Source organism: Pinus tabuliformis, chromosome 9 (assembly GCF_031772625.1).
Source record: "Pinus tabuliformis cultivar Carrire ecotype Pingquan chromosome 9, CPIR1, whole genome shotgun sequence".
In the NCBI taxonomy this organism is placed as follows: domain Eukaryota; kingdom Viridiplantae; phylum Streptophyta; class Pinopsida; order Pinales; family Pinaceae; genus Pinus; species Pinus tabuliformis.
Window position 1 is genome coordinate 241652807 of NC_142307.1, and position 72089 is coordinate 241724895.

Sequence of the window (72089 nt, forward strand, 5' to 3'; positions counted from 1 at the left end):
GTGGATTTTTATGACAAAGCGATTGAATGCTTGGATGACAATGGAGACAAAAGAATCTTACAGGGTAAGAAGAAGGTGACACCAGTTAGGATGGTCATATCTATACAGGAAAAACACAGTCACAAAAAAGGGTGTGTATTATTTGCAATACATATCTCTAGTGCCAAAGGTAAGGAGGACGAGGATGTAGAGGTATTGAGAAGGTACCTGATTTTACAATAGTTTCAAGATGTGTTTCCATCAGACATTTCAGAGTTTCCACCTCATAGAGAAGTGGAATTCTCTATTGAGTTGGTACAAGGAGTAGCACCAGCACCAAACGCACCTTACGAGATGAACACTATAGAGTTGGTAGAGTTGAAGTTGCAATTCAAGGAAATGCTTGACAAGGGATACATTAGGCCAAGTGTATCACCTTGGGTTGCACCAGTATTGTTTGTGAAGAAGAAGGATGGCACCCTCATTTTATGCACTGACTACAGGCAGTTGAATAAGGTGACCAAGAAGAACAAGTATCCATTGTCGAGGATTGATGACTTGCTCAATCAGTTGAAGGGAGCAGTAGTATTCTCAAATATTGATTTGAGATCTAGATATCATCAGGTACGCATTAAACAAGAGCACATATACAAGATAACTTTCCAGACCATGCATGGTAATTATGAGTTTTTTGTAGTTCCATTTGGTTTTACTAATGTTCCAAATACCTTTATGTGATTGATGAATAGTGTGTTGCATCCTTATATGGAAAAGTTTGGTATTGTGTTCATTGATCACATCTTGATATATTCTAAAAATGAGCAAGAGCATGCCAAGAATTTAGCAACATTATCAATATTGTTGAGAGAACAATAGTTGTATGCTAAGCTCATTAAATGTAGTTTCTTTCAGACAGGGGTTCATTACATGGGACATGTTGTTTCCAAGGAAGGCATACTAGTTGATCATGTAGTGGGAAACTCCTAAAAATGTGGAATAGGTAAGATCATTTATGGGGATAGTAGGTTACTATAGGAGGTTCATTAGGAACTTCTCCCAGATTTCATATCCTATTAAGTCATTGCAGAGGCAAGGTAAGAAATTTAAATGGACAAAGGAACGTGTAACAAGTTTTTAGCAATTGAAGAAGTTATTGACAAATTCTCTAGTGTTAAATATTGTAGATCCAGGCAAAGAGTTTGTGGTATGTACAAATTCTTGCAAGATAGGACTTGGTGGAGTCCTTATGCAAGAGGAACATGTAGTGTGCTATGAGTCATGGAAACTGAATGAGTACGAGCAGAACTATCCAACTCATGATATTGAGTTAGCAACGATCATTCATGCATTGAAGATATTGAGGCACTATATTTTTGGCAGGAGGTTTGTATTAATGAGTGATCACAGTGGGTTGAGGTAACTATTTGACCAAATGAATCTCAATGCCAGGTAAGCTAGATTGATCTGTATTACAAACTTGAAGGTTTATAGAAAATTTGCGAGTAAATTTTTATGTATTTTAGGCAATGGATTAATTTTCAAAAGTAAATAAATTTTGGTTTTTAAACTCAATTTGCAACATAGAACATAGACAAATATACCATACACAGCAACACAAGAGAATAAAATGATAAAGGAGTTCACCCCTCCTAGTCTACATCTCCTAGTCATCTTCAATTGTTAGACCTCTTTCATTAAGTGATCAGATATGTGATTTCATTTAGTTACAATGCTCACAATAAAAAAATGATGTCTCCAATGGCTTTAGAAGTCCCAAAAACCGCAAGTTGTGCTCTTGTTGGGCTCAAATTAACCAAAAACTGACAAATCTATGGCTCATATAAGTTTTTCCGCTAACGTCTCTACAAAGAGGCTCCTTTGTCTAACCATTCTATAAATTCCATAGTTGTGGAGATCACCGAGCGCCAATTTTGCATGGTTCCAATAGGATTCACGCTAATTCAGGTGAAAATTGTTGCCTCTTTTAATATTCTAATAACCCTATGGGTGGAAAAACCTAGCCACATGGGCCCTGCGGCTAGGGGCTAGGTCTAATCGCCTATGACTACCAACTTAGGCCCTTAACAATCTCACCACGGTTCTTCTTGCTCCATAAAACCTGGGGTTGGCCCCGAAATGCTCGTACCCACCACCTTGGCTCCATCCATTCGCACCCACAGTCTTATTATATGCCATATGCCTTGGGCTAGGTCTTAACATGGACCCCTCGCACCTGTTCAACATCGATTTCTCTTCCACTTTCTCATGTGGTATAATGTATGACTATTTGGACAAGGTCCCATAGGGTCAATTTTGGGGCAAAAGCTCAGGTTTTGGGGCAAAAAGTTCAAGTGTTATTGTATAAAATGTAAAGTCACCACAAGTTTTGGTTACAGAGCGTGTAGATAGTGAAAGTTTCATAAAGGGTTTACCCTTATTTTATGTAAGTTAAGTCAGCTTTTGTAGATCCACCCATGGTCCGCAGACCATGGGATTGTATAAATAAGTGCGTCTTAGGATGTCTCAGGAAGAGGAACAATGATCTAATGATGAAGATGAATCTAATGGGTCAATAAGAGTAAGAGCGAACAAGAATTAAAGTAGAAGGAAGGCTCTGTAAAGGACTAGAGTAGAGTCCACAACTGAGTGCGTGGATGCTTGCAGCTGAGTGTGCAGGGAAGTCTTGAGTCTGTAAGCAGAACTGAAGCATTAATAAAGAGATTATTCCAGAAATTCTTGTCTTTTGTCTATTTTACTTTTGTTTATATGAATGTGCCTTGTTTTATAATGGGTTTATGAAATAATGGTGTATTAATGTGAAACTTTACATGATTGATATTGTTACATGAACGCAAATACTGTTAACTATTTAAGCGAAGATTATCTTATTATATACAAAAGTTATTAAATGCTTAAGTTGATCTAAGTAATTACTGGGTTAAGAGTAATCTTTGATGCACTTAAGTATCTCATTCATATATTCAGGGTCAGTGAAAGACAGTCATGAACATTCGCGGACGTATAGAAGCTGATTAAGGGTAGTTATATCGATAAGCCCTAAAGGCTTATCGATCTGTGTGAAGGCATATTTAAGGCATAAAACGACATCACACTCATCTCAGGGTGCAAAAACTTGGTTACAACATCCCCCCATACTGCTTTGGGTGATACCTAATTCTGAGCTCTGCGGATTGATACCAAAAGGACCAGTAGTGTAAGGATTTGTTTCGCAAAACTAACTCTGAACCTGGGTCAAGACCCACTAAGCCAACAACTTGTTCTATTGTTGGGACTGGGATCTACATAAAGAGATGTGTGATGTCACATCATTGGAATCCAAATAAGAAGGAAATTGAGGAGTGGTTGGATAGAAAGATCCACGAATTCATGGCACAAGAAAACAAAAATCCATGTGTGACGAAATAACAGTGGTTGGAAAGATATATGTACATAGAGATACACAAAATTTTCTTTTTTCTTTCACGATCGAACTATACGAGTGGATCCCTAAATTGGCAGATGGCCAAGGAAGGTGGAGGTTTGATAGTCTAATAGTGTGGACCCTGGAGCTAGTGTGGAGATTGGAAGCCTCTGAAGATGAGATCATACACGTTGTTGATCACTTGCTTGATCGCGTCATAGGAGGATTTGTGACAGAATTCATGGTCGATAACTTGGTCAGTTATAGTGAAGCAGAGCAACGCTTCTTCAAAGGACCGCAAGGTAAGTATTTAAGATCTTTGAATACTTGGATTAAGATACTCTTGTGTGAAAACCGGGTTATGCCATTACCTTGATGTTTGGAGCTACGTAAAGTGGAAATTTCTTCAGAGATAGAGGGAGAATAGGCCCTAAATATAGCACGTTGATTGAACCTCCTCTGAGTGATGATGAGGGAACAACATAGGCTTCACCACAGAGCGTTCTCCAGTTAATAAGGGAAGGGTTTCTGCGAATACCTCATCCATCCACATCACCTCCACCTTCACCTCCACAAAGTGAAGCATGGAGCTGACGGGAGCATCAAGAAGTACAAGGCCAAATTTGTGGACAAAGGATTCTCTCAGATAGAGGGAGTGGACTATGAGGAAAAAAATTCACCAGTTGCAAGATATTCCTCAATCAGATCCATTCTAGCATTGGTTGTGTAGATGGGGTGGAAAATCCACCATATGGATGTCAATACTTCCTTTCTCAACATTTTTGTTGAGGAGAAAATTCACATAAAGCAGGCAAAAGGATTTGAGAGATATGATTGAGATTCACATGTGTGTAGACTCAAGAGAGCATTTCATGATATCTCAGGTGTTAGGTCTACAACTATTTTGTGGTATAGTAGGAAGCAAAGGGATGTGGTGGTCAGCTCAATACAGGATGAATACATGGCTGGGAGTCAACCAACATGTGAGGCCATATGGATGAGAAAAATGCTTGGGAGATTTTTTGGTCAAGAGATGGATCTGACAGTGATATATTGTTATAATCAGAGTTGCATTAATCTCTATGAGAATTTGTTATTTTATGATATGTTGAAGCACATTTATATCCGGTATCATCATTTGCTGGACTCTATGCAGAGGAGAATTATGTTGCTACAGTACATTCCAGCTGAGGAGAAATATGCTGACATATTGACAAAGGCATTGTCAAGAGGTAAACTCGAATTCCACAGGTGCAGGATAGGAGTGGTGAAAAATCCTTGTCTTGCTAAGAGGGAGTGTTAAAAAAGTGTAGCAAGAAAGGTTCAATTTTACTTTAGCCTTAGTCAAATCGAGTAAATGAAATTTCCACATCAACACGATAAATTGGAGGCCGTTAACTAGTGTGACATGGATTTTCTCACTTAGTTAGAGTAGAAAATTGAAGTTAGAGGGCTTGGAGTTCAATTATGCATATGTGATTGCTAAATTTTAGTAATCTAGTTCAGCTATTTTTAGTTGTGTTAAGTTAACTAGCCTCTAACTATTTATAGAGTCAGATGAAGGTCAGTTGTGCAGTTGGTCAACATTCTAACTCAAAGACTTGTAAGTTAACTGATCAATAAACCTAAAATAGCTAGGGAATGTAATGAATTCGAGTTCCTCAGATGAAGTGGATATGATAAGGCAGTGTAACATCAATGTAGACTATTTTTTGGTGAAGAGGTGTTGCATGAGTCAGAAGATCAATCCTTGGGAATTTCATAATCAATTTGGAGAAAACTCCTATTTTTTGGGGCTAATTTCCTCACAATTTGCGTGAGGAAATACGAGGCTTGGTGAGAAAATAATTGGCTAAGTGTTGGCTAGATTTTCTCATTGAGCAGAGAGAACCATTATTCGTTTGTAGCTTGAGTTCAAACCTGGAGATAGCAATTGCAATAGTTCCTCTATTCAACTGATTAATGCAAAGATGCTTGAGGGGTTTTTCCCCATTGGGTTCCCCTAGAAATCACTACGTATTTATGGTTTTGATTATTGCATGTCTATGCATGTTGTTCTAAATTATGGTTTCCATTCCACATACCAGTAGAGTACAATTATGTCTCTTGTTTTCCAGTTTGAAATCTTGAGCAGTTGCAATTTCTATCAAATTTCTATAGTTAATTGTTGCTTATTAGATATTAATAAATTGACAACTAGTGTATTTGAATAATGTTAAGAGGAGACTAAATTGTTAAACTAGGATGAAGTGATTTCACAAGGCATAACTAATTTTGTTGTGGTATAAGCTCACATTAATGCTATAATATATCGATGGAATGTGGTACATCCTCTTGTCAAGATGTATAAACTGAAATATTTGTTCTAATGATTTTTTTTAATATTTTCTATTTATATTTGAAAATATTTTAGTTTCTAATATTACAATTAGTTTATTTTTTAAATAGGTTTGGAAACTATATTGATAATTCTAACCTAAGATAATTTAGATTATTATTCAATTTGTTATCTATCTTAGAGAACAAATTCAATTTGTTTATTTATGTTTTAGATAGGTTTGGAACTTATGAAATATTGATAATTCTAATCTAAGATAATTTAGATTATCGTTCAATTTATTACCTATCTTCATACCTTTTAGATGAAAAAATATGAAGACCTAACATGCAAAGGCTATATTAACAAGTCTTGTAGAGCACCTTAGTCCCTACCAATGAAGTTAAAAATTATTCTCTAGGAAAAATTGCATAAGCTAAATTAATAGTGGTCAATTGGAAAATCAAATCCTATAGTATAGCTTTGGCAGAAACTAATAAATTGAGATGTGAAGTGGATAAATTAATTTCTTTCTCACACAAAAGGACTTGCATAAATTTTGTGTTGAGTATGTTGTCATTAATGTCAAAGCAGGAGCATGGGAAAGATGTGTTGGATATTGTCATTGATGTCCTTGGTATGCTAGCTATCATGGATGAGATGATGCAGTGATGAAAAAATAGCTCGAGGTTTGGACTCCCTGGATGATGTTCATACCCCACACATGTTGGAGGAGTTTTAAGAAGTAGGTCACTAAATTTTCCTTGGAGATCCTCGCCATTGGGTTCTTCTTGTCATGTTGATTCTACTAATATGTGAAGTAGCTTGTGGGCCCTCACAATTTGATAAATATGTTAGTCAATGTTGGTGCACACAATTTATGGCTCAAAGCCTCAAAGCATGGATCATGTGGTAGTTTTAATGGATGGTGACATGGCATCAAAATTATGTGGCAAAGAAGAAGGCCCCATCAAATTGATGATGTGGAAAATTATTATTAGCTCGGAAAAATCATAAAAGAAAAGGGTCTCTTGTTAAATCAAAATTAAATGGTTGAGGGTATCAAAATTCAATTCTAATGAATCTAAGTTTTTAATTTTGAAAATTCAAATGGGCCAAAAATAAATTTGGTGGGAATTCTATTTAAAATTTAAATCTAATAATTCCTTCTAAATCATTAAGTTGTCTGCCCTATTTTAGAGTCTTCCAAAAACTACAAAAAGGATCTCACCTCATCACCTATGTATGTACTTGAGCACAAAGCTCTTGTGACTTAGCTCTGAATTTTTCGGTCCCTGTAGATGATTGTAAAATTAGATGAGAGGATTTGGCTTATATTTTTTTTTCAGTCTTGGCACTTGGGTATCATTATTTACACTTTGCAAGTTTTGGCCCTCTCTAGGGCATTAAATTCTGAGTGAAGGTTTAATCACTCCAATTCTTGGAACATACCAATGAAGAAGTTATGTCATTGACCTAATTACACCACTCTGTGTGGACCTGCATCTTATGACATGGTGAAACCCTATTAGGGTAATATCTCAATACAGGGAGGATCTAGTCTCCTATCTCTGTCAGTTTTTAGAAACTACGAAGAAGGCCTATCTTTGTGTTCATTCATCTGAAGTATTATGAAACTCTAAAAATGAATTCACTAAGTCTTTAAAGTTTGATAGCGATTTTCCTGTAGCTTTGATTTAATTTAAAGGATGGAACCTAACTCACTCTAGCACAACGTTGTTAATACTTCAGTCTTGGAACCTTTTGACTTGTACAACAATAGTGATGATTTGAAGTATATTAGCTTATATCCAACCCCAATTCTCTATAGACTTGTGTGTAATCTCTTGCGCCCTAATTTGTGTTATGATTGCAACCTAGAACATAAGTTGAATAAGGTCTCAATCGCTCTGATAGTACCAAAAACAATGAATAAGTTTAAAGAATTTGGCCTTGTCCTATATATATGTGTAGTGACTTGTTTCTAATTTTGGTGTCCTAAAGTCTTGTTGAAAAACATACACTTATTCATTTGTCTACCACAAGGAAGTCAAGCCGACCTCACTAGAATATTATGGTAGCATCAATCCAAATTTATATAGTGACAACTTTTGCATTTCAAATGTCCTTATAAATCTTAGAGTGAGATTTGTAGCATTATAGACCCTCTTGTCTTCTAAGCTAAATTGTGTATTAACCATTGATGCAATAAACAAGGGACAAAGGTGCTTGGAAAACTAGTATAAGCAATTTGTTGCATCACGTTCTTAGAGTCAAGGTGTTTCACTAGTGTGTTCACAAATCACATTGGTATCTAAAGGGAGAGACAACAATACACAGTAAAGCATTGGGCAAAATCACCAATGATTTTTTCTATGGTTCGGTCACATTGCTCATACATAGTGGGATCACATTGATCATTATAGGTATGTTTTTATGATGGTTGTTTGATTTCATAATGATAGTAACCTTGGGAATAATGATGTATTGATGTGTCTTTGTTTGACTAAGTGATGCATGACTGAGTGATCATAGATTACCTGTAGAAAACTAGCTTGTTTGGAGAATGCAGTTAGACTTAATCATTCCTCTGTAATTCATATTGCTGAAGGTTGGACTAGGTTTTGAAAAGTGAAATGACGTTGATGTTTGTAGTAACATTGATGACAGTTTGTAGTGACCTTTGATATGACTACAACCTTCTTTATATAAAAAATTTGTATATGATGATAATATTAAGATATGGTAGTTATCTAGTATATGGTTAGAACCTTGATGATGGGGATGTAATCTCAAGGATATGACCTTGTTGACATGAAAATGACCCTATGACATGAAAATGGCCTTCATGACTGTGTATTTGATACATATTGTGTGAGATATATATATGGCAGTGTGGTCATGATGTGTCTGGAAGTAATTTTTATGATGGATGGTAGTCACCTTATTATTCTGGTAGTTTCTTTCTTACATAATAATACCCTTACTGCATGAAAATAACATAATATTATGAAAGTCACCTTGATGTTCAGATAACATAGATGGAAACAACTATGAGGATGGTACTTGTTTGATTAGGGTTTGGTAGAAGTAACAATGGGAGAAGTGAATGACACTATTATCAACAATGACAACAATAAGTGGAAGCAATAACAACACTCTCAAGAGTGGATAGAAGGAACAACAATGGACAGTTGGAGAAGTAGTAGTAGCAATGGAAAGTTGGAGGAGTGGTAGTTTTACAGTCATAAATAGTGTAGAAGAGAGCTCAATAGAAAATAGCAGTAGTGTCAAGTAGTAGCAACAATAATAGTGGACAATGGTGGTAGAAGTGGACAACCGTGGCATAGTTAGTGCAACAGCAAAGGTAGAAACTTGTGATGCAGAGCTAATTGTAGTTGGGCCATTTTCCCTAGTAAGAGAGCCTAAACTTACATTGGGAGAAATTTCTTCCTTCTAGCCATGCTAGTAAAACCCCTTGGGGAGCCTTGTACTTCCTTCTAGTTTAACTAGTAAATTTGTATGTACATCATACATAAAAAAGCACTAGGTTAAGATAAAATTATTGTTTACTAATCATTTGATATCATGTTTTTTATGTGTTTGTTTTAATGCTCTAAATATCTAAGAATAATCTAACCAATTGTGTAAAATAAGGGAAAGACTAATTCACTCCCCTCTCAGCATTTCCAACAATTGGTATCAGAGCATGTTCTTCTTTGAAGCTTAACTTCTTGAAGGCATATCCCTAGCATTCAGATTTGATTGGTGGAGACTATAGTTGAAGATAAGATGGTTGATGATCTTGAAGAATATGTTAATTCCAACAAAGACAAACTTCAAAAGGTGGAATAGGAGAGGGATTTGAAAAAATATTTGTATAATAAGATTCATGCAGAACATGAACAGTTGAAGAAGGAGAATATGAAGCGTTACGATAACTGAAGATGGTTTCTAGTTGAAGTCATGCAACTTCAAGACCAAATTAAGAAACAAAAAATGCCATAAAAATATCATGAAATTGATGAAGAAAAGAAGGAACTAGATCACCTCACAAGCACGTTGTAAGAGGAAAATAATAATGAAAGCACCTTGAAAAACCAACTCAAGGAAAAGGAAAATAAAAATCCAAATAAACAGAACGAGTAAGATAAATAACTTGTAATAAAAATGACTATCTTGAAGAGAGAAATTGAAGAGGCCAAAAGGACTAAGGAAGTCTTAAGAATTCAAATGAAGCATAAGGAAGAGCATTGTATGAATCATGCACAAGAAATTGTCACCTTGAGAGAATAAGTGGACAAGACAAATAAAATATTATGGAGCTCATAGGTCTTGGATGACATTCTCAATTTCCAAAGATCAGCACTTACGAAGATAGGTCTTGGATTTGTTGGGGAGTCCTCATGTTGAAAGAATGAAAATGTCAAAGAGGAAGACACATCACATGAAAAATGTGGAGAGAAGCCTCATACCAAAGATGAAGAAAAGCCACATGACAAAGAAGAAAATAAGCCTCATGCCAAAAATGAAGAGAAGCTAAAAATCAATTTCTTGTACCAGTCAACCCACAATTGAAGCTTGAAGAAAAATGCCTCAAGAATTCAGTATGGTGCATTCATGAGACCAAATTATAGTAGAGCATTCAGAAGTGGATAGTAGCAAAGATATTATTAAGGGCAAGATACCTTTAAGAGATCATCACCCTATACACCTAGGTATGTAGGCACATTTCATGGTTATTGTTATGCATGTTCTAACTATGGACATAGAGCTAGAGAGTGCAGGGAATATAGTAGGAGTAATGATAGAGGGTTTTATCAAAGCCTTAGATGCATATTTTTTGGAAGATAAGATAGAGTCCCATATGCCTATGGCAGTAGAATTTAGAACACTTTTTCTCCATTCTATGGAATATATGATCAATGCTACCAATGTCACAACTTTCGATATTTTGAATGAGATTGTAGAAGAAGCTTGAAGTGGACCCCACAAATCCAAGAAGGAAGGACATTCCCCAGGAAAGTAGACAAGACCTCCATGATATGGAAAATAAAAAAAGTTTCACAATAAATTCTCATACAATTGGGATACATAATGCAATAAGAGAGTGTATTGCTAAGGGGAACTTGAGTAATTAAAGAGATAATATAGCAGGAAAACACATTGTCACGAGGAGCTTATGTAATGAAAGAGATGATGCAACATGTAATAATATTATTAGGGGGAGCTATATCACATGGATATATCATCAATGATGTGTCAACCACCCTTTTCCATTGATGTCAAATGGGGAAAGAATATTGGAAAGAAACAAAGAGGAGGAGGATGAAGTCAAAGGGAGCTTATGTAGCATGCCAATTTATGATCCATGTGTTGACATCAATGACAAAGGGGGATATTGTTGAGTATGTTGTCATTGATTTCAAGGTAGGAGAAGGTGCACGATGTGAAATATATCATCATTGATGTCCTTGATATGTTGGCTACTATGGATGAGATGGTGCAGTGATGAAACCCTATGTCCATGGTTTGGACTCCATGGATAATGTTCATACCCGACACTTGTTGGAGGTCTTTAAATAAGTATGTCACTAATTTTCCTTGGAGAACCTTGCTATTGATTTCTCCTTGCCATGTTGATTCTATTCATATGTGGAGTGTCTCATTGGCCCTCATGGTTTGAGAAATATGCTTAGTCAAATTTTCTGCACCTAATTTATGGCTCAAAGCCCCAAAGCATTTATGATGTGGTAGTTTCAATAAATGATGGCATGGCATCAAAATTGTGTCGTAAGGTAGAAGGAACCATCAAATCGATGATGTGGAAAATTATTATTAGTTGGAAAAAATAATAAAAGAAAAGGGTCTATTGTTAAATAAAAATTATATGGTTGAGGGTATCAAAATTAAATTCAAATGACTCTATGTTTTTAATTTTGAAAACTCAAATGGGCCAAAATAAATTTTGTGGGAATTCTATTTAAAATTTAAATCTAATAATTCCCTCCTGAATCATGAAGTCAACTTCCCTATTTTAGCATCTTCCAAAAACTATAAAAGGGACCTCACCTTATCACCTATTTATGTACTTGAGCACGTAACTCTTGTGACTTAGCTCTAAATTTGTTCAACCTTGTGGAGGATTGTAAAATCATATTAGAGGCTTGGGTTTTGTTTTTGTTTTGGGTCTTGGCAATTGGGTTTCATTATTTACAATTTGTAGGTTTTGGCCCTCTCTAGGACATTAAATTATGAGTGAAGGTTTTATCACTACAATTATTGGAACAAACCAACAAAGAAGTCAGGTCATTAACCTACTTACACCGATCTCTACAGAGCTACATCTTGTGACATGGATCAACCCTGTTAGGGTAGTATCTCAGTACAGGGAGGATTCAATCCCCTATCTCTGTGAGTTTTTAGAACCTGTGAAGAAAGGCCTATATCTATGGTTGTTCATCTGAAGTGTTATGGCACTGAGATAACGAATTCGCTAACTATTTAAAGTTTCATAGTTATTTCCCTACAAATTTGATTTAATTTAATGCATGGCACCTAACTCATTGTAGCACGACATTGTTAAGACTTTATCTTATAACCTTTCAACATGTACAACATTACTGACGATTTGAAGAACCTCGGCTAATATCCAACCCCTATTATTTGTGGACATGTTTGTAATCTCTTTCCCCCTAAGTTCCATTTTGATTACAACCTAGAACATAAGTTGAATAAGGTATCAATCCTTGTGAAAGTCACTTATATTACCTGGCCTTTGTTTCATGCATTTGAACCTATTATCTACATTTTGAATGGTTACCAGAACTAGTGAAGAAGTTTAAATATTTTGGCCCTGTCCTATGTATATGTGCAGTGGCTTGCTTCTAATTTTGGTGTCTTAAAGACTTGTTGATCAAATTACACACTTATTAATGTGCCTGCCACAAGGAAATAAATTTAAGCTCACTAGAAGATTAGAGTACCATCAATCCAAATTTATACAGTAATAATGTTTGCATTTCAAATGTCCTAATATCTCTTCAAGTGAGGGTTGTAGCAGTATAGTTCCTCTTTTCTTATAAGAAAACATGTTTATTAATCACTAATCCAATAAACATGGGGCGAACGTGCAAGGAAATCTGGTATAAGTAATTTTTTGCAACAAGTTCTTATAGTCAGGGTGTTTGACTAGTGTGTTCACAAATCATGTTGGCATCTAAAGGTGGATGCAAAAATACATATTAAAGCACTCAGTAGAATCACCATTGATTTTTGCTATGGTATGGTCACATCGACCATACATAGTGGGATCACAATGATTGTTATAGGCATGTTTCTATTGATAGTGGTTTTATTGCATAATTATAGTAACCTTAGGGATAATGATGTATTAATATATGGATGTGTATTTGTTTGACTAAGTGATGCATGGCTAAGTGATCAGAGATTACCTATAGAAAACTAACATGTTTAGACAATGCAGTTGCACTTAAGCATTTCTTTGTAATTCATATTTTTAAAGGCGAGACTAGGGTTTGAAAAGTGCAAGAACCTTGATGATGGGGATGTAATCTTATGGATATGACCTTTATGACATGACAATGACTCTATGACATGACAGTGGCTTTCATGACCATAACCTTGATATATATATATATATGAGAGTGTGACCACGATGTCTGTGGAAGTAACCTTTATGATGGATGGTAGTTACCTTATTATTCTGGAAGTTTCTTTGTTACATAACAACACCATTACTACATGATAGTAACCCGATATTATGATAGTGACCTTGACATTGAGATGACAAAGATGGCATGAACTCTGATGATGGTACATTAGAGAAATTTTGAGGTAAAATATGGACTTTAAAACAAAAATGTACAAGAAGCTTAAGCTTTATAAGAACCAGTAGAATTTAAGATAATGGATTTCAACCATGGAAGATGATTTATCATTTTCGGAGTAAAAAGTTAGAATGATAGAAAAAATAAAAAAATGAAAAAATCTATTGTTTCAACTTTTATTATCAACCTTTCTCCTTATAATTTTAGTCAAATTTTGAGAGGGATCAATCGTTGGATGTAGATTTTAATTTTTCATCCAAAGAGTATGCATGTTGAATAGTTTCGATGGATCCCACTACACAAAACATGAGAAATACATGAAAATCGTGATTGCAATAATTTTTTCATTTATTTTTCATTTTTTGTGTAGCGTAATTCATCGAAATTAGTCAACATGGTTACTCCTTTAATGTGAAATTTAATTATGCATCCAACGAGTGCTCCCACTCAAAATTTGGATAAAATCGTAGGAAGATAAGTTGAAAATACATGTTGAAAAAGTAGTTTTCCCTTTTTTCGCTCCAATATTTGATGAGATAATTTAATATAATTTTATTATTTCTACTATTATTTTAGAATTTTCCCTAGGAGGCCCATTTTATACCTCAAAATTTCTCTAATTCTTTCTTGATTTGGGTTTGGTAGCAACAATAACAGGAGTAGTGAGTAACACTATTAGCAACAGTGACAACAATATCAACAATGACAATAAGATAGTAGTATCAACAATGGACAGTTGGAGCAGTAGTACTAGCAATGGATAGTTGGAGTAGTGGCAGTTGTAGTAGTAGTAGCAGTAGTGAGCAGTAGTGCGACATATGAAACAAAGGACAATAGCAACAATGCATAGTAGGAGTAGCAATTGTGGCAAGTAGCAGAAATGGAAAATAGTGGTAGAGTTAATCCAATAGTAGAGGGAACAACTTGTGATGTAAAGCTGATTGTAGTTGGGTCATTGTCCCTATTACATGAGCCAAAACTTACTTAGGGAGAAAATTGTTCTTTCCAGCCTTGCTGGTAAAACTCCTTGGGGAGTCTTGTACTTATTTCTAGCTTAAATGGTAAATTTGTATGTACATCATACATAACAAAGCACTTGGTTGAGACAAAATTATTGTGTGTTGATCATTTGATTTTATGATGTTTATGTGTTTATTTTAATGCTTTGAATATTTAAGAATAATATAATGAATTGTGTAAAAGAAGGGAAATACTTATTCACCCCCTCTCAACATTTCTAACATTTTGGTGGGTAGTAACCATTAGTAAATGTACACCTATGATGCTTATGTGTTTATTTTAATGCTTTGAATATTTAAGAATAATATAATGAATTGTGTAAAATAAGGGAAATACGTATTCATCCCCTCTCAACATTTCTAATATTTTGGTGTGTAGTAACCATTAGTAAGTGTACACGTGTACACATTTACAGTTTCACTGATATATAAGTGTTGAGTAAACCATAAATAGTGGTGGGAAGTAACTAACGATAAATATTTTATTTACCTGAGTATGAACTATTGTCAAGGATTTTATTTTTCGATGGTTTTTTCTATTAAGGCGAAGAATACAAATTCAATAAACAAACATAAGTCCAAACTTTGTTGTGGTCACGAAAGTTGCTATTAATTTTAGTTCAACCATTATAAAAAAATATGAATTTATGTATGAATTATTTCTTCATAGATATTTATTATTTATATTATCATGGCAATGATCGTAGAATGAAGGAATGTGTTATTGTTTTTCACTTAAATAGATATTAATTTGAATCTATCTATATTTTTTGAAATAAATTTTTTCGTTCATTCAATTGAAATTTTGTGCTCACCAACTACGGGTCGAGTCTGATCACTATATCCCGCAGATGGATAGATAGGGTTTATCAAATCATCTACATGAGATTGAGATGGAGGAGTGCTTCATCTTTAGATATCCCATATATTAGGAGATTCGAATGTGTCCACATCTAAATGTTTACACTCAATTATGAACACTACAACATCTCCTCCATACCAGATTGGTGAATATATATATATATATATATATATATATATATATATATATATATATATATATAATTAACAAATGATATTTAACAATATATATACATATATAGCATTTAATATCTATATATATATGCACCAATGAGAAAACTAAATGTTAAAGTAAAATTTATTTTACATCCGCACTTATCAAATACCAAATAGAAAAACATTAAATTTTATTAATTATTTTTTTTTTTTGTAAGCTTAGGTAGGTCCTCCTTTTCTATTTATATAAAAACAAGTTGAATCCACATAGTGTCAATAGGTGGCCTCAACTTGCCCAGTGGGAAACCAAGTCTGTTGGCCACCTATGCATATTAGAAGCCATCCAAAATTGGTAAGTTAACAGTCTTTCTACCCAAGCTATATATATAGAACTATTTATAAACTAGTTTTTAACCTTAGGTACCATAAACATGCATATAGAAAGAAAACTAGCCGCTAAAAAAACAGTGACCTGAGATCATAAGCTCAGTCTACTCCTTGGGCTTGTCCTGATCTGGCTCAACGATTTCTAGGTATTCAGTTGTGCCTTCATTCGCTGGTGTCATTTCCACGATACAGGGAATGTGTCTCATATTCGGTCAAGCCTAATATCCTTCTTACATAGTTGGAACTGTATGGTTTCCAAGTCTCGTTTATAATTAGGCATATCTCTGATTATCAACGCCATCCCCATGTATACTTGCTCCATCGCTTTTCCAACCAGCCTCTTCATAAGCCAATAAAAATGTAAGGTCTGCTTTTGGGTTCGACGACCAAAAGGCGCGTATGCGTATATACGCACTCTCACGCAAGAAAAAGCGCGAACAAGTTGGAGAATTTGGTTTTGGTCCGTGGTATTTGGACCATGGTATTTTGACCCATGGTATTGGTCCAAGGTATCTTGTCCGAAGTGTGGACCCCAGGTATTTGGTCCAAGGTATTGATTCTAAGTGGTTTTGGACCATGGTATTGAGTAAGGCCTAAGACTATAAAAGGAGGAGGAGATCATTAGGCAAAGGCACTCAAGTAATGCATATCATATGAAGAGAAAGATTTGATATTCAGATTATTGGGTGGTGGTGCATAGCTGGATGAACCTAAGCACTTGATGAAGGATATGTTCTATTGATGGGTCAAGACCTTAAAACTTGAAGAGAAATATCTTTGTGTGGTTTTTTATCTTTTCTAATTGGCGCATGTTGTAATCTGTAAATCTGATGATCTGGGTATAATTGATGTCTGATTAGATGCAAAGGTGAAATCATCTTTTACAGATCTATATGCAGGTTCATTATATCAAAGGCGCGTATACACGCTGGTTCGGAATCTCAAAACAGCGTATACGCTGGTTGGCCTTGGGAAGAATGCGTATGCACACAAGTTTGTCACATTGAAGTAGTGTACATCTCATAAAATATGCTTTAGCTACTTCTATTTGCTGCTGCAGTATTTTGGGTTCTGGCTTGGGTTCTGGTTACTGGTACAATATTCTAGTTATAGCTTTCAGAGAAGTGATTGTTTGATTCAGTTTTGGTTGGTACAAGGAGATTGGTTGATGCAAATGTTTGATTGATGTTATTGATGGATCTAGTCTGAAAATTTATGAAACATGGTCCCTGGAAGAAAAGAGAAGGTTACAGCCTTCTGTAGGTCAACACCTATGTACTAGTAAACACATCAGCTAGTACAAGAGCTAAGGGGGTTGAAGCTCCCTTCGAGGAGAAACTGGAGAACAAGAGAAGGTTGTAGCCTTCTGTAGGTAGAAGCCTACATACTGGTATAAGACTGCACCAGTACATAAATATTGTAAAAAGAAGTTTCTTATTAAAAGAAGATAGAGACGAATTGCAGCAGGTGGTTTTTACCCACATTGGGTTTCCACCTTATATCTTGTGTTCTTGTGTGTGATTGTCTGCTCTATTTTACTGTACCTGGTTATTGTTTATATGGTTCTAATACACAGATTAATGATCAACATCTGAAGAATTAACTAAATTATAAGTCTGCAGGGTATACGCTAGTTTCCTTAACTACAGTCGCATATATACACAGGTTTCACTAACTGAAGTAGCATATACAAATCTGATTGTGAATTGAAAAATAATTGACTTGTTAAATATTGATTCACCCCCCCTCTCAGTATTATTTCCAACACTTTGGGTTCTTTCTCTCCACCAATTCCCCATTCTCCCTCCTTAGTTTCCCGAGGACTGACCCCCTCTCGAAGCTGCCCCAAAATAGTGAGCCCATGGGTCTGCCCGCTTAATTTCTCCTCTCCCTTGCTAGCTGCCACCACTCCCTCTCTTTTCAGTGTTACCCCCCTAGAAGGGCCTCCCCTTATTTCTTTGATTCCTACTTGGCTTCCCCTCACAAGCTCGCTCGCCTCTGCTACTTGGGCTTCCCTCACCTACCCAGACTTCCTGTCTAGAGAAATTTTCTAGACTGTCGGACCTCCTGGCCTCACTGAAACAATCTATTCTATCCTTTGTTTCCTTGGTTCTAAACTCAGCACGCCCCTCCCTATTATTTTCTATACCCCCTCTACTTTCATGTCTCCGAGCCAAGCTATCGGGCCACTCTCTCTCCCGGTTCCCATGTTGTTTATACATCAGAGCCTTTGCACAAGGACTTTCCTTCCCTCCTTGGCCTAGGTTTCTTACCCCTTCCAACATGCTGAAATTTCCTTTTCGAATAAGGCAGAGACAGTAGACATACCCGAGATTACGCTTCATGTATGCCAGATGTTTGTCTGGCTTTCCCATTGCACTCCTTCTTCTTCTCCCTTTCACTCTAACCATCCTACCTTCCTTACCCCCTCTTTCATACTCTCTCGCATATACCTGTTGTCCCATCCTTCATTCATCACCGTCCTCACCACCTCTCCTCTTCCCAACATTCCTCATGCCACTTCTCCCGTCTGACGTCCCTATCGTTCTGCATTACCTCTCCATGTTCTGTCTTACACTCATGTGAGTTGCACTAAGCAGTCCTCGCACCTCATGGCTTCTTACATTGCCATTATGTCTTCTTACCTATTCCGCCACCCTAATCAGGGGCTTGTTATAATCATTGTTATTCTGGATATTCATATTCCTCATCTTGGGCTATTATTTCACTTAGTGGATCCATTCTGGTATACCTTGGTTGAATAGGCCAAGCTCTTTCCATGTGTCCCATTTATGGATTACATCCCCAATTGGCTAAGAGATCGACCACTTTATTCCCTTCTCGTTTAACATGTTTGATTATCATGTAATCAAATTGTTTCATTATTTCTCCCAGCTCTTGGATGAGGCTTGTTGTTCTCCAACTGTGCCTAATCTTATCCCATGCATTTCCATTATAAAGTTTCCTCATCATGTTTATTACCATTAATGAATCCCCTTCCACTTCCAGTTGTTTGTACCCCATCCTTACAACTATTCTCATCCCTTGTCTTACTTCCATGAGTTCTGCTTCATTATTTCTCGTCATGCCTGCATATGCCGCATACAACAATCAAACCCTACCTTGGCTGTCTCTATAGATGCCACCTATTCCAGCATTACCCAGGTTGCCTTTGGAGGCTCCATCAAAGTTTAATTTGATGAAGCCCTCTGCTGGTCTACTATACTTCTAGGGCGATACCCCACTCGTTCACATTGCTTTCCATGTATTCGCACCCATCATTTCCTTGGCTAGGTTAAGCTTTTTTAGGATTCTTGTTTCCTGAGGCAGGGTCTCCCAGTCTTCTTGGCGCCATTCATCTGCTAAGATGGTTTCTCTGATATGTTCGATTACTCCTCTCCATACCTTCTCCGATGTTGATTCCTTATTTTTAAAGATCCTTTGGTTCCTTTCCTTCCATATCGTCCAGAGATTAAAACCTACGGCTAGCCCCCATACTCTGTTTAGGACCAGGCTGATAAAGTGGCCGCGTCCCCATGGTTGAACAGTCTCTTTTATGCTCTGTTGATTCCTATCCGTCTGTCCAAAGACCTCATAGATAGCTTCCCATTGTTGTTGTGTGAACTGACATGAGTTCAATAAGTGTTCTATATTTTCATTGTCCTGCTTGCAAAGGCCGCATAGGGATGGTCCCTACATCCCTCATCTTTGTAGTTCGTCCCATGTTAAAATTTTGCCTTTGCATGTTAGCCATAGGAAGTGAGCAACTTTCGGCCACCATTTGCTCTGCCAAATTTCTTTCCATAAATGATGGTTCCCTTCCTGTTCTTGTTCAGTCTTTAAATCGTATGCCTCCTTTACCGAGAAAGTTCCTTTCATTGAGTGGCCCCATCTCAATATATCAGATCCTGCTCTGATTGGTATTTTTCTCATTCCCATTTCTTTCATATAGAGCTCTCTCTATTTTTCTTCTATATTTTTCCCCCACTCTTCTGGGTTTTTCCAGACTCTCCAATTCTCCTCATTGTTTTCAGTCTTCCATAAATCATCTACTCTATTTAATCCTACCTCTTTTGAAAACTGAAGAATACTTATAAGTTCCTGCTTTCCACTTAATTTTTCTCATTGTTGCCAAGCCTCATCCCATAACTTTGTTGATTTGCCATTTCTTATTTCCCAGAAGGCATGGTTTGTGATTACATCCTTATTCTCGCTAGCCAAGTTCCAGATGGTGGGGCCTCTCAGTTTTTCTATATGCCTTTATATCCTCCGTTCTCGTTGGCATGTTATACTTCTTCATCCATATTCTATTCCAAAGGTCCCCTCCTCCGTTCATCCACCTCCACCACAGCTTGGCCCCCATGATTTGGTTAGTGAGGTATGGATCCCTCAGTCCTAAGCCCCCTTCCTCCTTTTTTCTAGTCATCCCTTGCCATGACATCAATGCCAATTTTTTCTGCTATTGAGAGCCTCCCCAAATGAATTTCTTCAATATTTCCACCATTTTGGAGCAGGCTCCTTTTGAGGCTACCATCCCCGATAGTTGGTAAATTGGTATGGCTTGCAAGACTGCTTTTACTAATACCACTCTTCCTGCCAGGTTTAGAGATCTGAACGCCCAGTTGACTATCCTTCCTTGGAGCTTCTGTATAGTTTACTACCAATTTACCATTTTTAAAGAGTTGATTGCCAAAGGTATACCTAGATACTTGGTTGGTAGCTCCCCTTCCCTGCATCCCAACATTCGTGAGAGATAAGATTTGACATTACCAGTTGTGTTAAAGAAGTAAGCACATGATTTCTCTTTGTTAGTTTGGGTACCCGAGGCTTCCATAAAGAGATCCAGGATGTCTTTCATCCTTTTAACTTCCCTAAGAGAGACATTACAAAATAACACAATATCATCCACGAAGTGTTGGTGTGTTATTGGGAGCTCATTCCCCCATACCCTTATCCCTTTGATTCTATCCTCCTGTACTTCCTTTTTGATATACCTTCCTAGCCCATCTGCTGCAATAATGAATAGGAAGGGTGATAGTGGATCACCCTGTCTGAGCCCTCTGGCATTGAAGGTGGATGACGGGGTTCCATTTAGGAGGATTGAGAAGACCGGGGTAGCTATCATTGTTAGAATCTAGTCTATCCATCTACTACAGAACCCAAAGGCTTCCAAAACTCTCCTTAGGTACACCTAATGTAATCTATCATAGGCTTTGGATAAATCCAATTTAATCATCATTCCAGCCATCTTCTTAGATTTTAATGAATGCACCACTTCTTGGGATACTATCAGTCCATCTAGAATTTGTCTACCTTCTACAAAACCTGTTTGTTCTGGGGAAATAAATCTTGGAAGAATTGGTTTCAATCTCTTAGCTATCAGTGTAGAGATAATTTTATAAATAACATTACAGAGAGCAATAGATCTAAATCCTTGCGACTCGTCTGACTTAGAGGATTTGAGTATGAGAAATAGGAGGGTAGCGTTTAGATCTGGACATACCTTTTGGTTCCTTCTGGATTCTTCCAACACCACTAAGATGTCATTGCCTATGAATTTCTAGGCAACTTGATAGAATTCCGTTGTGAAGCCATCCGGTCCCGGGGCCTTATTTCTCTTCAGTCCTTGCACCACTTCCTCAACCACCTCTATCGTGACTGCTCTCATTAATGCAAGGTTTTTCTTTCTGGTGATTAACTTGGGGATCTAGTTGCATATTTTGCGCACTGCCTCCTGTCTTTCCTCTCGAGGTTCAATTAAAAGTTCTTTGAAATGTCTCACCAGGGTTTCCTCCATTTCCTCATACTGGGTTTGTCGCACGCCTTCTTCATTTTTCAGGGAAAATTTTTTGACTCTTTGCCTATGCTATATCATTGATTTGTGGAAAAATTTAGTGTTCCTTTCTCCCTCCCTTAACCAGTTCACTCATGACTTCTACCACCATAATATTTCTTCCTTCTTCCTCCATTCTTCTATTTGGCTGACCAATCTACCCTCTTCTACTACTAAGTCTTCACTTCTCCCTTCCCTTATAATTTCTTGTTGAACTACCTTCATCTTTTGATTTAACTATTGTTGATCCTTTATTATGTTCCCAAATTCCGTTTGCTTCCATTCCTTTATTTTTTGCTTTATTTCATTTAACTTGCACTAAAACATTTGCATTCTATTCCTTCCCCTTTATTCACTCTGTTTCCACCATTCCTCTACCTTGTTTATAAACTTAGGATCTCTGAGCCAGAAAGCTTCAAATCAGAATGGTCAATTTTCAAGGCTATATTTGAGTTCGATCTCTAGTCTCACCGGCTAGTGGTCCGATCCCATCCCAGATAATATCACCGCTTCCACGAAAATATCTCTGCTTACTATCTCTTCATATATTAGAAATCTATCTAATCTTGAGGGTATTAGTAGTTGTGATATCCACTAGCTTCTGGTCATTTATGGTGTCCTCAAACAGTTCCATGTCTGCATCCACCTTGCGCACTCCTCCTCTTTTTTCATTTAGGGATTTGATCATATTGAAGTCCCCTCCTATGATCCATGGAATATTTTAGTACAGACCACTCACTTTTGTTAGGTTTCTAATGAAATTTTTCCTTTCTCCTGGGATGTGAGGACCATAGACCCCTGAAAGAAGGATCCATTCTTTGGATCCAATATTTCTAAATTTTCCAGAAAGTATTCTTGGCATACATGTCCAATCTTCGAAACAAACTTCTTCTGGGTTCCCTAGTATGGCCAATCCTCTTGCACTTCCCATGGCATCTTGTCCTACTAACTCGTACCTTGGCCTGAAGTTTCCCATGATCTCCTTCAGTTTTAATTCATTGATCTTGATTTCTTGCAGTATCATAACACTGGGTTTATCTTTCCTCAATCTTTCTTTGAGGTATCTCTGTTTCCCTTTACTGTTCAAACCTCTTATGTTCCAAGTCATGATTATCATTTAAACAATTTGGTTGGTTGTTGGAATACCTCTGATAATGGTACCACTCTCCCTGAGTTAACTAGCATTTCTCCCACCATTTGGATGGATTCACTCATGGGTCTTCTGCCCATTTTTTCTCCTCCTTTACCTGATGCACCTGTTTCTGGACCTTGTCAACACTGTGATCTAAGATGTTCTAGTTGATTTGTCACTATTGTTCCTCGTTTTATTTTGTATTGTTGAAACATTTCTTTGTATAGTTGTTTTCGATCTTCTGGGATGAACCTCTCATCCAAGTGTCTCCACTCCTATAGTAGTCTCTTCATTACTTGTTCCTCTTCGCTAAATTTTTTTTCCTGTGGGCCTATCTCCATCTGGCTTTGCTATGTTTTCTCTCTGTTTATTTCCCCTTCTTTTTCTTCCACTATTTTTATCTGTTCCTGTTGTTTCCCTTTTTCTTTCTGTTTTGGCTTAGCTGGTTCTTCATTGCTTTCCACCATTACCACTTCCATGTCCTCCTCTTGTAGCACAGCGAATTTGTTTTGGTTTTCCTGCTCCTTCTCTTTTTGAGGACTCTTATGGATACCTGGCGGTTTTTGAATCCTTTTTCTTTTGTGGACCTCCTGAAAGCCTCCTTCCATTTCCTTACTCAGCCCTTCCTCCGTCTTGTTTCCCTGAGTGTTCTCTGGGATGTTTTGGGGGCAATATCTGAATAGGTGCCCATATTCATGGTATCTCCTACACCTGAACGGTATGTGCTCATAACCCAATGGTTGTTGCCATATTTCATCATGATATTCTACTTCTATGCAGTCAGGGAGAGGTTCTGTTATGTTCATGTAAACACATATCCGGGCATAAGAAGTGTACCTTCCTTTTCTTGTTGTGTCCGCCACCTTGACAAAGGTTCCAATCGAATTTCCTATTCCTTCCAGGATTTCTGGGTCCCAGAAATCCATTAGGAGGCCGAATAATCGAACCCAAATTGGTGCCACCAACATTTTTTCCTGATCTGGGTTATAACACTCTTCCCAATGTCGTATGAATAAGCCAGCATTATTGAAGAAATAGGGCCCCTCCTTAAAAACCTTCTCTTTGTCTGCTAGGTTAGAAAATACTACTGAAAATAATCCTTTCGCTCCTAGTTTTAGATCTATGTGACCTTTTGGTTGCCAATGTTGTTGGATCCATTTGACCAGTTCTTTCTTTGTAGGCCATGCTCCTATGAATTTACAGATCAACACATGATCTTTCATGTATCCCCTGTATTCTTCTAGTTTATTATTGTGAATGACAAACCTAGGTTTTTTTGCTGCTCTTGGCAAGCATTTGCCTCCAAGACCAACTTGCCATCACGCTCCCATGACTGGTGTGTCCTTCCTCCGTTTTCCCTGATTTCTGTTAGTACCATTTCTACTTGCTTCTCCTGCTGTCACATTCTTATAGGAGGGGATCGTGCCCCCCCTTCCAAGCTCATCATGCCTTCGTTAGACCTCGCCTGCCTCCCTCTGTCTCGTTCTACGATCTGTAGTGTGTTGTCATCAGGGTCTGTTGTATCCCCTGCCCGTTGGTGTTGTAGCAGGCTTGCCAGGGAAAACCTACTTCAAACCCTAACCCGTGACCCTAAGTTCCTTGCCCAAAAATGCTCGAAGATCAAATTTTATTAATTACTATTATTATTAAGTAGTATATAAAATTAAATGATTAAAATCCAAATACATATCTAATAAAATCTAAATTTTATCTATATTCTTCAATAATTTTTTTATTTTTTTTTCTAGTTAAGACTAACCTAAGTACCCACGGGGGATTTGAACCAGTGACCTATCGCAAGGAGTGCCTTAACAGCGCACCCATTCACCGTCAATCCAAAGCCCCGTGGGCTTCAATAATTTTATTTTATAAATAATTAATAATTCAAATATTTTTATATACATTTCTTATCCTAATATTATTATAACTTTAAATATTATTATTTTTTTAATTAAAAATATTCCATGCTACATATCTATCATAATCCATATGAATATATATATATATATATATATATAATTTTAAATTTTACACCAAACACATTGTAAAAATAAGGTATTGTACTCTTAACATATGACAAAAATATTGATTTACATAAGACTTAATGGAGTCACTCTCTCTAAAATCAGCATAGATCCATCTTAAGTTGGGATCTACGAAGGGCTATCATCGATCAAATATCTTAACATACATTTTTTTTTAAATACAAAACTTAAGGAAATGTTGCATGTCAATATATTTGATTCATATTGGCTCTTGGTAGATTCAAAGTTAAGATGGATAGATTTTGAGCAATACACTAATCATATATATATATATATATATATTTCACATTGAAATATTTTATTTATGTTTCACGCTCTACATATTAAAATGTTAATACATGCCCTAATAATATTTGGTAGTAAAAACATATATCCATAGGAATCTCTCTATATAAAATTATTTTTATTATAAATCTCTCTATATATAGATATTATCGCTATCTAGAATGCTATATGTCAACTCCATATTAAAAAATGAATTAATTATAAGCCTATGTAAAAATACATGTTAATGGGATAAGAATTCTCTCTTTTCATATATATAAAATCCATATTTTTTTTTTAACTAATGAAATGTTGATTATGAGATTGTCTTTCAGATTAATCACATCATTAAGTTATGGTCGACGTTTTGAACCATCTAATGTAGTTCATCCTCAGGACAAAGGTGAAAAAAATTTCATCCAAAATTTTAAATAGTAAAGATGCATCTGGTTCGAGATCCATATATATATATATCTATCTATATATATATATATATATATATATATATATATATATATATCATTGACATTGTACAAATATTGTTTTTTTTGTTGTTAGTAGTATTTTTTTAGTTTGCTATTGTAAGTATTATTTTATTATTTTTAAATGTAATGTTACTGCCAACGTATCCCCATATTAGACTATAGAGCTTCACATTCACATTTCTCATTATATATCCAACATAGATCCATCTTAACACTGTATCTACCAAGCACCCAAAGGGATTGAATCTTTCGAGATGCAAAGCTCCTTTTGACATCACAACTTGTAGAAAAGTTTACAACTCCAAAGATTTGATTGCCATCTACTCTTGGTAGATATGAAGCTAAGATGGTAGATCTGAAGCTAAGATGGACCTATGAAGGTTTTGAATTACATACTAATAAATGTATTAACTCTCTATATATATGGAAAGCAGTCCTCCAATCGTTGCCGCTATTGAGGGAAGGAATCACCTGGCGCATCAAAGAGGGCAACAGTGTCAGGATTGGAGTGGATCCATGGGTCGGGTGCGGTAATTCGCACATGTTACCAGATGAGCTATTAACGCACCTCCATGCCAATGGCATCACTCATATCAGGCAAATTGGGGATAGGGCAAACACCACCTTCCTACAACAAGTGTGGGCTTCACCTCGTACATTAGAATTACCTGATCATTGGCATCCTGTATGGCGGGATTATACAGATGCTCTGTCGCAGGCCCACATTCGACTTACGGACGGCCATGACGAATTAATTTGGGCAATCGCACCCCATGGCACCTATTCGCCCAAGCTGGGATATATCACTCTAATGGAGCCATATAAGCCCACGGTTATTCTCCCTGTCTGGAAAGCGCTCTGGAAATTGGATGCTGCCCCCCGAACTCGCCTCCTTATGTGGAACATCCTTGCTGATAAAATTCCAACTGGTACCAACCTCATGAAGCGTGCTTTCCACGGGCCGTTCAGATGTCATTTGTGCCGTTCAGGTGAGGAAAGCACTGCACATTTGTTCCTATTTTGTCAGGCCACAATAGCATTTTGGCAGAGCATCGTTATACACTATCCATCCCTCAAGCCCTGGCAGGGACAGAATCTCATGGATACATGGAGCGACTGGTGTCGATCCCACACAGGTAAATTCGTCAACATGCCCTTACTTGTTTGCTGGGCAATATGGATTGCCCGAAATCAGGTTATTTTTCAAAACAGGGAGCCACAGTGGCCTGTCATTCTGAGACACACGATAGCAGATTTTGATTTACTTCCCACTGCTGTACCAAAAAATACCACGCGTACCTTCAGACAAATCAACCTGGATAAATCGAAGCCCTGGGCGTTCTTCGACGGCTCTGCACAAGAAATAGGCTGCGGTGGTGGTGCGCTCCTTTATCTCAGCGATACCCATTGCTACAAAATTCAGATAAATCTGGGTCGTGGTACCAACAATTTTGCCGAATTATGTACAGCAAAGCATATCATTCACTTTGCCATACAGAAACATTGCAGCCATCTACAGTTATTCGGAGATTCTCAAATTGTTTGCAATTGGTTGAACGATACAGCACACTGCCATACTTACTCTCTGAGCCACATTCTCCTAGAGACAAAAAGGCTGATAGCATCATTTGAATCCTTCAACTGCAGCCACATATACAGGGAACAGAACACTGAGGCGGACCAGCTTTCCAAAGCAGCTACTCATATTCAAAGGGACGGCTGGCTTATTCAAGAGGACATTGATGGATCATCCCATCAATACTACCACAGACCATTCCACGATATTCCATAGGTCTGGGCTTGCTCCCACACACTATCTATGATTTTTTGTAGCTCATATGATCAGCTGTTATTTTTTATTTTCATCAATTTTGTTGCTGTACTAGAACTGCTGGGCTCTCTGCGCAGAGCCGGAATATGAAAGTATTATTCAGGCTTTAGCTATTAGGACTCCATATCAGACGATAATCGTCACACAATCTTGAATGCAACGGCATCTGTAAAATGTAATTTCTCCTTTAATAGAAGTTACGATATTTTCCTTATGGGAAAAAAAAAACAAAAGAACAGGAGTACATAATATAAAGGAAAGACTAGGTAGGATTCTGATTCAAGAGAATATAGCAGCAAGCTTTTTGTCCATCAAAAGCAAAATAGTGCACGCTTCAGCCTTTGATCATAAGCCGGTGGTGCTGATTTTCGATAGGTTGGAGAGCCATGGACTGACCCCTTTCAAATATAGCAAAATCTGGGACAGCAAGGAAGATTTTGGTAAAATAATAAAGGAAAGTTCGGAAACAGATGTTATAGGCTCCCCCCATTATGTTTGGGAAACTAAATTAAAAAATGTAAGAGCAAAAATAAAAACATGGGCAAGAGAAAATGCTCTTAAGGAAAAAAATAAAAAAATAGAGGTGCAAAAGAAATTTGAAAATTGGAGCAAAGAAAAAGAAAATCAGCAAGACACCGAACAAGAATATGCCCATGAAAAAGAAATTTTTTTGGACCTTTACAAGCAAAACAAGCAAGAAGAGGAGGAACTTAGGCAAAAGTCGAGATGTCTTTGGCTAAAACTAGGGGACAAAAACACCGTTTTTTTCACAATAATATTAAGATAAGAAGAGTGGGCAACCAAATCGATAAAATCCAAGTGGAAGGACAGGAAATAAAGGGAAGGGAGGAAATTAAAGAGGCAGCTCACAATTATTATAAAACCTTCTATCAGCAAGGGACCAGAAAGTGGACAGCGCAAATTTCCTTCAACAAACCAGCAGCGAAATTAATGATCAGCAAAACAGTGATCTTGAGAAAGAGGTATCAGAGGAGGAAATAAGAGAGGCAATTTGGAGCATGCACCTGGAAAAAGCCCCTGGGTTGGATGGTTTCATCATTGCTTTCTACAAGAACCATTGGGATACAATAAAAAAAGATCTAGTTAAAATGATTAAGAACATTTTCAAAAAAAATAAAGTGGGAGAAAACACCAAAGCTTCTCATTTGGCACTCATCCCGAAAGAGCCAAATCCTATCTCCTTTGATAGATTCAGGCCAATCCCCTTATGTAACTCCTCTTACAAAATCATCACGAAAATACTGGCAAATAGACTGAAAAAAAATCTTGCCTTGTATCATCTCCAAAAATCAAGGTGGCTTTGTCCAAAAAAGGCAGATAACAGATAATGTAATTCTTGTTCAAGAAACCATTCATAGCAGCATCCAAAGAAATGAAAAGGGTATGGTCATAAAGCTGGATATGGCCAATGCTTTTTGATAGAGTAAGTCATCACTTCCTTGTTTCTGCTCTTCAAAAGTTCGACATCTCTACCAAGTTCATTGAGATCATTATGGCTTGCATCTCCAATCCTTGGATTGCTACATTGACCAATGGGAGGCCAAGTAGATACTTCCGTAGCACAAGAGGTTTGAGACAAGGATGCCCACTCTCCTCGTTTCTCTACATCTTAATGGCAGAAATGCTAAGTATTCAGCTTGAAAGTTAGAGAGAAAAAAGGAAAATCATTGGTATTATAATAGCTCGAGGGGTTAAAGAAATAAATCATTCGCTCTTTGCTGACGATACTCTTCTTATTGGGGGATCTTATAGTATTATTTCCAAGCGGTCAAAAAAGTTCTAGCTGTCTCAGGAGGTCTACTAAATAATAAAAAATGCAGATTTTACACTTGGAATGTGCCAAATAATACTATGCAGAGGATCTCTCAAATTATGGAAATCTCAGTTTAGCTGAAATGGGGTCATTTCATATATCTTGGGTTACCACTAGCAAAAGAAGTGGTAAAGACAGAGATTTGGAACAAACAAATTGAAAAAATGAGGGGAAAAATTCAAAGTTGGGGGATGATGTGGCTAAATCTTGCAGGCAGAACTATCTTAATTAAAGCTCTCCTTTCAGCTTTACCAATTTATCAGTATGCTATAATTTTGGCCCCAGCTAGTATACATAAGCAAATGGAGCTTATCACTAGAGGTTTTCTTTGGCAAGGTGGGAAACAAGATTCAAAAAAATTTAGTCTTGTTCTTTGGGACCAAGTGACCCTCCCTTTCGAAAAAGGAGGCATCTCTATTAGACTCCCTAACTCAACAAATAAGGCTCTCGATATCAAGCTTGTTTGGCGAATGTTAAATGGGAAGGACCATTGGTGGGGCGAAGCTCTGTCTAGGAAATACCTCAATTGTCAGAGATCAAAGATGCTAACTGAATTGATCCCAGATCATCTGTGTACCCAAGTTTGGAAACTTATCAAGAAAACTATCCCTCAAATCAAAGATCATATTTCTAAGAACCCGAGGAACGGGAAAGACACTTCCATTTGGAATGATAGAATAATGGGGGTATCTCCTTTGACTCAAAATCAAAATTTAAGAGGTCTGAAAGTTTGGATGGAGGAGAAATGCATTACCTCTTTATACTCTATCTCAGAGTGGGAACAAAACAGATGGACTGCTTGGAGAGAGTTGCCTCTTCCAAATAGATTGACAAATTAGTGGGAAGAGCTGAAGCTTCTGCTTACAGGAGCAGCCCCCATAAATAAAAAGAGTCAGGACAACTATATATGGGACCCAAGCGGAGGAAATTTCATTGTTAAATCAGGATACAACTTCCTCCAAAATTACAACAATTATGAAAATTGGAGCCTTTGGTCAGCTGTTTAGAAGAATGAATGCCTTCCCAAAATTAAATTTTTCGCTTGGACTCTCCTGAAAGGCAAAATCCTTACAATGGAAAATTTAAGGAAAAAAGGAATCCATGGGCCCTATATGTGTGTTCTGTGTCAAAAAGAAGAAGAAAGTACTCAGCACCTTTTCTTGAATTGTGCCATTGCAAGGCATTGCTGGAAACAACTTATTAGTCCCCTAAAAATGAACATTGACACAATTAAGAAACAGTCAACTTTAAATAAGAATTGGGTACAAAGCTATCCATACGCTAAGAAAGCAAACTCTGCCATAATGCGAATTTGGAAGTGTCTCCCCTCCTCCCTTTGCTGGCACATATAGCTAGCAAGGAACAAATGCATTTTCAAAGGCAAAAAGCCAAACTCAGGTTCCATCTTAGCCAAAACTCGGGGACAAATTGCGGAGATGGTCAGTGCTAATGGAGTGCCAACCACAGATCAAAATAGTTGGCAGCAAGAAGAAAATGATTGGTATAATAAAGCCCTCATTGAAGGCTCTACAAGGAACCAATCTCCATAGAAGACGGGAAGAAATCTTAGAGATTGGAAGCTACGGGAGATGAAAAGGAGATAGAGGGTTGGATCAAAAATCAAAGAAATCACACCCTTTTATTTGATAGAGCTTCAAAGAATAACCCTGGAAGAGCAGGGGTAGGCGGGTTAATTCTCGTTCAGAAAGGCGAGACAATTTCCTCCTATGAATGGGGGTTGGGGACTATGACAAATAATAGGGCGGAGGCTTACAGCCTGCTAATGGGCACCAACATCCTCAAAAAGCTTTAGGAAAAAGATCCCATCATTATTGAAGACTCAACAATTATTATTGCTGCTTTGGAAGCAAGGAGAGACTTTAAAAACCAAGCCTTAAATAAAATCAAGCAAAGAATTTTGGACAATATCAAAATGCTGGGAAAGGTCATTTTTAAGCATGTTCTAAGAGTCCACAACCAAGCAGCTGATACACTTGCCAATAAGGTTGTGGATAGGAGGGTTGGGACTGTGAAGGAAAATCAAGAAATCTATGACAAATCAATACCTTAATTTGTCCCCTCTGGAGGACCGGCCCAAGGTTCATTGCAAAGTCAACTACAATAATAAAAAAGAAGCCAACACTAATACAAAGAATCAGAAGGAGACCCCCCATCACATGACTGATAGGAAAATATTAGCCTATCTGCCTTGTGCAGTGAGGAAAATCATCATCATGAAGATTTCCTTGCATCGTGATTTGCTAGAGAGGAAATTTCGTCTTAAGGACCACAACAAAGCTGATATAATTCATATCAATCACAGAGGTGCCCATACTGTTATGAAAGGTAAGTTGGGCAATTATGGTACTCAAGGGTTCACTCCTGAGAAAGCAGAGAAGTATCACAAGAAGAGTATGCTCAATCAAGGTTATAAGAAGCATCCCAAGTGCAGGATACTCCATCAGAAGAACCATCTTCGCGCAGATAGAGTGAGAGAGCTTCGCTGTAAAAAAGAGCGATTGGATAGGCAAGCTCAAGAGGGAGTTGGACCAAGTGTATGGAGAAAAACTCGCAGCATCTTCAACTTGCAGGATTCAGGTAGAGGTAAGAAAGTGGTAGTTTCTATCAGGGGCGATAATCTTTATATTATTCACGTTGTTTCGCATGTGGATTTTCATTGCAGCTTCATCGTTGAGAACAGAGTGAATAGGTCCTGATTAATTGCAGTTTTGTTTAACATCTTTTGGAAGCTCTCTCCTCTTGCCACCCTGCCTTATAATATTGCCCTCTCTGATCAGACCCTATCTCAGTTGAAAAGATCCTACCTTCTCCATCTGCTTAGTCAGAGAATCCTTCCAGCCCCGATTTCTTCTTCCTATTTTCATCACGGTTGTGCTATTGACCCTTCTCAAACTACCAGAGACTTTTGTGTGTGCTGCCTCTGGCTGAACTACTCAGACCTCCCAAGTCCTCTCAAAATCCCTACCTCCAGGCAGCTTCAGACTATCAGACTCGAAATTCTCATCCCCTGCTCGTTCATCTCTTAGAAGTAGTTCCAGAGTGTCTACAACATCAACAAGCGAACTCAGCTCTACTGGTACACCAAAAGGAACTCGCAAAAAGAAAAAGAACAGCTCAAAGACAAAGTGTTGCTGACCAACATTACAGCAAGCACAAAAGTCCTCGGCAAAAGAACAGCAATCAGAAAAGTAGCACAGTTGCTAGGCCTTTAAAAATGTCTTGTAATCCTTTAGATAAAGTGGAAAAAAATAACAGTTGTGCATTGTGTTTTGCCAGTAGATTCAAGATTGGGTGCTTTATCCAAACACTCAAAGATCTCCGTTCTGAGATGAAGAGTGTGAACAATTACAAGCAGATCAAAATAGAGAAATAAAGAGCTGAGATTGAAGAATTGAAAGATAAATGTCAGCATCTCAAGGATGCAGTGAATTATATAAACTCTCTGAATCAAAGTGAACAGGGTGAAGCCTCTTCAAGATATAGCAAAAAGAAAGGCCAATACCCCCAAGAATCTGTTAATCAATTTTGGTGATCTTCTTGTTATATTCCCCAAATGCTTTGCAAATATTTTTTGTTGCTTGGTCAGTATGTTTGGCAATATGTGTATCTTCTTTATCAATTTTTTAGAAACAAGGTCTATTATGTCGAGGTAGGGACATGCTCCCCTTTTTCACCTCCATAAAAGACCTCTTGCAACCGAATTGTAATAGGACCTAGTCCTCCCTTTGTTGTTTTTATAATACAAAAGTACCTGATCTTGTTAAAAAAAAAAAAAAATCCGCTAATTTGTTGGTTGTTCTGCACACATGGATAAGGGTTCTCATGTTTTGTAGGTGGGATTGAATACATTGATAGACTTGCAGTACCCTCCAATGTCTCGACACTTTGTCTGGTGCTGAGCCATTGCCAATTTTCTTGACCGAATTAATTATCAATTCGGAATCAGCTTCAATTATGATGTTATGTAAATTTGAGTCCCTCAATATTTCTAGGCAATGTTCCATGGCCATGAGCTCTGCCATATTATTGGTGGCCTTCCCCAAATGACAGTGAAAGATGGTTTTTATGATACCCCTTTCATCTCTTATGACTCCTCTATAACCAGCCATACTAGGGTTTCCTTTTGAGGCTCCATCTATATTGCATTTCATAAAACCCTAAGGTGGAGGTTGCCAGAATTCCTTATTAGCTTTTATATGACTTACTATCTTGTTTGTGACCTGAGGGAAAAGCCCCTGTAGTCCCAAATTTAGAAGTATCTACTCATCCTGATCTTGAGGCTAGTTATCAAGTAGGCTTTTTAAAAGGGTTCCTACAGTCTCTTTGAGTTGTCTTATGATCTGAGTCATGATGCTCTGGGGTGACCCAATCCTTTTCTTGAATATTCTATTGTTGTGTTCTTTCTAGACATTCCAGATTATAAAGCCTAGAACCAAAGGCCACGCTTTGTGGATTATTTCATTTGCGGAGAAATTTTACCTCCAATTCTTCAAAGTACTGGTGATGCTGCCAATGTCCCTGTCTGTTTGTCTGAAGATTGAAGCCACCCAATTCAATAAGGTGGAGGTGAATGGGCATAGGTTGAGAAGGTGTTCCATAGTTTCTTCTTGTGATTCACATAGCTGGCATCTAGATGGACCAACTACCCTCTTTTCCTGAGGTTTTCCCAAGTCAGAATTTTTTTATGCTGCACTAACCACATGAACAGTTTAATTTTCATCTAGCTTTGGTTCTGCCATAGGTCCTTCCATACCTTATCAAGGTTTGGGAAGTCGAGCCCCAGGGCTATTTGCTTGGCCTCTTTGAGGTTAAAGTTTCTTTCATTGTTTTTACCCCATCTTAGTTGGTCTGAAGATGTTGATTTCAGAATCTTTCTCTGTTCCAAGATGACTATAAGAGCTTCTGCCTGGGCTTTAAATGGGGAGTCATCACTGTAACCTAGGTTCTTCCATTTTCTCCATTTTCCCTCACTTCTTTTCTGATCCCAAAATTCATTTACTTTGAGCATCCCTTTGTTGCCAATTTCATTCTTGAGATTGACAAATTCTTCTTTTAACAGTTTAGGTTCCTGTTGCCAATTATCCTCCCAAAACCAAGCAAGGTTTCCATCTCTGATCTCCCAGAAATTGTGTTTCTGAACTATGGATCTATTCTCCCAAGCTTTGTTCCAAATGTGGGAGCCTTTGATGATCCCAGACATCCTAATGTAATCCCTTTCTTGCCAATTGCTTGCATATTTCTGTTTCCATACTTTGGCCCAAGGGGAAACCGATTCTTTTACCCATCTCCACCATAGTTTTTCCCCCAAGACTTTCATTAGGGTTTCAGGGTCATCATTTCCCAAACCTCCATATGTCTTTGGCTTACATATTTTATCCTAGGGTACCAAAGCCCATTTATTTTTCTCTTCCCCTTTGCCCCAAAGAAAATCCCTTTGGATATTTCTAATGTGTTGCATTACTCCTTTAGGAGTTGGAAGGACTGATAGCATGAAGATGGGGATAGTTTGTACGATAGCTTTTGTAAGCACTAGCCATCCTACTATATTCAAAGACCTGTTAGTCCATTTCCAGATTTTGTCCTGTAGTTTATTAGTAACCAGCTCCCAAACTGCCTTGCTTAGAGGTTTGTCTGTTAGAGGTACTCCCAAATATCTAGAGGGTAGCATATCTCTTTGGAAGCCTAGAATTCTGGTGAGGTTTCTCTGAATAGCAATATCAATATTAAAAAAGAAAATTTTTTATTTTCTTAGGCTTACCTCTGTCCCCGCAGCCAAAGCAAAGTCATTCAGGAATTGTTTGAAGGCTTGAGCTTCCTTGACCGTGGGTGTACGCTGAGCATGGTATCGTCCACAAATTGTTGATGCCATCATGAGAATAAAGAGGAAGGGTGAGAGCGGATCTCCTTGTCTGAGTCCTCTCAAGGGCTTAAAGGTCTTGGATGGTGAGCCATTTCATAGGATTGAAAAACTTGGGGTGGTTACAAGGGCCATTAGCCATCTTATCCAGTTATAGTCAAAGCCATATGCTATCAGTACTTCCTTGATGTAAGCCCAGCTCAGCTTATCATAAACCTTTTCTAGGCCAAGCTAAATGATTATACATGCTTGCTTATTGCTCTTAAGTGAGTGAACTACCTCGTGAGCTTGAATGATGTTATTAAGAATTTTCTTGCCTTCCACATATCTAGTTTACTCCTCGGACACGAGAGTTGGGAGCAGGGGCTTAAGTCTATTCACAATTACCTTTGAAATAATTTTATACACCATGTTGAATAATGCTATGGGTCTAAATCGGTCTGGTGTGATAGCATTATCCTGCTTTGGAATCAGTGTTATGAAAGAGGTGTTGAGCACCTTCAAAACAATTTTGTTTTTCCTTGAGTCCTCCACCACATCAAGGATATCTTGCTTGCCTATTTCCCAACATGCTTTGAAGAAGTCAACATTGAAACCATCCGAACCTAGAGCTTTCCCATTTTGCATTTCTTTGATGATTTCGCTGATTTCCTCTTCATTCACTGGCGTGTTAAGATTATAATTGTCTTCTCTTGTCACTAACTTAGGAATGTGCTTTGTGAAGTCCTTGATAAATTGAGATCTGTCTATGAGAGGCTCCTCGGCTATGCCTTGGAAATGCTGAACCATAAAAGTTTCTATTTCTTGGTGTGTAGTGAACTGTTTTCCTTGAGTATCTTTGATTTTTGAAATATTTTCATGCGACCTATGATCCATGGTAGATTTGTGAAAAAACATTGTATTCCCTTCTCCTTCTTTTAACCATTGTACCCTGGATTTCTGTTTCCAGAAAATATCATCTTGCTTGTATAAGCCTTCCCATTCTTGTTGAACATTATCCACTTGTTCCTTACTCTCCTCGGTGAAGCCCTCTAAAATGAGGGTTTGTTTAATTTCCTATAGTTTCCATTCTGCTGCTTTTTTGGCTTTGAATATATTTCCAAATTCATTCTTGTTCCAATCTTTAAGCCTTTGTTTGATGTGTTTCAATCTCTAATGTAGAAGGAACATTTTAGTACCCTGAACTTGCATATCTTCTATCCACCATCTTTCATTATTGCTGATGAAGTCAGGATGGGTAAGCCAAATATTTTCAAACCTAAAACCTTTATTTCTTGGAGTTCCTATAAAGGACGCTTCAAGTTGAATAGGCCAGTGGTCCAAGCCTCCAAAAGGAAGTATCATTGCTACCAAGTTATGGCCTGTGAGGATGAGATCCTCCGATATAATGAATCTGTCAAGTTTAGAGGCCACTTGAGATGCTCCTCCCCTCTTATTATTCCAGGTAAAGATGCCATTACTTGTCTCTGTATCTACAAGCTTCATGTTGTTTATGAAATTCTGAAATGCTATAGAATCTCTGCCTAGTGATCTGGTCCTCCCTTTTTTTTCCGATAGAGACCTGATCATATTGAAGTCTCCTCTGAGAATGCAAGGGGATACCCGTATGTCTTCCTCTTAACTCCTCCAATCAGGTTGGAAGTCTGAGTTTATCTTCCGACTTTTGTGGACCATAAACATTTGTGAGCAAATAAACTTCCTTGTCCCCCAAAGGTTGGATGACCACTAATAAATAGTTCATGGATGCTTTAGCATCTAGGATACCAAGTTTTTGAGGGTTCCAAAGTGTGAGAATTCCTCCTGCTGCTTTGTTTTCTTTAACTTATAGATATTCATATTTGATTATCCATTTGCTATGTATCTATCTTATTTTGTCTACTAAACATTTTGTTTCCTGGATGAAAATCATATCTGGTTTTTCTTCTTTCATTCTACTGCTAAGATTTCTTTATTTCCTTTTACTTCCTAGACCCCTAATATTCCATGTTGTGAGCTTCATTAAGAAAGATTTGTAAATGAGTAACTAGTTAGGTATTTCATCTTACCTGAATTGATCATGAGTTTTCCACACTTTATCAGCAGCTCATTCTGTTTTTTCCTACCTCTTTTCTTGCCCGGGTTCCTAGGAGCTAGTCCCGATGTTGCCTTCATTGTTTTAACCCCTTTGTTGTCCTAACTATCATTTCTTCTTTTGACCCCCGTAACTTGTGCCTGAGTTCTCCATAGAAATAGTTGTTGCACTCTATTAAGCTCCTCTTGAGGTAGCGAATCCATTCCTTTGGTAGTTCCCTGCTCCAAGAAATTTTCCAGATCTAGATGCTCCCTATCTAGAATATCCTGCAGTTCATGATCCTCTGTTCCCACCTCGCACGGGGTCATTTATTGGTCCCTGTCAAGTTCCATAGTGTTCAACAGATCCTCCATCTGTTGGTTGTTTTTAGGTAAATCCTCCATGCTATCTTCCTTTTCCTTCTCTACAAGGTTGTCCTCCAGCGTCTGGTTCACTTTATTATGCCCCTATTCTTCTTCTAATACCTTGAACCTTTTCTGACTAAACTGACTTTCCTCATTGACTTTCTTCTAGTTATTTCTCCCTCCTTTACCTCTACTCCCCACTTTGTTAAAGCTTTCAGTTTCTTTCCCTGAGGTTGCTTTAGCTCTGCTTTCCATTTTATTTAAGGGGTAGTATTTGAATAGATGGTTGTGTTCATGGCATTTGCGGCATCTAAAAGGAACATGCTCATAGTACACTGCTTGCACCCATTCTTCATCAAAAACTTCCAGAATTATTCCATCGGGTAGAGCTCCAGAAAGTTCCATCTCTAGGCATATACGGGCAAAGGAGGTGTACTTTCCTTGCATTGTGGCCTCTGATATTTTTTAAAAATGCCCTAATTTATTTCCGATGGCTTTTAATGATTCTGGCTACCAATAATATAGAGGTGGGGAATAGAGCCTTACCCATACCAGGACCGAAGTGAATGTCTCATGCTCCAGGACAAAATTCATCACCCAAGGCCGCATATAGAGGCCTGCAGCAGCATAGAAGGAAGGCCCTCCTTCAAACACCCTGTCTTTATCCTCTATGTTTGTAAAAACTAAAGTGAAGAAACCCGTGGATCCAAGGTGTAAAAACTAAAGTGAAGAAACCCCATGAATTTACAACTAACTGCATATGTCGCCATGTGTTCCCTATGCGCCTATAGCGCTGGATCACTTAACACCACTCGGGGTGTGATGGTTGCCCTAGGCTTACATGGTCCAGTCTGATTTCTGGTGTCAACATTCTGATTATCTCCTCCTATTCACTTCTCTCGTATGACTTCTTCCTGCATATCTTCCTGCCCCTGTGAGCTTTTGTTTTCCTGTTTCCCTCTTCCCAAAACCCTGGTTTCAGCCCCCAGTGGTTTCTTAAATCGATTAGAGACTACCTAACTGTAGGAGGGAGTGAAACCCCCCCCCCCCCCTCTCGCCTCTCCATGGTACCCAACACTGATATTCTGTTGCAAACCCTGGCTCTGTGTGTTTTCTACCAGCACCTCCCACTATTCATCATTGAACCTAATTATAACCATGGTTGTTTTATTTCATAATGATAGTAACCTTGGAAATAATGATGTATTAACGTATGGATTTGTCTCTGTTTGACTAAGTGATGCATGAATGAGAGATCACAGATTACCTGTAGAAAACTACCTTGTTTGGAAAATGCAGTTGGACTTAATCACTGCTCTGTAATTCATATTGTTAAATGTTGGACTAGTTTTTGAAAAGTGAAATGACATTGGTGTTTGTAGTAACATTGATGACAGTTTGCAGTGACCTTTGATATGACTGCAACCTTCTTATATCAAAATTTTGTATATGACGATAATATTAAGATATGGTAATTATCTAGTATATGGTTAAAACCTTGATTATGGGGATGTAATCTCATGGATATGACCTTGTTGACATGCTAATGACCCTATGAAATGAAAATGGCCTTCATGATTGTGTATTTGATACATATTTTGTGATATATATAAGACATTGTGGCCATGATGTGTATGGAAGTAATTTTTATGATGGATGGTAGTCACCTTATTATTCTGGTAGTTTCTTTCTTACATAACAATACCCTTACTACATGAAAATAACATAATATTATGACAGTGACCTTGATATTGAGATAACATAGATGGAAAAACCTATGAGGATGGTACTTATTTTATTAGGGTTTGATAGAAGTAGCAATGGGAGCAGTGAATCAAACTATTAGCAATAGTGAGAACAATAAGTGGAAGAAATAGCAACACTGGTAAGAGTGGATAGAAGGAACAAAAATGGAGAGTTGGAGCGTAGTAGTAGAAGTGGAAAGTTGGAGGAGTGGTAGCAGATAGAAATAGTGTAGCAGAGGGATCAATAGAAGATAGCATTAGTGCCAAGTAGCAACAATAAAAGTAGAAACAACAATAGTAGTGGACAACGGTGGTTGCAGTGGACAACCGTGGTATAGTTAATGCAGCGACAAAGCTAGAAACTTATGATGCATGGATAATCGTAGTTGGGCCCTTGTCCTTAGTAAGAGAGCCTAAAATTTCCTGGGGAGAAATTGCTTCCTTCCAGCCATTTTCGCAAAACCCCTTCGGGAGCTTTGTACGTCCTTCTAGTTTAACTAATAAATTTGTATGTACATCATACATAAAAAAACACTTAGTTAAGATAAAATTATTGTTTACTCATCATTTTATATCATGTTTTTATGTGTTTTTTTTAATGCTATGAATATCTAAGAATAATCTAACCAATTTTGTAAAAGAAGGGAAAGGCTAATTCACTCCCCTCTTAGCAATACCAACAATTGGTATCAGAGCATGTTCTTCTTTCAGGCTTAACTACCTGAAGGCAGATCCATAGCATTTAGATTTGATTGGTGGAGACTATAGTTGAAATAAGATGGTTTCTGATCTTGAAGAATATGTTAATTCCCACAAAGACAAACTTCAAAAGGTGGAATAAGAGAGGGATATGAAAAAATACTTGTATAATAAGATTCATGCAGAAAATGAATAGTTGGAGAAGGAGAATATGAAGCATTACGATAACTAAATATGGTTTGTAGTTGAATTCATACAACTTCAAGACCAAATTAAGAAACAACAAATTCCATAAAGGTATCATGAAATTAATGAAGCAAAGAAGGATGTGGATCACCTCACAAGCACGTTGTAAGAGGAAAATAATAATGAAAGCACCTTGAAAAACCAACTGAAGGAAAAGGAAAATGAAAATCCAAATAAATGGAACAAGCAAGATAAGGAACTTGGAAGAAAAATCACTATCTTGAAGAGGGAACTTGAAGAGGCCAAAAGGACTGAGGAAGTATTAAGAAGTCAAATGAAGCACAAGGAAGAGGATTGTATAAATCATGAACAAGAAATTGTCACCTTGAGAGAATAAGTGGACAAGACAAATAAAAAATTAAGGAGCTCATAGGTCTTGGATGACATTCTCAATTTCCAAAGATCACCACTTACCAATATAGGTCTTGGATATGTTAGTGAGTCCTCATGTTGAAAGAATGAAGATGTCAAAGAGGAAGAGATGTCACATGAAAAATATGGAGAGAAGCCTCATGTCAAATATGAAGAAAAGCCACATGACAACGAAGAAAATAAGCCTCATGCCAAAAATGAAGAGATTCAAGCTAAAAATCACTTTTTTATACCAGATAACCAATAATGGAAGCTCGAAGAAAAATGCCTCAAGAATTCACTATGATGCATTCATGAGACCAAATTATAATAGAGCATTCAGAAGTGGATAGTAGCAAAGATATTATTAAGGGCAAGATACATTTAAGAGATCATCACCCTATACACCCAGGTATGTAGGCACATTTCATGGTTATTGTTATGCATGTTCTAACTATGGACATAGAGTTGCGGAGTGCAGGGAATATAGTAGGAGTAATGATAGAGGTTTTTATCAAGGCCTTAGATGCATATTTTTTGGAAGACAAGACAGAGTCCCATATGCCTATGACAGTAGAATTTATAACACCTTTTCTCCATTGTTTATACTAGATGATGAGTGCTACCTATGTCACAACTTTGGGTATTTTGAATGAGATTGTAGAAGAAGCTTGAAGTGGACCCCACAAATCCAAGAAGGAAGGACATTCCCAAGGAAGGTAGACAAGACCTCCATGATATGGAAAATAAAAAAAGTTTCACAATAAATTATCATACAATTGGAAGACATAATACATCAAGAGAGTGTATTGCTAAGGGGAACTTGAGTAATTAAAGAGATGATATAGCAAGAAAACACATTGTCACGAGGAGCTTATGTAATGAAGGAGATGATGCAATGGGTAAGCATATTATTAGGGGGAGCTATATCACATGAATGTAACATCAAGGATGTATCAACCACCCTTTTCCATTTATGTCAAATGGGGAGAGAATATTGGAAAGAAATGGAGAGGAGGACCATGAAGTGAAATGGAGATTATGTAGCACGCCATTTTATGATCAGTGCGTTGAAATCAATGAAAAATAGGGAGATTTTTTAGTATGTTGTCATTGATTTCAAGTTAGGAGCAGGTACAGGATGTGCGAGATATCATCATTGATTTTCTTGATATGTTGGCTACTATGGACCAGATGATGCAATGATGAAACCCTAGCTCCATGGTTTGGACTCCCAGGACAATGTTCATACCCGACACTTGTTGGAGGTCTTTGAAGAAGTATGTCACTAAATTTTCCTTGGAGATCATTGTCATTGAGTTCTCTTTGTCATGTTGATTCTATTGATATGTGGAGTGTCTCATTGGCCCTCATAGTTTCAGAAATATGCTTAGTCAAATTTGGTGCACCTAATTTATGGATCAAAGCCCCAAAGCATGGATGATGTGGTAGCTTCAATGGATGATGACATGGCATCACAATTGTGTCATAAGGAAGAAGGAACCATCAAATCGATGATGTGGAAAATTATTATTAGTTGGAAAAAATCATAAAAGAAATGGGTCTATTGTTAAATAAAAATTAAATGGTTGACAGTATCAAAATTAAATTCAAATGACTATAAGTTTTTCATTTTTAAAATTCAAATGGGCGAAAATAAATTTGGTGCGAATTCTATTTAAAATTTAAATCTAATAATTCCCTCCTGAATCATGAAGTCAACTACCCTATTTTAGCATCTTCCAAAAACTATAAAAGAGACCTCACCTCATCACCTATTTATGTAATTGAGCACGTAACTCTTGTGAATTAGCTATGAATTTGTTCAAAATTGTGGAGGATTGTAAAATCAGATGAGAGGATTGGGTTTTGTTTTTTTTTTTGGGTCTTGGAACTTGGGTTTAATTATTTATAGTTTGTAGGTTTTGGCCCTCTCTACGACATTAAATTATGAGTGAAGGTTTTATCACTGCAATTCTTGGAACAAACCAATGAAGAAGTTGGGTCATTAACCTAATTACACCCATCTCTAAAGACCTAAATCTGGTGACATGGATTGACCCTGTTAAGGTAGTATCTCAGTACATGGAGGATTCAGTACCCTATCTCTTTAAGTTTTTAGAACCTGTGAAGAAAGAAAGGACTATCTCTATGGTTGTTCATCTGAAGTGTTATGGCACTGAGACAACAAATTCACTAAGTCTTTAAAGTTTCATAGATATTTCCCTGCAGCTTTGATTTAGTTTAATACATGACGCATACCTCACTGTATCACGACATTGTTAAGACTTTAGTCTTATAGCCTTTCAACATGTGCAACATTACTTATGATTTGAAGAACCTCGGATAATATCCAACCCCTATTCTTTTCAGACATTCTTGTAATCTCTTTCCCCCTAAGTTGCATTTTGATTGCAACCTAGAACATAAGTTGAATAAGGTGTCAATCCTTGTGGAAGACACTTTTATTACCTAGCTTATGTTTCATGTAGTAGAACCTATTATCTACATTTTGAATGTTTACCAAAACTAGTGAAGAAGTTTAAGTATTTTGGCCATGTCCTATATATATGTGCAGTGGCTTGTTTCTAATTTTGGTTTCCTAAAGTCTTGTTGATCAAATCACACACTTATTCATGTGCATGCCACAAGGAACTAAAGCTAACCTCACTAGAAGATTACAGTACCATCAATCCAAATTTATACAGTGACAATGTTTGCATTTCAAATGTCCTAATAGCTCTTAGAGTGAGGGTTGTAGTAGTATAGTTCCTCTTTTCTTCTAAGAAAACATGTGTATTAACCATTGATGCAATAAACATGGGGAAAATGTGCAAGGAAATCTGGTATAAGTATTTTTTTGCAACATGTTCTTATAGTTAGGGTGTTTGACTAGTGTGTTCACGAATCATGTTGGTATCTAAAGGTGGAGACAACAATACATTGTAAAGCACTGGGTAGAATTACCATTGATTTTTGCTATGGTATGGTCACATCACCCATACACAGTGGGATCACAATTATTGTTATAGGCATGTCTGTATGATAGTTGTTTGATTTCATAATGACAGTAACCTTAGGGATAATGATGTATTGATGTATGGATGTTTATTGGTTTGACGAAGTGATGCATGGTTGAGTGATAAAAGATTACGTGTAGAAAACTAACTTGTTTAGACAATGTAGTTGCACTTAAGCATTACTCTGTAATTCATATTGTTAAAGGTTGGACTAGGGTTTGAAAGTGTAGGAACCTTGATGATCTTATGGATATGAAATTTATGACATGACAATGACTCTATGACATGACAGTAGTTTTCATAACCATCACCTTGATATATATATATATATATATATATATGAGAGTGTGACCATGATGTGTATGGAGTATATATATATATATATATATATATGAGAGTGTGACCATGATGTGTATGGAGTATATATATGAGAGTGTGACCATGATGTGTATGGAGTATATATATATATATATATATATATATATATATATATGAGAGTGTGACCATGATGTGTATGGAGTAACCTTTATGATGGATGGTAGTTACCTTATTATTCTGGAAGTTTCTTTGTTACATAACAACAACCTTACTGCATGATAGTAACCTGATATTATGATAGTGACCTTGACATTGAGATGACAAAGATGGCATGAACTGTGAGGATGGTACATTAGAGAAATTTCGAGGTAGAAAATGGACTTTAAAACAAAAATGTACAACCAACATCAGCTTTATAAGAACCAATAAAATTTAAGATAATGATGTCAACCATGGGGGATGATTTATCATGTTTGGAGTAAAAAGGTAGAATGCATGGAAAATTTTAGGGGCTAATGTTCGCCCAGTGGGCTAATTTTCCATGATTTTTCCACAAAAAAGATTCGCCAATTTCCAATTTTATAAAAGACGATTCGCCCAAATTTTAGAATATAAAATTATTTTACCTTAAAAATCGCCAACATTATATAGAGACTATATATAAAATAATTATAAATTTGAATAATTTTACAAATATATCAATAAACATTTATAATTTGCATATTAGGGATTAGTGAGATTCGCCAATGTTTTAAACTTCAAGAAAATTTTCCATCCTTAAAATTTTCCTTGGTGGAATGATAAAAATAAAAAATAAAAATGAAAAAATGTATTGTTTCAACTTTTATTATCAACCTTTCTCCTTACAATTTTACTCAAATTTTGAGTGGGATCAGTCGTTGGATGTAGAATTTAATTTTTCATCCAAGGATTACCCATGTTGAATAGTTTCAATGGACCCCACTACACAAAAAATGAGAAATACATGAAAATCATGATTGCAATCATTTTTCATTTATTTTCATTTTTTGTGTAGCAGAATTCATCTAAAGTAGTCAAAATGGTTACTCCTTTAATGTGAAATTAAATTATGCATCCAACGAGTGCCCCCACTCGAAATTTGGATAAAATTGTAGGAAGATAAGTTGAAAATACATGTTGAAATTATCGTTTTTCATTTTTCACTCCAAAATTTGATGACATAATTTAATATAATTTTATTATTTCAACTATTATTTTAGAATTTTCCTTAGGAGGCTCATTTTATACCTCAAAATTTCTCTCATGCTTGGTTGATTTGGGTTTGGTAGAAACAACAATGGGAGCAATGAGTGACACTAGTAGAAACAGTGACAATAGTATCAACAATGGCAATAAGATAGTAGTATCAACAGTGGATAGTTGGAGCAGTAGTAGTAGTAGTGGATAGTTGGAGCAGTGGCAATTGTAGCAGCAGTAGTAGCAGTGAGCAGTAGTGCAACATAGGAAACAGTGGACAATAACATCAATGCATAGTAGGAGTAGCAATTGTGGCAAGTAGTAGAAATGGACAATAGTGGTAGAGTTAATGCAGTAGCAGGGGGAGAAACTTGTGATATAAAGATGATTATAGTTGGTTCATTTTCCCTATTACAGGAGCCCAAACTTTCTTAGGAAGAAAATTCTTCCTTCCATCCTTGCTGGTAAAACCCCTTGGGGAGTCTTGTACTTATTTCTAGTTTAAATGGTAAATTTGTATGTACATCATACATAACAAAGCACTTGGTTGAGACATAATTATTGTGTGTTTATCATTTGATTTTATGATGTTTATGTGTTTATGTTAATGCTATGAATATTTAAGAATAATATAATGAATTGTGTAAAAGAAGCGAAATTTATTCACCCCCTCTCAATATTTCTAACATTTTGGTGGGTAGTAACCATTAGTAAGTGTACACATTTACAGTTTCACTGATATATAAGTGTTGAGTAAAACATAAATAATGGTGGGAAGTAACTAACGATAAATATGTTATTTACCTCAGTATGAACTATTGTCAAGGATTTTATTTTTTGATGGTTTTTCCTATAAAGGTTAAGAATCAAAATTCAATAAACAAGCATAACTCCAAACTTTGATGTGATCACAAAAGTTGCTATTAATTTTAGTTCAACCATTATAAAAAAAATATGAATTTATGTATGAATTATTTCTTGAGATTTATTATTTATGTTGGAAATAATACTAAGGGGGGGCGGGGGGGGGGGGTGAATCAGTATTAGCAAGTTACCAATATTTCATTTCCATAATCAGATTCATATACACTAGTTCAGTTAATGCAACTTGCGTGTATATGCAACTGTATTTAAGGCAACTAGCGTATACCTTGCAAACTTATAATTTAGTTAGTTGATCTTTAATCTGTGCATCAAAACCATATAAACAATAACCAAGTGCAGTAAAAACAGAACAGAGAATCACATGCATGAACACAAGATATAAGGTGGAAACCCAATGTGGGTGAAAACCACCTGCTACAATCGTCTCTATCTTCCTTTAATAAGAAACTTCTTTTTACAAATTTTTGTACTGGTGCAATCTTATACCAGTACGCAGGGTTCTCCCTGCAGAAGGCTACAACCTTCTCTTAGAAGGGAGCTACAACCCCCTTGCTTTTGTACTAGCTGATGTGTTTACTAGTACATAGGTGCTGACCTACAGAAGGCTACAACCTTCTCTTTTTTTCCAGGGACCACGTTTCGTAAATTCTCAAACTGGATCCATCAATAACATCAATAAAACATCAAATATATTTGCATCAATCAATCTCCTTTGCACCAATCGAAACTGAATCAAACAATCACTTTTCTAAATGTTGTAACCAAAATATAGTAACAATAACCAGAACCCAAGCCAGAACCCAGAACACTGCAACAACAAACAGAAGTAGCTAAAGCATATTTTATGAGGTGTACGCTACTTCCATGTGTTGAACCTGCGTGCATATGCACTTTTCTCAAGGCGAACCTATGTATACACTGTTTTGATGTGCAGAACCTGCGTGTATACATTCCTTTGCTATAATGAACCTGCGTACAGATCTGTAAAAGATGATTTAACCTTTACAACTATTCAGACCTCAGTTATACCCAGATCATCATATTTACATATTACGACATGCACCAATTATTCAGATAAAAGATGAAAACCACAGAAAGATACTTCTCTTCAAGCCTTAAGATCTTGACCCGTCAATAGAACTTATCCTTCATCAAGTGCTCAAGTTCATCCTTGATTCAGATCTAGCTATGCACCATAACCCAATGACCTGTATTCTAGATCTTTCTCTTCATTAGATATTCAATGCTTGAGTGATTTTTCCTAATGATCTTCTCCTCCTTTTACAGTCTTAGGCCTTACTCAATACCATGGTCCAAAACCACTTAGAATCAATACCTTGGACCAAATACCTGGAGTCAAGACTTCAGACAAGACACCTTAGACCAATACCATGGGTCAAAATACCATGGACCAAAACCAAGTTTTCCAACATGTACGCACCTTTCCTTCCGTGAAAGTGCGTGTATATGCTATACGTACCTTTTGGTATACGAACCCGTGTGTATACGTGGCTTGATTAATGGGGAACCTACGTATACCTCTTTTTCTTCGTTCTGTGACTCTGAACTGTGATCTGTCATCTAGGTGAGTTGCCATCAAGAACAACATCTATGTCATAGCGCCAAATCTATGTCATAATGCCAACAATCTCCCCCTTTGGACTTGATGGCAACCCCAAATCACTCTCCCCCTTTGTCATCAAGGGCAAAGGATTATGCTCCCCCTGAGTACATGCTGAATTCTCTGAAGTGTGTTGTCCATGCTCCCCCTGACTATAAGCAAGGTATACAAAAACATGTTCTACAAGAATAACATGACTCTATACATCATAAATAACCTTCCTATCACCAAATACTCATACATACATCCATCTCCCAACCAAGTGGGGATATACAAAATGTTTATACATGAAAAAACAAGAACATTACATCATCCATCCCATGCATAGTGGGGAAACAGAATAGTTCATTTCATGACCTTGATAGTAGAAGATATACATAACATACAGACAAAATATCTAAAACAATACTATGATAGTTATTAGCAACTATCATCAGCAGCATCTGTCAATCACCATCTAGACCAGCAACCATGATCTCCCTCTGCACCTGTTCCACCTGAATAAAAAACAATTGTGAATTTGTACCAAGATCTTCTAAGATAATGCCAACAATGCATTATTATAAGTATATGCTCCCCCTGAACCTGTGCCAGATGATCACTATCAGACCCATATTAGACTATTTTCATCTTGAGTCTAGCTCACTGATTTTCTTCAAACCAACATATACGCGACTATATCCACAGCAACCAGCGTATGTATGCAGATACGCTTCATGAAACTTTCATACTACCATTTTTCTCTGGAACAGATAAGTTTCAATAGCAATATGATGCATCAACTACTCCCAGCTTTCATTTGAGGTATTCAAATGTCTCTCTGGGCAGTGGTTTGGTGAATGTATCAGCAACCTATTCTTTGCAGGGAACATACTCCAATTAGACCTTTTGTTCAAGCACTTGTTCATGGAGAAGATGATATTTGATAGGTATGTGCTTGGTCTTGGAATGCATGACTAGATTCTTTGAAATATTGATTGCGCTTGTATTATCACATAGAATGGAGATGGGTGGAGTACATGTGATCTGAATGTCTTGCAATGTTTGCATCATCCAAAGGAGTTGTGTGAAACAAGATGTAGCAGCCACATATTTTGCTTCAGCTACAGATAATGCAATTGAACTTTGTTTCTTGCTGAACCAAGATACTAATCTGGAACCCATGTAGAATGCACCACCACTAGTGCTTTTTCTGTCATCAACGCTTCCTGCCCAACCTGCATCTGTATATGCATGAAGTGTAAGATCTGTATTCCTAAGATACCATAAACCAAAATTCTAAGTTCCTTGAAGATATTTGAAAATCCTTTTGACTGCCTGAAGGTGTGATTCCTTTGGATTTGCTTGGAACCTTCCAACTATTCCCACTGCATGCATGATGTTTGGTTGGGTACCTATTAGATAAAGCAAGTTGTCAATAATGGATCTATAGGTTGGTTGATGTACTGCTGTTGATTCATCATTTGAGCTAAGACTACATCCTGTTACCATAGGGGTACATACTGGTTTAGAATCTTCCATGCCATATTTTTTCAAGATTTGCTTGAGGTACTTGGTTTGTGATAGAAAAATACCATCTTTATTTTGTTGAACTTGTAAACCAAGAAAATATGTAAGCTCACCAAGCAGGGACATTTCAAATTCTTTATGCATTACCAAAGCAAAGTTTTGACTCATGGCTTCTTCATTGCTACCAAAAATGATATCATCAACATACATAATAAGTATTAGCAATTTATCATTGTCAATCTTTGTATATAGATTGCTATCAGCTGATCCTTTTCAAAAACCATGTTGATGGAGGTATTTGTCAAGACGGTAATACCAGGCCCTTGGAACTTTTCTTAGACCATACAGAGCCTTTCTGAGTCTGCATACAAGTTTTGGATCATTTCCAAAGATGAATCCGTCTGGTTGCTCAATATATACTTCTCCTTATAAGTCTCCATTAAGAAAGGCAGATTTTACATCCATTTGGTATACTTTGAATTTCTGAAAACTAGAAAGAGCAAGAAACATTCTTATGGCTTCAATTCTAGCAACAGGTGCAAAAGTTTCTTCAAAATCTATACCTTGTTGTTGAGCATACCCTTTACAAACAAGTCTGGCCTTGTTTCTAATAATTTCTCCGTTTTCGTTTAGCTTTTTTTTTAATATCCATTTTGTTCCTATGATATTCTTATCATGAGGTCTAGGAACTAATTCCCAAGTATTATTCTTTCAATTTGTTCAAGTTCTTCATTCATGGCCTTGACTCAACATTCATCTTTGCATGCTTCAGTTACATTTTGTGGTTCGATGGAGGAAAGCAATGCTAGATAGCTTGAAGCTTCTGTAGTAGTTCTTCTTGTTTGCACACCTGCCTCTTTCTGTCCCAAAATTTGAGTCTCTGGATGATTTTTCTGAACATACCTAGATGGAGTCTTTTCTTCTGTCGTTATCTGTTCTTCTGGCGCTTCATTTATTTCTTCTTCAGAATTAGTCTGATTTGATGTGGAAGGATAATCCTCATCTTCTCCACAATCTTCGATTTTTACCTGCTTTGGATTTTTCTTGCTTCATCAACCACAACATCAATACTTTCAACAATTTTCACAAGTCTTTTATTATTACAGTTATATCCTTTACTTCGGGAAGAGTAACCAAGGAGAATTCCTTCATCTGCTCTAGGTTCAAACTTGCCAAGTTTTTCATCAGTCCTTTTCATGTAACATTTGCTTCCAAAAACTTTGAAGTATTTTACAGTAGGAGTCTTACCATACCAAAGTTCATGTGGAGATTGAGTGTTGTTTACTCAAATGTTTGTTTTGTTGAGAATAGTGATTGCAGCAAATGCAGCTTCACCCCAGAAAGTTGCAGGAGTTCCAGACTCATCTAGCATGGCACGAGCCATTTGTTGAACAGTTATGTTCATGCTTTCTACCACTCCATTTTGCTGAGGAGTCCTTACAGAAGAGAATTCCCTTTTTATTCCATGTTCTTCACAAAAGTCAAAGAATTCATTCGAGGTAAATTCCCCTCCTCGATAAGACCTGAGGCATTTGATTTTGCGATTTGATCCATTTTCAACCAAAGCTTTGAAGGCTTTGAACTTTTCAAATGCTTCATCGTTATGCTTTAGAAGTCCCATCCAACACATTCTGGAAAAGTCGTCAATGAACAATATAAAGTGTTGACCACACATGGACAGCAAGAGAAATATGAAAGATAAATCATGACAATACAATTTTATTAACAATTGATATACATTTATAGTACATTGTTGTGATCGTTGGGTTTCACATCCCAGGGTCTCTTGGACTCCTTTTGTCCATCGGTTTCCACACTAATCCATTGAGGATTAGGTGTCCAACATTCCCCCCTTAATCCGAAGGGTTATGTATGAGTCCAAGAAGAGAGTTGTAATACAAAATGTGCAAAAATGCATGGGAGCACTAGGCTGAATGTGCTCTCTGAAATGTTGGTATAAAGGTTGGTGGTTTAAGGATGACCACCAACACTAGAGTGCCTAGTGCAGTTCCTGGAACTCTTCCAAAACTGGCAAAAAACTAAAGTTTTCTGCTAGAGGAAGTGCTCCTATTGTTTTAAAGAGGGAAACCTTCAACCATGAAAGGGAGGTCTCACCCCGCATAAAAGGGAGAACTTCAACTTGAAAAGGGAAGTCTCAACCTGTGATGGTTTAAGGATGACCAACAACTCTGGAATGCTTAATGCAATTCCTGGAACTCTTCCAAAACTGGCAAGAAGCTAGAGTCTTCTGCTAGAGAAAGTGTTCTCAATTTTGTTGGAATTCTTCCAAAACTGGCAAGAAGCTGAAGTCTTCTGCTAGAGGAAGTGTCCCAGATTGCCAACTGAAGGCATGTTCAGGGGCATATTTGTCTCTAGCTACAACTCTGAAACTGGTGTGGCAGGTTGTGGCTCAGGCTCGCTTGATGTGACTTTGAAGCTTGTAGATGACCATCATTTCCCCCCTGTCAGATACAAGGTGAGATGATGGAGAAAACTCAACTACAAGACTATTCAATACTCTGGAACAAGTTCTGACATGTGTTTGGAAGATCTTCTTGGCTATTGATGCCCATTGCCAAGAAGCGATCCATCCAAGATGAATCTTTGTTCTTGCAGGACGTTTGTTTCTGAAGCATCTGTGTGAATAATGGTTGGTTTTATGATAGTGTTTACATGGATGAAGATCAAAACAGTGATCTTTCAGATGGCCAACTCGGTCACAGCGTTGGAATTTTATAATCTGTTGTTGTTGTTGCTGCTGTGGAAGAGGGGCAGAATCTGGAACAGCTGGAGGTGAACTGTCATGAATAAATCCAGCACTCTGAAAATGAATGGGCTTGGCGTAGTCTGGAATATGAAAGGACAAGTCCTTGTCATATCCAGACCAGTTCTGTGCTTGTTGTGGACAAGCTGTTCCCAAGGTCTGATGATGGGCTTGGGCAGTGCAGACTGAGTTTCTGCATCTGCATGTACAACTGCTGCTTTATGGGGTACTAAATCTGAATGAACTGTAACATTATTGACTTGCTATTTATGGGAGTCTGTTTCATTGTTCTGAACAGAAACAGGTTCAGAATGATGATTCCTCTGTTTTAATTCTTCTTGTTGTACCTGAGTTTCAGGCTGCAAAAAAACAATTTTCTCTTGTGCATTTTGTAAACAGACCTGAATGTCTGTGAGAGAAACTTTGCTGACTTTTAATGTATCATGATTAGAGGAATGTATCAAAGTTTTTAAGAACTCTAATATTTCAGTAATTCGAGCCATATTTTCCATTGTCAAAATTACACCTTTTTTAAAAAAAACTGATCACAACTATGACCCAATGAGTAAAAGTAACACCCACTCACAGTACAAAGACACAGAAAAATCCTTTGTAAATGTGCAGCAAATGAATCAAGGAATCAATGCATATATATGTAGACAGAGACTATAATGAGTTTTAATACCACAACTGGGGCAACAACAACTACAAACTTGCTTGGATCCTTCAAGTACTCCTTCACTTTCAAATCAGAAATGATGACTATCAAAACTTCAATAATTATAACACCATGTCATGGGCAGGACTTGAATACTCATATGCTTTGACTGGGGTACAAATTAATATTCTCTGATCTTGCCACTTTCTAGCAATGAAGAGAAGCAATGAGAGTAAATTCCAGCAAGGACTTTCAGACCCAGAATGCTGCTCCAACACTTGCTCAGGTCATAGGCATGGGAATGAGTCTCTAGCACGCTGAAACAACAGTGATAGACCTCCTTACATGTCCAAATACTTAGCAAACTGTACAGTGCTGGTCATATATACCATAGCATTTCAAGGGCCTTCCAACTATGCACAGTTTCAGGAAAACCTCCAGGAGATTAGAGAATACTCGACCCTGTTTCAAATGTATATGCAGTCAATAATTAAGGAGATTTCACTCTTTGACAGTGATAAAATCTGCCCACAGAGGACAACTCAAACACAAACTGATAGAACTTGATTTGAAGATGCTTTGTAACCAACTTTTCCTTTTTGGATAAGCTACAGCCAACTCAACCTCTTGAAATAGGCTCCTCTTTGTCTAGACAGCTGTAAATATATTTATTGAGTTTTACTCCAAATTGAGATGCACAATGAGAGTATAATGCCTCCAGAAACTTCTCAATCAGCAATATGATATATTCAATGATTTCACCATTAAATTAAATCACCGCTGAGCACAATACATCAGTCACTAAGAGTAATTTACTCACTGGAAACAACACCGAAGATACTAGCCATGCATCTCTACTGATTTCTGAACTTACAAATAAGAGTTTACAGTATGCCCAACATCAAATTTGGAAATGACTGTGGCAGTTTAATGTCTTCAGCAGCAAAACACCCACGAAGGCTGGACTTGAGGACTCTCAGGAAGAACTGACCGAGTTGAAGCTCTCGATTTTTTTCCTGGTCAACAGTGATCCCTACGATTTAAAGATCCCGTCGATTTACATGTGTGGGTCCAAGAACTAAAAACTCACTCAACATCTGCACCTCTGCACGTCTTTGTATTTGACGAAGGATTCGATAGAAAGATGCGCATCTTTGTATTTGACGAAGGATTCCATAGAAAGAAGTATTATAATAATTTTAGGGTTCTGTTTTCAAGACCCAGATGAAAGAAAATCAAAACTGCATCATAGCGTAAATCTCTTATGATTCCTTGCGTTACAGGTACAACAAAAGAGACCGCTAATGTGTATTACAATTACAATTTACAAACAAATTTCTAAACCTAACAGTCTGTCCCGAAGGCCATTTGGCTCTTTAAAGATTTCACACATATAATATAATTCAACGTGTTGGTTTCAATTATTGAGAGGCGCACGCTTTTAGCCCAAGGCCACTGCTTCTCTTTCAGTGTATTAATTAACACATCATGTGGATCGCCAGAGGCCAATTCATCGTCTACCCCACCAAACACCACCAAATTTCTGAGACCCCGAGGCGTAGGAAATCCCTATTAATAGTCGCTCACCATAATTTGCAGAACATACTGTACGTGAAACTTTGGTTTCATCTCAACGCAGAAGAAGTGAGATCCAATTCTGGTATCGAACAAAATAACTCCAGGGCGCCGTAGTATATAATGAATTCTTCAAGCTCTCTTTTTGCTTCCATGGTGCAGAGTATTGAAATTTGACAAAACCGAGAGAGTAAATTGGTTCTTACTGCAAGGGTGTTATGCAATGGGCAGCGTTCAATGGAGGTGTGGGAGTGAGGTATACCGAGGGACTGGAGCAGTGGGAGAGGAGTGGATTGTGTAGTCTGATCAGTGAGGATATGGATACAATGTTCAGGAGTAGTGCGTTGTGGTGCTAGGGAGAATAACGATAAAGCGCTGAGGAGCAATGTTATATGACTCGTTTGGGGAGGCCAACCGACGGTGGTGGAATTAGACAGAGGAAGTTAAGCGGAGAATACTCAATGTTTTTTTTATTTCACCAAGTCAACTCCAGCCATTCCATTCTCCATATAAAATTAATGGTAAAAGATTACAGCGCTCTTAAAACATTATAAATAAAGAGCATTATAGGCTGAGCAAAAGAAATTAACTCCATTCCGATGCTGCTAGCTTTCTTTAGGCGCAAGTCTCTCCACTTCCACCCAACATTTGACCAAAACTCAAATTATCATACTGTACAGTTGAGCAACAATACGATTCCCAGTAAAAATATTAAACTAGTAGAAGGCCCAGGCGAGCAGTAATGTTTCCAACCTCCAACGATTTATTAGATGGGAGGTTCAAGTCGGGTTCACCATTGAAACGTACGCGCCAAACTCTTTTTTTTTCGGCCCAAAAAATACTTGTTAAACACAGAATCTAACACATACACACCATGGCTTTTCGAAATAAATCAGTGTACATATGCATTCATTAGACACCATTCCATCAACCAGCAAAAACTTCAAGGATCTTTGCAATTAGACATGTCCAATTCCACTATTTCAGTCTTTGAGCAACCAAAGAGATTGTATAGGGAAACATTAATGAAATATGTGGTAAGTAGTGAGGAAAAGCCCCAAAACTTTCCTATCTATTCAATCCATTCTGATATGGATTCTTTTATCTTGTTTAATGATGATAGTTGCCCTCCGACTGATCATAAACCTTTGGCTTTAGAGCTAGAAATCTGCACAAATGAAGAATCGGTTGCCCATAAGCAAGAAATTGTTGAAATAATTGCTCCAACCAGCAAACAAGACACACTACCTGAAACAGAAAATTCAAATCTGCCCACTCTAAAAATGATTACAACTCCCAATACTGACCACAAGCATGAAATCCTATGGTATTTAGAGTTTGATGGCTCGGTAAACAAACTAGGAGCAGGGGCAGGAGTATGGATTCACAACAAGCAAAACAACCATGCAGAGGGTCATGCTTATAGATTAAATTTCAGATGTACTAACAATATGGAAGAGTATGAAGCCCTCCTTCAGGCCTTAAATTGATCAAAGCTCTAGGATGTCTCAGCAAGAGAAGGATGAACCACTCATCCTGCCTACAAGTCGCCAAAGGGTATCATAGGGAAAGGTTGAACCACTCACCCTGTACACAACAAACCACTAGGGAAAAGCTGAACCACTCACCCTATGGTTGCTCATCGCTCCATGAAGTACCCCAAGCCCCCCGGAGCTCCCAGAACTCAATGTCCATATCATATAGGACCCTCATAACAGGGTCTCTCCACGACTCCAAGTCGTTCTCGGAAGGCCAAGAACTTGACCTTCCCTAGGGGCCTTGTCAAAATATCGACAACCTACTCATCAGTCCCAATGTAATGGAGCCTTATTGCTCCTCATTGTACCATATCCCGAATAAAGTGGTACCTGATATCTATATGCTTGGAGCGATCATGAAACACGGGATTCTCTAATAATCGGATCCCACTCTAGTTGTCGCAGAGGATCACGGTGGTATCTAACACATGTCCAAACAACTCACTGAAGAGCTTCCTCAACCAGACAGCTTCACAGGAGGTCATACTAGCAGTTATGTATTCGGCCTCAGCAATGCTCAAGGCAACCAATTTTTGCTTCTTGCTCATCCAGGATATCGAAGCAGAACCCAAAGAAAAACAGCATCCAGAAGTGCTCTTGCGATACACCATACTGTCAGCCCAATCAACATCAGAATAACCATGAAGCCTCACATCTTCGACAGTGTATCTTTGTCCATGAGTGATTGTGCCCCGAAGATATCTCAAAAGATTCTTGGCACAAATCCAATGTATATAATGAGGCTCAACCATATATTGACTCAATGTGTTAACTGCAAAACATATGTCCGGACAGGAGTTCACCAAGAACATCAGTGCTCCTATGAGTTGACGATACTTAGAAGCATTTCCCAATTCAAGTCCAGCAGCACTACCACGTAACTTCTTAAAGTTAAGTTCCATCAGGGTAGTCACAGGCTTGTAGTCTACCATCCCAAATCTCTCCAATATCTTCACAACATATTTTCCTTAAGATAGGAAAATTTCACCTGGCTTTTGCCAAACCTCCAACCCTAGGAAGTCGTGCATTGGTCCTAGGTCCTTCATCTTAAATTCAGAAGCCAACTCCCTCTTACATTTGTAAATGAGAGGGTTCGCACCTGTCAAAAAGAGGTCATCCACACAAAGTACCAAAATGAGAGGTTTATCATTTTCAACCTTAAAGTAAAGGTTCAGATCGACTTCACTTCTAGTGAATCTCAACTTCATCAGATAGCTATCGCTCCTCTCATACCAAGCCCAGGGTGCTTGCTTCAAACCATAGAGAGATTTCTTCAACTTGCATACATGAGATTCCCGGTCATGAACCTCAAACCTCTCGGGTTGTTCCACATAGACTTCCTCTTTGATAGAACCATGCAAGAAGGTGGTCTTGACATCCATCTGATGTAGGTTCCATCCTTGCGAGGCAGGAAGGGCTATGATCTAGCGAAAGGTGGTGTATCGGGCAACAGGTGCAAATATCTCATCGTAATCTATACCTTTCTTTTGAGAGAAGCCTCGAGCAACAAAACGAGCCTTGAACTTTTCAGCACTTCCACCAGCTCCATGCTTGATTTTGTAGAGACACTTAGAGGCGACAACCAATTTGTCCTGGGGTTTAGGGACCACATCCCAAACATCATTCTTCATAATTGACTTGTATTCTTTATTCATAGCATCCTTCCATACTTGTTGCTTCATGGCTTCTTCAAATGATGAAGGCTCATTTTGAATGATAGTGCTCATCATGGTCAAGCATCCTTGATACCTGTTCGGCTTCTTGCTTTCACAGAAAGTCCCACTTGGTGCAATATGTCTCTCGGCATCTTCAAGAGTCTCCCTAAGCCATGAGGGTCTCCTCTTGGAGGAGGAAGGCTCATTAGGAGGAGGATCTATAGGATCCATAGGTTCATCAACATCAGGCATCGTTTCATCTTCTTTTGTAACCTGATTTCCGATGTCAGCTTCTTTGTCCTTCCTTGGGATAGGGAGGTTGTTGATCTTCCTGAGGGCCATATCTTCGTCGAAGGTGACATCATGACTTATCTCAACTTCCCTTTGACCAGCCACATAAATTCTATATCCCTTAGAGTTTTCACTATAGCCCACAGACTCCTTTCTTCCCAGATGCACCCAATTTGCTTCTTTCCTCTTTCGGCACATGAAAATATATGGGGCTTCTGAAAAATCTAAAATGAGAGACATCGAGTTTCTTACCAGTGAACATTTCTTTAGGAGTCTTGGAGTCCAATGCTTGATGAGGGCATCGACTTTAAACATGCACGGCGGTACTTGCAGCTTCAACCCATACGAACTTCGGAAGCCCTTGATCATGAAGCATGGCACGAATAGCTTCTACAATAGTGTGATTTTTCCTTTTAGCCACACCATTTTATTCGAGAGTGTATGGCGTTGTAGTCTCCCTCTTAATGCCAGCGTCTCTACAATAATCTTGGAATTCATTGGATTCATACTCTATCCCATTATCAGTCCTCAATATCTGGATTTTCTTCTCAGATTAGTTTTCGATCAAGGCTTTGAAGTGTCAAAACCAGGTGAACACTTCATCCTTCTTCTTCAAGAAGTAGATCTAGGTCTTGCGAGAATAATCAACTATAAAGGTGAGATAATATAAGTATCCTCCCAAAGAGTTTACGGGCATCATACCAAATATGTCGGAGTGGATCAATTGCAACATATTTGTGGTTTGCTATTACTTGAGGGTAAAGTCCCCCTTGTAAGTTTTCCTTTGGCACATCCCGGACATACACCTTCATGCTCTACTTTGAACTCGAGCATACCTGTCACCATCTGTCTCACATCAGGTAGGGCCTTATAATGAAGATGGGCAAACCTCTAGTGCCATAGTTCAGATTGTAGAGATGTGTCGCAAGACATGGCTCCCAATGGACTTCCTCCAACTTGATACAAAGTGTCAACCCTGAACCCAAGAGTAAAATCATCTTTAAAATTTCTTTTCCAAACACGTACCTTTCCATTGATGAATGCCACCTTGAATCCTTTGTCTTCCATTGTCGAAATGGACACCAGGTTCTTCTTGAGATCAGGTACATATAGTACTTCTTGTAAATGAATAGTGTTACCTTGATTCAATTGAAGGGTAACATTCCCTACTCCCTTCATGGGATAGGTGGCATCGTCTCCAAGGATGATCTCCAAGTTTGTCTCATTTTCTATCAAATTAGAGAGAGCTTCCTTGTATCCGGTGAAGTGCCTTGAGGCACCACTATCAATTAGCCAATTCCCCAAAGTGTCCGGTGGAGAGGCAGTGGAGAGGGTCGATATAAGATAGTACTCCTTTTGCTTATTGTTAACAACATTTGATTCTTCATACCTGGAGTTCCTTACTTTCTTAGAGGGTCGACCATTTCCTTGATGTCCCACATTCCTTTTTCCCTTGCTATTGGACTAGCCATTCCTTTGATCGTAGTTGTTGAAGTTGCCCCTGGAATGATTGTGATCATCATCATGTGATGTGTCCCTTCTATTTGGACACTCCCTTACATAGTGGCCAAACTTATTGCAAACAAAGCACTTGCCCTTCCTTCCTCCCTTAGATCCAGGCTTTCCATGGAGATGACCTTTAGACCGTGCATAATTTCTCCTTTTGGCATGAGCGGAGAATGCAGTGGGGTTGCTTCTATTAGAAGGCATTTCTTGCTAGACCATTCTTGTTTCTTCTAGAATGCATCTCGACATCAATTCTTCTAGGGTGGTGAGAGTAAGTTCCCTATCAAGAATGACTTCTCCAATCGAAAGTAGATCATTCTTGATCTCAGTGATCCTTAAGAAGTAGGATTGAATATCCTCATCCTTGCCTTTCTTAATATCCTTAAACTTATTTTTGAGAAATAGAATTTGATTAGCATTACTAACCTTGAACATTCTGATCAACCTATCGTAGATCTCCTTGGAGGTCTTCAATTTGGAGATGTAGGCCCCCAAGCACTTGTCAATGGAATCTCTGATAATCTTCTTTGCTTTTACTTCAACCCTATTGTACTTGGTCTCCGCAGCAACCGGTGCATTTGAAGGAGGCTCGATGATTTTACCCTTCACATAATCCATCACTTCTTGTTCTTCCAAGGTCAAATCAAGAGACATCTTCCATCCATGACAGTCAGATTTATCATGGAGCTTGTCTTCAACCGAGAAGTAGGATGAGCAACCCATTGAGCCTTTTGTCCTTGTCCAACTGTCTTTGGTGATTGCTCTTTCACTCTTGCTTGGGCTTTGTCTTCACCTCACCTCTGATACCATGTTAATTTTAGGCAACAATGGTATGTTCTATGCTTTAGAGCAATTTTACTTCAATTTCTTTATTAGCCCAATGTCAATATCCAGTTTAGTAATCACATCAACAAAATAGTAAAATGCAGATAGAACATAAACATAAACAGTAGAAGACAAGCCAAAACAAGAGGACACAAGATGTGGCACCAGCCAGTGACAAACCCCAATGTGGGGAAATCCTTGATCAATTCTTCTTATAGTCTTCAATAGTTCAGCAGAGAGAGAGTACAATTTACAAATTCTGATAATTTATGACAGCAACAAAAGAGCCCTATCCAGAAAGTCAATGTTGGTCAACAGGGCAGATTTCTTCCTCAATTTAGCTCAGTTAAACCCAATCAACTTCGGCCTCGAACAACAAGTCTAATCAGTCCAAAAAAGTCCAGTCAAAACTAGTCAACAAAAGTCAACCCTGCAGCCAGCCCTAGTACAGTCAACGTTGGTCAAAGAGGAGGTCAGATTGCCTTAGTTTTTTTGCCTAGATCTACGGCCTGCTAGGAAAGAGATTCCTCACCCAAACCGAAGTCAACACAGGTCAACGCATCAAGTCAATGTAATCAAACAGCTTCCCAACAGCTCAATCAATGTTGGTCAACGTAGCAAACAGAATTTTGTCCTTCTTTCCTTCGAACGTGTGAGAGAGAAAACTGCCCAGAAATGCGTAACCAATCTAATGAGGAGAGAGAGATGTGAGAGGATGAGTGTGTCTAAATGAGGCTCAGGCATCATGAACTTATAGCAAACGTTGAGGATGAATAGGTGTGACTGTTGAGCCTTTGAGCTTACATAAGTCTATTGGCCGACCTTGACAATTTTTCCATACTCAATAAATTGATAACTTTATTTGTACATGCCGGAATCGGATGATCTTTAGATCAATCCTACACCTCTCGAAGAGGGGAATCCAAGAAAAATATCAGCGATCATAAATAAGATAACCCATGTGAAGTTTGGCCCTAGTTGCCAATTTTAACACTGTGCCACAAACAGGACGGATTTTTGGGCCCCTCCTCTCTATAGCAGTCAAGACGGATTTCTAACCCACCTCTGATGCAGATATGACAGAATTTTGGGCAATGCGATTTGATATGGAGGGTAAGCAAATTTCTTGGACAGACCAATACGAAGGTATACGAATTGTTTTGTGATTAATTCTAAGACAAATCGAAGTTTCTAAGGCCTTAAACCCTGCGAAGTTATCTTTTGGCAAAGGAGAAACTCTTCATATAAGGAGCAACAATTTTTTTCTATGATTAAACTGTCTGGGAAGACCGTTGTATGGACAGCTAGCCCCCTGTGAAACTGTTGCAAATCCCTTAAATCGATTCTGGGGTAGAACGAAGCTAATCAAATTGAACGAATTCTCCTTGAAGTTCCATAAGGCGTCCAAGTTACTAAAGTTGAGCGAGTAGGGTTTCCTGCGATTCGGTTCCACAAACCTAGAGCCCTAAAATATTCTGATGAAGTGCAGTCGAGTTTCCCCCATTATTCTATGGCTTCCGAAGTACCTAGATCGAATTCTGGGGTAGGCCAGAGTATCACTTTTGGCAATCGAACTTGTGACTTCAATAGCAAATCGAATTTGTGATCCAAGTTCAATCTGTGGTGTACAGGAGATTATTTCTACAATTTGGATACTATACAGGAGGAGAAATGAAAATAGAAGGTTGGATTGGATAATAAAGGGAAGGTCGAGGCTCTTTCAAGTTGGAACCAGTACATTAAGTAGGATCAGCATCCAAAATCTTATAGAACAGTGTCTTATGTTCTCTGGTTAGGGTTTGTTGTACTGTAATTTGGGTTTGTTGATCAATGTGGAATGAGTATCATCATGTTGTGTGCATCTATAAGAATTGTTCTTATTTGAATCATTTAGTTATGTGAGGTGGGCTATTGGATATGTATTGCGTTGATTCAATCTAGTAAATGTTGGTATCTTTCTGTTAAACTTATTATGTGAAGAACGCATTGATTCTTTGAATTTACCTATTTCAATTGAAATGGAATTTTTTTATTGAAACCCTAATACCCTACAGCACAATTATCCTAGCCCACTACAGTGGGGAGAAACTGGCTACAAATCCCTGAAATAGATATATTCCTGAAATCGATTATGGGAAAAACGAAGATAGTCAAATTGAACAGATTCATTCTGAAGTTCCATAAGACGTCTGAGTTGTTGAAGATCAACAAGGAGGGTTTCCTAAGATTTGATTCCACAGACCTGGAGCCCTAAGACATTCTGACAAAGTGCAGTCGGGATTCCCCCATTATTTTGTGGCTTCTGAAGTACCTAGATTGAATTTTGGGGTAGGCAAGAGTATCTCTGTTGGCGATCGAACTTGTGATTTCTATAGCAAATCGAGTTTGTGATCCAAGTTCAATATGTGGTGTACAAGAGATTATTTCTACAGTTTGGATCCTATACAGGAGGAGAAATCAGAATAGATGGATGGATTGAATAATACATCCAAAACTGGTACATTTAGTAGGATCAGCATCCAAAATTATATAGAACAATATTTTATGTTCTCTTGGTTTCATCATGTTGTGTGCATCTATAAGAATTGGTCTGATATGAATCATTTGATATGTATTGCACTGATTCAATCTAGTGAATGTCGGTATCCTTCCGTTAAGCTTATTGTGTGTAGAACGCGTTGATTGTTTGAATTTAACTATTGCAATTGAAAGGGAAAATATTTATTGAAACCCTAATACCCTAGGGCACAATTACCCTAGCCCAACTCTCTCTCTCTCTCTCTCTCTCTCTCTCTCTCTCAGTGACCTAGGTTTAACTCCCTCCCTTTCAAGAATTGAGGAACAATTTGATGTTTCCCCTTGATGGACGCATTGTCACTATCAATCAGCTTACTTTATTATGAGCTATGTCACAAGGTTCATCGAACTTTAACCTTGAGGTTCGAATTTTGGCGAACCTTAAAAAAAAATTGAGGTTCGACGAACCTCGTAGCCATTGACCAAGTCCATAGATCAAAACTCATAACTTCATGTCACAACTCAAGCTTGTAATTTATCCTTACATTTTCCATGTCTGTGATAGCATTCTTTCTGTTTACTAATGTTGATTTCTTACTATTTTATCCTATAATCCATTTTAAATTTATATATATATATAGATGAACTTAATGGCAAACCTCATCCTAACCTCATCAAAAAAATCGAACTCAAACTGAACCTACTCATTGTCGAACCCAAATAATGTGACATTGAGTATGAGCTCACTCATCCATGAACGTTGACAATGTAGTCCCCACCGTCAAGCAAAAAACAATTGCTCTGTCTATGCAGGATGTTGGCCCTGGACTCCTTAAACACTCATCTGCACTTGGAGTCTACAATGATGCCCCTCCTCGCATACCACTGAATACCCTACAGTGTATGTGTACAATCACCAGGATCTGATCGTCTGTCACCTTCACTAGGGTTAAAGAATTGAGGAACAAAAATTTGTCTTCCTCAATTTCCTTAAATCCACATCCAAATAAAATAGAAGAGCACTAGGGTTAAAGAATTGAGAAACGAAAATTTGCCTTCCTCAATTTCCTTAAATCCACATCCAATTCTTTTCTTAGATAGATTTTTACTCCTAGACTCCATTAGCCCTAGATTGACGAAGGTACTAGTCCTATTTCTATTAGAATAATACTATTTAGTTTTTAATGCTCATTCTTATTAGCTGTTGCTATTTTTATCATTTTAGCAGTTTCTTAGATGAAACTAGTTGTTTCTATTTCCTAATAGAAACTTGATGTTTCTATTACTGTAAATATCTCTGTATTACTTATTGAGCTACATTCTGCTCATGTAATTAATTCAATTCATTGATTATGGTATCAGAGCACAGGTATCTTTCGAAATAATTTTTCATTACTTGAAAAGTTCTGTGGCTCATTTCGAAATTGCTCTTGGAATCTGAAAAAAAATTTTGGGGCGTCACCATTTGCTGTTGCGATTATAGCCTGTGGATCTGTCTGCAGACGCCGAGCGGCTGCATTCTCTGCTGGTGCTCTCGTCAATGCTGCGTGCTTAGGTTTCTTAAGCGCATCACTGTTCTCTGCGTAATAATTTTCTCTACGGCTGGGAGTCAACGTGGTAGCGGAAGCTGTTCCAGCTATCTTCAGTTCAGGCACGGGGGACATCATTGCGACTTTTCTCACCAGATCCACACGCGTCAATTTTGGTAGCAAGGAAACCAGTGGTGCGGGTGTCGAGAGATCACGCGTTCGAGCCATCAAAAGAAGTTTGTCGCTTCTTCGGGACGATTAACGGTGTATCACACGTCGATATTCTTTATCCCGTGGACGTTACTGTATTTCCCAGAGGTGTGCTCCACTTTGTCCTCAATGTTGGCAGCGTGGAAGCTGATTATTTGTCTGCACTTAACAGTGAAAATCCGGGCCGATGCTTCTTCTTCTCGTTCTTGTCATTTCATTTGAGGAGGTCAACAGCAGAATCGCCAACGAAATTGATGGTCACAATTCGCAGAACGCAGGCATCCATTCCTGTACGAATTTATCAGTCCACATATGATTTCCAGGGACCTCATTCGACTGAGTTTGTTTGCAAGGGTTGATAATTAGGAATTGATCCGTGTTCCTAGAGTTGAATCTTACCTGTGTTACTGTTTTCTTTTATGACATTTCTGGTGAGCCGTATTTTGACTGCGTGCAATCCGCAATTTCTCCACAAACAGTGAAAAATTTGTGGATAAATCTTGTGTCACTGGGCGTGATTTCTTGTTGGGGGAGGTACAGCTTCATTCTCATTCTCAGTTCAAGCAGATGTGTGAAAGAGACTGCTGCGTGGTGGAGCTCTTACGACAGATGACGTAACAGGTATCACGTATCAAGTTTGAGTATATTTGTTTGTTGTGGGTACTGCTGAAAGCCTGTGAGGATTTTTGCCGAGTAAGTTATTTTGGTAAAAGATCGTGCTATATATAATTTCTTGAACCCGCCTCTCAGATCGATTTCTGGTTATATTTTCTATTACACCAACACCTGTCAGATTTTTGTCCAAGATCAGCCAGCATCTGCATTAAAATCCGTGCTGGATTTCTTTGGTATTTTCTGTGTCTTGGGAAACGTCCAAATGGCTTCGCTAACCAATCTGAAGTTGGAAGGTAGTCAGCACTTTAATGGCACAAATTATAACATCTGGAAACAGAGAATGTTGACCATTTTTTAATATAGGCGTCTTGACCAGCTTGTTTTGGCCAAAGAGCTTCGTCCTGGTACAGCTGGTACCGCTCAAGATAAGTTTGATGATCAAAATCGAGAGGCTGTTATGCTTCTCAAACTTTCTGTCACTGATGATCAGTTACCGCAGATTCCTTCCGGCAAAACAACTGCTGAAATTTGGCAACATCTTAAGGAATTGCACGAGACATCCGACAAGAGTAGAGCTTTCTTTCTCAAGAATCAGCGATTCTCCATCATGATGGACGAACATATGTCTTTACAGGAACATCTTAACAGGATTAAAGACATTCGAGGTCAGCTCGAAGCCATTGGTCAGACCATGGAGGAAGAAGATATGGTAGTCATCACTCTGAAAAGTCTACCGAAATCTTATGAACACTTCATAGAAACACTCAACATTACCACCACAAATGTTGATCTGAAGTTTCCAGAGTTATGCACCAAACTCCTGTAGCAGGATCGTTGGAAACAACAGTTTGGTAGTGGTGCTTCATCAGTGCCCTTGGAAAATGCTTTTGCTGCCAAATATCAGTCCTCTCAGTCCTTTCAGTAGAAAGGTTCTTCTCAGCCTTTTGATCCGGCTAGGAAGAAAAGTGTGCAGTGTAATTACTGTCACAAGTTCGGCCACATGAAGAAAGATTGCCGACAGAAGATTGCTTTTGAATAGAAGAAACAGGGAGGGCCCCATTAGACAGCAAATGTTGCAGAACATTCCGAGCAGACAGATTCTGCCTTTTATGCCTTTATGGCTAAAAGGTCTTCAGATCATGTCCCGTCTTATGCCTGGTACATTGACTCTGGTGCTTCACGCCATTTCTCTCACAGGCGTGACTGGTTTATTGACTTCTCACCTTTCAGTGATTCCGTGGTATTTGGGGGAGGTGAAAAGTACACAGTGGTTGGCAGAGGTATAGTTCAGATCCAGTCTGGTGGGCGCACACTCATCTTCCTGAATGTGTACTATGTTCCTGGTATGGAAATTAATCTGCTGTCTGTCAGCCAGATTATGAGGAACTCTCCTCAGCTTGATGTAGTGTTCAGTGCGCACAAGTGCTCTATTATCGACAGGGAGACTAGTCTTACGGTTGTTGTTGGCCTAGAGGATCATGGTCTATACAGGCTTCTTGACACTGGTGATTTTCCAGAAGTGGCTCTAGCAGCTCGTGTTTTTCCCATCACCACTCTGTGGCATCGGCGATATGGGCATCTAAAGATGCAGTATCTCTCTCAGCTTTCTCGGGAGGGACTTGTGTCAGGGTTACCTGATATTCAGACTCAACAGTTGGGAGTATGCGGCGCCTGTCAAGCTGGCAAGAAACATCGGTCTTCATTCAAGGATGGAGAATCTTGGCGCGCATCTAAGGTACTCCAGTTAATTCATGCTGATATTTGTGGTCCTATGAATACATCTTCCATTACTGGTTGCAAATATTTTTTGCTTATTGTAGATGATTTTAGTAGAAAGATGTGGATGTATTTTCTAAAATATAAATCTGATGCATTTAGTACCTTTCAGAAGTTTAAAACCTTAATTGAAAAAGAGTCTGGCTGTAATATCATGAATCTTAGGATAGATAACGCGGGGGGGGGATTTTGTTCTTCTGCTTTTTCCAACTTCTGTGATACTCATGGCATCAAAAGCCAGTTAACTACACCCTACACTCCTCAGCAGAACAGTGTTGTCGAACGCCGCAACCATACGGGTGTTGAAATGGCTTGTTCCATGTTACAACACAGGAGTGTTCTGAACAAATTCTGGGCTGAAGCAGTATTCACTGCTGTCTATCTTCTTAACCGATCACCTACTCAGGCTGTTAAGGGGAAGACTCCCGAAGAGGTTTGGTCTTGCCGTAAGCCTAAGATCAGTCACCTAAAAGTATTTGGCTCATTTGCATATGTTTGGATTCCAGCTGCTAAGCGCTCTAAGTTGGATTCCAAAAGCCAGAAACTCATGATGACAGGGTACAGTGATCATCACAAGGCCTATAAGCTGATAGATATAGACATTGGTCATCTTAGCTTCAGTCGGGATGTAGTATTTGATGAAGACAGAGGATTCTTTCACTCTTCTCCTTCTGAGCAGTGTTCTGAGGATCAGCCTCACAGTGTTCTTCTTCTGGTAGGTCCACCTGATGGGAGGGATGATGCAACATCAGTATTTGATAATACACTACCTGAGCTTCCTCCGGAAAATAACCCTCCTCTTGCTGCTCCTATTGTTCTTGAGCCTTCTCTACCTCCTCCTGATATTGGTTCCTCTACTCTTCGGCATAAATGGTGGGCTAAAACCATTGGTGATCTCCGGGATAATGAGCTCCTTGAAGGTAGAACTTCTAGACATAAGAGCAAACAACAGTCTACAGTAAATTTTTCTCTTATTGCTAACCTACACAGTATTTTTGAGCTTCAAACCTATTAAGAGGCTAAGGGTACATCTGAGTGGGAATAGGCTATGAAAGCTGAATTCCAGAGTCTTCAGAAGAATCAAACGTGGACCCTTTCTGATCTTCCTACAGGGAAAAAGCCCATCAGCTGCAAATGGGTGTATAAAGTGAAATACAAAGCTGACAGAACCCTAGACAAGTATAAAGCTCGTCTTGTTGCTCGAGGGTTCTCACAAAAGGAAGGCATCGACTATGAAGAGACCTTTGCTCCTACAGCCAGGATGAGTACCATACAGCTTGTCCTTGCCCTAGCAGCTCAATTCAATTGGAAAGTTCATCAGATGGATGTAAAGAGTGCTTTCCTAAATGGTGACTTACAGGAAGAAGTCTACATGACGCAACCTCCAGGATTCAAGGTTGCCGGTCAAGAACGGAAAGTGTGTAGATTGGTTAAAGCACTCTATGGATTGAAACAAGCCCCTCAGGCTTGGTACATGAAAATTGATTAGTATCTGACAGATCATGGCTTTCAGCGGAGCCCATCTGATGCAAACCTGTATATCAAGCATACTGGTGATGATATTTTGTTTGTGGTTGTCTATGTAGATGACCTTATCATTACTAGCAGCTCTGCACATTTGATCCATGGGATGAAACAAGACTTATATAGCACCTTTGATATGACAGACTTGGGACTTCTTCATTACTGTCTGGGGGTTGAAGTCTGGCAGACTGAGAACAACATCTTTCTATCTCAATCCACGTATGCAAAAAATCTTGTGGACAGATTCAGAATGCAGGATTGCAAACCGGCCACGACTCCTCTGGAACCAGGGCTCAAACTTTCAGCTCAGTCATCCTCCCCCTTTGTGGATGAAACTTTATTCAAGCAATTAGTAAGCAGCCTCATCTACCTTACTGCCACTAGATCTGACATCAGTTTTGCAGTGAGCTACATTTCCCGCTTCATGTCAGCTCCTAAGGCTGATCATTGGATAGCAGCAAAGCGTGTGCTACGATATGTGCATGGCACTCCTGATTATGGACTCCTACACTCGAAGTTCCGATCCTATACTCAGTGGTTACACAGATTTTGACTGGGCCGGTTCGGTTGATGACCGAAAATCTACAGCTGGGTATGTGTTTAGTCTAGGATCCGGTGCTGTCACCTGGACTAGTAAGAAGTAGCAGGCAGTGGCTCTCTCCTCAACAGAAGCAGAGTATCGGGGAGTAGTTAAGGCATCTTGTGAGGCAGTTTGGCTTCGACGTATGCTTGCGGATATGCATGTTTCCCATACAGGTCCTACTCCCTTGTTTTGTGATATTCCTAATAGAAACTTGATGTTTCTATTATTGTAAATATCTCTCTATTAGTTATTGAGCTACATTCTGCTCATGTAATTAATTCAATTCATTGATTAATTTCTTGTGACAATCCCTCAAAAACTCTAAATATTCTCATTTTTTATTTGTGTTAATGTAAATTAGGGCTCAATTACAGCAAAATCATTAATTTTCAGCATTTTTTACCTAGGATATTATTGTAGTAGGGTTAGGATTGTTATGCATTTATTTGGAAAGAAAAACGAGCATAGATCCATATCAAGTACGGATCTAACATATGCCGAGAGAGATCAAATTTCTTCACATGCAACTTTTTTAGAGTGCAAAACACAATGTGTTATTTTTCATTGTTTAAATTGTATTTTTGAATGCTAAATAGAGTATATATAGGACCAAATAAAAAAATTTAACATAAAAACTTAAATTTTTTTATTTAGATCAAATTAGTTAACATAAATCTTCAAATAGTTTATTTAGATCTCTTGTTGAAATATTTTTGAAAAGTATAAGATTTAAACATCTGATTCACACATTTTTTTACTTCTAATTACTTTAGATCATATTCATTTTTTTTAATTATAGTGGGCATTATTTTTCTATTTAGAACATAATTTTTATTTTTTGAAAAGTATAAGATTTATGCATCTGATTCACACATTTTTTTACTTCTAATTACTTTACAGCATACTCATATTTTTAAGTATAGTGGACATTATATTTCTATTTAGAACATAGTTTATTTATTTTTGAAAAGGATAAGATTTAAACATCTGATTCACACATTTTTTTTTTACTTCTAATTACTTTATGGCATATTCATTTTTTAAATTATAGTGGACATTATTTTTCTATTTAGAATATAATTTTTATTTTAAAGGGGCATCGATGGACCGACAAAATTACACATCCCCTCACACTGGGCTGTAGAATGAGCCTCTCGGCTCAAAAAATATCATTTCACATGCATTTATCAACGACAAATTAGAGTTGACATCTAGGGTTTATTCTGCTATCATATGCACTTTTAAACCACAGAAAATTGATGTAATTATTTCCTCTCTTTACTTTTTATTAGCTCTAACTTTACACTTCTTTATCATAGATTCTAGAGCTTATCTTTATCACCGCTATACATTATTTGCATGTAACCTGCTGCTTAAAAACCTATTTTATGACATCCAAGTATAATTCCTTGATTGCAAGTGTTTGGGAACCTATTTGAGCCTCTGTTGGTTAACCTATGTGTTCTAGAGCCATTGGAATCCTTGAACTCGCTCTCTAGAAATTATATCATAAATCACCCAAAACCCTAATCATTACATACTTATCTTTTGTGGTCATTCATTGAACATTAATATAATTATCTTATCTTTTCTTGGGTGAATCTTGTAGCATAACACTTAGGGGCCATTTAGCCTAAAGTCTAATTGGGTTACTCGATCCTGAAGATCTAATAGGAAGCCTCCCTTGTGGTGGATTTTCTCCAACCACAGAACAAGGGGAGTAATCACTGTGGTGACAATGGAGACTGTCCCATCATTGCACTCAATCTAGGTTGCTTAGTAAGGCTTTGCACTAATGTGCTACATTTTCATGCAACAAGTACCAAATCGGCCCTCTGGAGTCTGAACTAAGTATATGGCAGAGTCAATATTGCTAGCAGTCAACTTGGCCAAGTTGACCAAGTCCAAGATGACTAAGACCACTTTTAAAAACTAAGCTTGCTAAGGGATGGGAGTAGGCTTCTTATAATTTGAAGTCCTTTTTGCGTGAGGTGGAAGTGGTGATGATCTCTTGAGGATGACACATGGTCCTTCCATTGACTTATTGTCACTAAGTATTTACCTAATGTCTACTTAGCTTTTGGTAAAAAAGGAGTGAATAAGAAGAAAGCACTACACTGTAGCAAGTTAACAACCTTCTCAATCTAATAAGGGTGCATACTTGTTTGCTTGCCTTGTAAGGATGTGTTCTAGTATATGTTCCTTTTTTGAGGGTGACTTACAAGGGTTTATTAGTAGCTATGGTAGTAATTCTAATCTGGAAATCAAGCATCCAGTGTCTGCAATTGTTCTTTCTAAGAAAAACTGCAAAGAAGGTGGTGGAAACGCACCAAAAAAAGTGATCACAGATGATTCTTGTCATTAATGATGAATGATTATTTTTAATTCAAATATAGAAGCTGACCCTTATTTACTTTCAATGTGGAAATTAATCATAGCATTTCAGCCTAGTCTTCAAACCCTGAGACCTAACTCCACCTCTAAGGCATGCTTGAGATCACCAATGGCTTCATTTGACCTCCTTTCAAAACTTTCCAGGAAGTTAACAGGATCATCAAAACATTACAATTTACTAGCTGCATGGAAATCCATATCTGAGGGTAGATTTCGCATTCTTTAGCCAATTGTGAGTAACCTTTTATAATTCTTGCCATGAAGAGTTCACTCCAGGGGGTAATTTGTAGCATTCCCATTATTACTGGTTACGACAGATTATAGTTTCAATCCATGTTATCCACAAAGGAGAATCAAGTGACAGTTGTCAATCAAATTTATACTTTCTAATCCAAGCTGCAAATGCATTATATATAAAATCTGCAAGATTCAAGGTGGTAAATACCATTCATGAAATCCCAACAGCTTAGACACAATTCAACCAAAAAATATACCCAGCTTTAATGTGCACCGAGTTGAGACAATAGACCAGCAGCAACAAGCACAACTATTGGATGAAACCACACCTGTGTTTGTAACCTCGTCTTGGTAACATCAAAAGGAGTTGTAAATAATGCTGCAGTTGATCCTGCTAACCCTCCAAATGCAAGCTGCAATAGAGTTTGCCCACCAATTATTAGAAAAGGCTGTCCATTTCAAATCATAAAAGGCTTTGAGGTAACCCAGTCACCACATGCACTTATTGCATAGTCATTGTGAACCGGGGGTGTGTTATTTTTTCAACTTGCCAAATTTTCAAATTGAATGACC